We start from the raw sequence: 70,885 nt of genomic DNA, 5'->3' as shown, positions 1-70,885 counted from the left end.
TTCCCTCTCCAGAGTCCTTAGAGCTAAAGTGTCTGCAGCTGGCAAAGGGCCCCTCTCAGAGCCCACAGGAGGCAAAGAATGTGCTGCTGTGGACAGTCTGACTCAGTCCCACATCCTGCCCTTGAGATCAAAACAAAAACATGTTTATATCTTCAACACCCATGTTGTGGTATCTGGGTAGGTAATCAGACACTAATCCAGGGGTTCTTGTTCATGTATTTCGTGGGTGTGTTAAGTAAATGTTTTCAGACTTAGCAGCCCCACCATCCACTAATTTCTTAAATATCTTTAAGCGTGCGAGCGCGCTTGCACACACGAGTGAGTATACTGATGCACATCTATAAGTCCTGCTCCTTAGGAGGCTGAGGCAGGAGGACTGGGATTTTTTTAGGCTAGCCTGGTCTACAGAGGGAGACCCTGTGACTTAGAAAGCTACATGTGTATGTGAATATATACACGTATGCATTTGTATACATACACATTTGTATGTATCTGAAGAAACTAAAGATCAGTGTAACTGAGGAATTACTCAGGTCACTCAGGAGAATTCATAGGATCTGAACCCAGGCCTCTCACCCTAAAGGATGCCGTCTCTTATCCTAACTCCACCTGTAGCTGAAGGGACCACAATTTCAGTCTATTCATGAACCTTGATTTATTGATTTTCTTTCTTTCCTTTTCTCTTTTTTTCATCATTTATTTATTCACTTTACATCCAATTTCAGCCCCCTCCCTCCTCTCTTCCCAGTCCCCACTGCACATCCCATCCTCCTCCACCTCCCTCTCTTTCTCCTCAGAGAAGAGTAGGCTCCCTTATGAGTACCAATCTGCCCTGGCACATTAAGTCACAGCAGGACTAGGCACATCTTCTCCCAGAGAGGCCAGACAAGGCAGCCCAGCTAGGGGGAAAGGGATCCAAAGGCAAGCAACAGAGTCAGAGACAGCTCCTGCTCCAGGTGTTAGGGGACCCACATGAAGACCAAGCTGCACATCTGCTACATATGGGTAAGGGGGCTGGTCCAGCCCATGTGTGCTCTTTGGTTGGTGGTTTAGTCTCTGAGCCCCATGGACCCAGGTTAGATGACTCTGTAGGTCTTCTTGTGGAGTCCCTGACCCCTCCGGCTCCCTCAATCCTTCTCTCTACTCTTCTGCAAGACTCCCTAAGCTTTGCCTACTGTTTGGCTGTGGGTCTCTGCATCTGTTTTCATCAGCTGCTGGATGAAAGCCTCTCAGAAGACAGTTATGCTAGGTAATAGTCTACAAGCATAGCAGAGCATCATTAATAGTATCAGGGGTTGGCTCTCTCCCATGGGATGGTCTCCAGTTGGGCCAGTCATTGGTTAGCCAGTCCCTCAATCTCTGCTCCATCTTTATCCCTGCACATCTTGTATGTAGGCAGGACAAATTTTGGGTCAAATGTTTTGTGGGTGGGTTGGTGTCCCCATCCCTCTACTAGAAGTCCCGCCTGGCTACTGGAGGAGGCCGCTTCAGGCTCCATACCCCCAGCTGCTAGGAATCTCAGCTGGGATCACCCCATAGACTCCTGAGAGCCTCCCCTGTCCCAGGTCTCTGGCTCACCCCAGAGATGTCCAACACTAATCTTTCCCCTTTTTTCCTTTTTTTTTTTTTTTCTTGAGACAGGGTCTCATTAAGCAGAATGCCACCGAGATACTCCCAAGTTCGGGAATTAAAGGCTTTTGCCACCACGCCCAGCTTTCTTGTTTTCAAGGACTCATCGAAGTGAGATCCCTCAGTGGTGGGTGGTGTTTGGAGGAAAGTTGAGAGTCGGGTGCCGGGAAGAAAAGAGAGACCTGGAGATTCTATTCATGGCGTTTGGCTTTCATTAGCCACGGAGGTTACACACCCCTGGGAAGCACTGGTGAGTTAGGGCAGCCCACAGAGGGTAGTGCCCGGGCTGCTGCCGCTGTCTGTGCAAGAGAGCAGGGGGGAAGGATGGGCGTTATACTGGAGAGGGCTAGGAACTACCTCCAGTGTAAGATGAGGGTGGCTTCTTAGTCCCCAAAGGAGATGGAGTATTAAGAAGAGAAACAGAAAAAAAAAAAAAAAAAAAAAAGAAGAGAAACAGATGCCTGATAGCTATAGTAACAAACGACCATTGTAGGTAGAAGGAAAGGATTCTCAGATTGGATCTCATTCGGAAAGTGATTTAGAATGTACCCATATCTAATGCCCACAAATGGCCTTTAGGATTTGTGGGACATTGTGGAGTGTGCCTCTCAGCTTCTTGGCCGTGGGGAAAGACTGTTTTTATATAAATATTCCCGTATGAAATATAAATGTCAATTGGTAATAGTCACGATCTCCATCTAACCCCGCACACTGGGCACTGTCTAAGTGTTTCTCCCCTTTGCAATGGTCTGGTGGGGGCAGGAACAGGCATTACTCTCGCCTTACATATGAGGAAACTGAGGAATGTGGAGCTTAATCTGCCATTGTGGCCGAAACGTGGCAAGCGGTCCACACAAACACCATTTACTGCGGGCATCCTAGTGAAGGTGATGAGAGAGCGTTACAGCCCCGCAGCCTGTGCAGGTCCACTAGGCAAGCTTTTCTCTAGCCGGAAAGCCCCTGAGGGCCGATAGAGATAGAGTCAGCCTTGATGTTGATCGGTGGCACTCAGTTCCATTTTCTTAATGGCTGTCAATCAGCTCCCCACTGTTTCCCCGGAGGCTGGACCAGCAGGGGAGTCATCAGCACTTAGGAATAGCATTAAGAACAAAGCCAGATCTGGGCTGTTTGTTTTTCCCCAGTGAGATCGCCCAACCCTCAACACAGCTAGGAATGAGCCCAGATGTCACTCAGTGCTGAATGAATCACTTCCCAGATCACTGGGCTTCCCAGAGCAGACAGAAACGAGTTCAAGGAAGTTTCTGACAGAAACAGAACTTGAGGGCTGAGACTGTAGCTTGGTGGACTGTAGCTTGCCTAGTAAGCACCAAGCCCTGGCTTCAATCCCAGCACTGCATAAATAAGGCGTGACGGTGAATGCCCATAACCTAGCACCTGTGAGGTGGAGATTGGAAGTCAGAAGTTCAAAGTCATCCTCAGCTTGAGTTTCAGGTCAGCCCGGGATACTTGGGAGCCTGTTTCAAAAACAAACAAACAAACAAAAACAAAAAAGCAAAAACAAACAACTATGTCAGCCACTCAGGTCATTTAAAACTCCCTGGCAACCATATTTTTCAAAAGTTAACTTTAAGTAAAGTCTTAATATGATAGTATAAAATGCTATCATTTCAATATGTAAATGATTAGATAAACATTTGTTAGTGAGTCTCTGTAATGGTTAATCTTTGAAATGTAGAGTCATCCTCGAAACTGGTCTCTGGGCTTGTCTGCGTGGGATTATCTAGTTTGGATTAGTTGAGGTAGAAAGACACACTCTAGACGGGCGTGGTACCACTCCGTGGGCTGTATAAAGAGGAGAAAGCCAGCCGAGCATCGACTCTGCTTTCTGGCTGCAGATGCCGAGAGGCCGGCTATCAGGGTGACACCATGATGGGCTGTGTCAGACTGAGCCAGAATAAAGATAAAGCCCTTCCTTCCTTCTTTCCTTCCTTCCTTCTTTCCTTCCTCCCTCCCTCCCTCCCTCCCTCCCTCCCTCCCTCCCTTCTTTCCTTAATTTGCTTCAGTTAGATACTTTAATGCAGCAATGACAGTAATATAAGACTTTTTTTTTTCATTTTCTCATAACAAGTCCTTGAAATCCTACATTTTCCACTGAGCTGGGAGCTAAGTTTGAACTTGTCACACTTTGCAAGCTCATGAACCCTGGATGGTTAGCGGTTACTCAAACAAGAGGACTCATGAAGTCCCAGGGCCTGTGCTATCGTTAGAAATAAGTTTGGGGGAAGCTGGGTATGATGGTGCACACCTTTAATGCCAGCGCTTGGGAGGCAGAAGGTGGGTCTCTGAGATCCTGGCCAGCCTCCTCTACAGAGTGAGTTCCAGGACAGCCAGGGCTACAGAGAAACCCTGTCTCGAAAAACCAAATAAACAAGTAAGCAAGTAAGTAAATGAATAAATAACTAAGTTTAGGTCACAAAGAAAGAAATCACCATTCAAACTGAAGCGTCTGGACAAGGCAAACTTCACTCTCAATCAATAGGGTGTGAATCTGAAGAGTGAACACATTGGGACAGGAAGTTTGGTTTTTATTGTAATTCACATAGCGGTTCTGTGTTTTTCCCCATTGTCTAGGATCCAAGCACACAGCCTTATTCTGAAAAGAACTGGTGCCTAGGAAATAAAGCAGGAAGGGGAAAAGGGTCACTACTCAGGCCATCAAATTCCTTGACTGGAGCTGTGAGCCTTTGTGTAAACAAAGGTTTACTCAGTGTGGAGGATTAAAATATAAAAGATTTTAATGCCTTGTCCTAAACACAGTTTTACAGTGTTTGATAAAAACGACTCATTTGATATTTATTACGGTATCATGGAAGGGAAACATAATACGAGCAATAAACAAGAATAAATGTAGGTGGAATAAATCAGAAAATAAACCAGGTGGCAGAGTGACTTGAGGACACTTGAGAAGAGGGTCAATGTGAGGAGGGGACGCTTGAGCCACACTGGAAAGGATCTCTTTGATCTCTTCACAGTCTGGCTCGAGTGTCCCCACTCTGTGAGGAGAGGGGCCTAGCTTTCCAGACAGAGGCTGTAAATGATGCAGGCTAGAGGCATTGGGTGTGGGAGCTAAGTAGGTAGGAGCCATAGGGAGTCTCTGGGTAGGGAGTTTGTCCCAAATGTGAAGGGAAGAGGATGAGATCCAATCTCAGGTCCCTTGTTCGTTTTTTTTCTGTGCTAGGGGCCCAAGCCAAGGCCTTGAGCATGTTAGACAAAGCCCTCTGCTGCTGAACTCACACTTCAGGCCTATTTTCAGTTCTTAAAGATGTCTAGAAACAGGGTAAGTTGGTACAGCGGGGCTCCTTTGCTTTCCCTACCCCCACTCCACCATATTAATATTAAGATTAAAATATTAAAATTAAAAAGCTAAACAAAACTGAATTGAACTGAACTATGTGCTGTTATTATTTTTAAAAAGGATGCATACAAGAGCTATTAAGAGGTTTATTGGATGGGGATGGAGAGGGAGGGAGACATGGAAGGGGAGGGAGAGGAGGTGCCCAGACAGAGAAAGGGGAGAGAGCAGGAGAGAGGCAGAGAGCAAGAGAGTGCGAGGGAGTGGCAGACAGCCACTATGTACCTGGCCCAGATGATGTCACAGGATTCAAAATAATAACACTGTGTGTCTGAGTTTGATAGGAAAATAATTAAGGCCAAGCCCAGGGAACTCCCAGCTTCTGCTGTTGCTCAGAACCAAGAGGGGAACTGGGAGAAGTTTCCAGAACACAGCCGTGGCCTGGGAAGGTGTTTTCACACCTTCGGGGACACAGGGCTTGGGCCAGGTTGAAGGGGCGGCTGGGAATGGAGGTCATTTCCCAAAGGCAGAAGGCTGAAAGGATCTCTCATGCCTGGTGAAGTAGCCCCAAATATTCTCCTTTACCAACTCATGGAGGGAACAAGTGGTCTCTTTGTCTTGTGGGAAAAAAAGAATCTCTAAGAAAGTAGAATTGTGGTCCTGTACCGTGGGGAAGAGTGGAGTTTAAGAAAAGAAAAAAAAAATCCATACCTTTTTAGGGATGTGGAATTCTCAAGCCAGACTACTGCGTCAGAGTGAACTATCCGGAAGAGGGAAATTGGTGAGTTTGGGGGGTTTGCTATGTATATTCTAGAACTCTCATGTATCTCAGACTGGCCTCAAACTGACTGTGTGGCCTTGAACTTTTGCTCTCTCAAGTCCACCTCCCCAGTTCTGGGATTACAGTGTGACACAACACCCATGCCCTGCCCCCAACAACCCGGAGCTGGGGGACGGGGTGGGATCCAACCCAGGGCTTTGTGTATGCTGCACAAGCAGTCTACCAACAGCTGCCCTTCTAGCCCCCGCTCCAGAACACCAGCGTGCACACGGGTCCCTTGGCGATTTTAAGAGGCATCCCCTGAGCACCTACCTTCAGGTCTGGGGAACAGCCTGAGAGCTGGCCTTTTTAGCCAGCTCTTAGTGGTGATGGTAGAGCTCTCAGACCACTCTGAGCAGCAAGGAAGATGAAGGCTCAGTCGGCTTGGAATAGGTCGGAGGTGGGATGGAGAGAAGAGATTGGATTTAAAGGTGGGCTGGGGAGAACGTGGATAGGAGTTACTGAAACGCAGACCTGGTATAAAGGGAATGACATGATGGAGGCCACAGCCTGTGCCTTTGGTTTTGGTGACTGTTATGGTGCCATTACCAAAATAGGGCGAATAAAGAGAAGAACATGCTTTGGGGTGGGGAAGAAACTCACTTATGAGTGAGTGTGAAGATGTATGTGTGACATGAAAGCTAAGGGGAGGCTCTTTGGAGGTGGGGGTGGACCGGCGTGGGGCACAGACGGGATATGAGAGGGTGGTGGAGGACAGATCTGGGTAGGGGACAGTAATATGTATGTATAAAAATATCATAACGATACCCACTATTTTGTACACTACCTAAAAAACTAGTAAAGACAAAACAAGGGAAGCATGGCCAGGCCACGAAAGCATAACACTCCTTTCTTTGGGAAAGTGTGATTGGGAAGCTCTCCGTGTGCTGGTCTATTTGCTCAGTTTAAAGCGCTGAGGACAACCTTTGCTGTAAAGGCCGAATCCACTAAGTCTCACCGGATCAGTAAATAGCCAGTTCCATAAGCGAGGCCCAGAAATGGCCAGCAAGCTCTCTCCTGCTGCATTTCGCACACTCAACCTGCAGCTCCCGGTCAACATCAGCAGTCATCGCTACACTTAAAATGGCTGAGTTTGAGCTCGCGCTTCAAGGCTCTCAACTCCTCAACAGGATGAGTGAGCAGAGGACCTGAGGGCCATACTCTCTAACAAATGACAGAATAGGCTTCGGAAGTTTTGTGGGGTTTTGTTTTGGGAGGGTTGTTTGGTTTTGTTTTACAAGTTCTTTTGTTTTGTTTTGTATTTCCAAACAGGGTTACCTGGACTCTCTTTGTAGACTGGGAATCCTGACTCAAAAAAAAAAAAAAAACAAAAAGAAAAGAAAAAAAATTTAAGAAAGTAAATAAATAAATGGCTGCATAGGCCTATGCACAGGCATGCATAGATAGACAGACGGACAGACAGACAGATGGATAGACAAGCAGATGAGAATGACCAGCACTTGAAGAGGAAAGAGAGCCTAGTTGCAAAACCAGCTCCAGTCAAGTAAAGACGCAGCCTCTGCCTATCTCCATCTGAACCACTAAAACCTGAACTGGTCTTTCACATTAGAAGCCTGAGCCCTCTCCCACGCCTCATCTCCTAGGCAACCTCTGTTTCTTGCTTGTGCCTTCTATGTTGGTTGACTCCTATGCCTGACACACCAAAAGTCACTATTTCAGTGTTTTAACCAAATGGTGTACCTGCTGCTGCCAGAGAGTAAATAGAAACAGCGGGGCACAGCACCACACTCGGGAGATCCAAGCACCAGGAGCGAGCGAGCGAGGAAGGAGCGTCAAGCTCCTCAGAGCTTTCCTTGACTACACAGCGTAACAAGTCTGAGGACAGCCTGGCATACGTGAGAGCCTGTCTCACAGTGGTGGGGGAAGGGCACTGGCGAGATGGCTCAGTGGGCAAAAGCGCTTGCTGCCACCTTGATGACCTGAGATTAGTCCATGGGACCACCCCATCTCCCCCAAAACAACGACAGCAACAACGACAGCAAATGTGATAGAAAGAGAAAATTGACTCCCACGAGCTGTGCTCTGGCCTTTACGTGCTGTGGCACACAGACACGCACGCACATACACACAAATAAGTAAATAAATACAAGTAATTTTAGAAAGATTTTAAGAGTTCCTGGTGGGACCTATCCAGGGTCCTGTGGGCTAGTTGTTGGTCATTTCCCCTGTCATTTGTGTAGCTGAAGTGATATTGGAGCCAGGGAAGATGGGCTGTTGCCTTTAGTTAAAATATAAAATGGAAGTTGCTCCCATAACATCTATGACAATCCACCAAGCCCTAGGCATGCGGCCCCATAAACTGGCTTCAGAGCTGGGAGGGGTCCTGTCTCTCTAGGCAACCATCCAAGGCTCAATTTTCTGTTACCAGAGAAAAAAGGGTGAAGATAATGGGGACACGGATGAGGCAGAGACCAAAACGGAGTATCTGCTGCACTTTTATATGTCATTTATTAGGGACACTTTAGTCTCATCTTGCTCATTTATTTAAAAAAAAAGGCATAATAATGTTCATTTTATGGGGTGGTTGTGAGTATTGACCAAGATAATGTCTGTGCATCATGCCTGGCATTTAGAGAGACTGCTAATAAATGTTAGTGTCCTTTTGCTGCACTGCCCCATGCTAGGTGTCTAGACAGTTCCTCATGATACGCTTGACCTATTTTTTTCCCTTCCGAGGTACATTTATTATTGAATTATAGTTGGTCCTCTATATCTGCAGGCTCACAGCCTTGGGTTCAACCAAGCACAGATTGAAAATATTCGGAACAAAAAAAATGACATCTGTGCTGAACAAGCACATTTTTCCTGACACCAGTGCCTGGTAGTGATAAGTATTTACATAGCATTTACATCGTATTGAGCACCACCAGCAATCCAGAGATGATTTAAGACCCTCTGGAGGACCCGTGCAGGTTCTATGGAAATACCATGGCATTTTACATAAAGGATTGGAGCTCGCACGGGGTTTTGGCACCTGTGATCACGAGGACAGCTGTGTGTGATCACACGCGGCATTTTCTCCCCCCCCTTGCCACTGGGAGTTCTTTCACGGCACAGCCTTGCTCCCCTGGCAGGCCTCCTACCTAGCTCTCAACCAACACAAGTGACGGTGGAGAAGAGGGAAGCCATTTCTTGTTCATGATACTCTAACCTTCTCTCTACAGGAGTGGCTAGGATTAATGGCCTCGAAGCAACAGAGAAATCATTCTGCATTCCCGGGTTCTCCCGCTGAGATCCCAGAAGGTGGAGCAGTGTGGGACATCCTGGACCCTGGGCCTCGGAGCCAGAAAAGAGTGGGGCCTGAGGCCGGAGACGCGTGCTCACCACCACTGCCCTGCTCTGTCCCCACTTTCCTTCTACGAGGGCAGACTCTCGCCTGCACGGTTTTAGGGGTTTTAGGCAAACCGTGGTTAAGAGGCACAGAGAGCCGGCAGAGGGAGAAGAGCATCATGCTCCAAAAGCAGCGGTTCTGGATTCTGGGCTTTGCCCTCCTGTGCGTTCTGACAATTTGGTTTGAACGTGGAGATGAAAATCCTGAATTCTGCCCTGTGGACCTGGGTTACGTTTTGCTGGTGACAGGCCAGCTGGCCTGAGAGATATGTTGCCGTGGCAAACAGTAAGCTCATCTTGTGGTTGCTCACTTGACCCAAACCTGTTATGTCTAGACTTTTACACTGGGGTGCGCGCACCGGGAAGTCAGACCCTGACCCACAGGGTTGCGTGTGGGTCCATTTTCTCCAGCATCCTGGACCCGGACAGGCTTTCCAACTGCTCTTATTTTCTATTTCTGTCCGGCATTTCCTCCCTCTGGGTACTCCTGGGGCTTCATGGCTCTCAACAGATGCTACTCCCCGCCCCCCTTCAAGAGGGGCCCTGGCCTCTGTGACAGCAAATCCATTGCACCACTTAGGTTTAATTAGAGCACAATGAAGGATGATTAGTTTACACATCAAAGCACTGGAACAACTCAACAAATTGGCCCCATCCCAAAGCCCTCCCTAGCCCCCCAGGAGCTGGCCTTGAACTCACAGGCTCTGCCCGCTGGGGCTGGACAGCCGGCAATGAAGGTTCGGAGCCGCTTGCAGCAGGACTGAAGGCACTCCGCTGTCCGGAAGTGGAGCCCAGTGGCTTTCGGCACTCACTGCGCCCACACACCCACTGTGGCTTTTCACTCCAAGCCTGCCTCCAGCCATGATTAACCTTTGCCTGTAGTCACCGCTCTCTTCCTTGTAGACTTGACTCCACAGTCTGCAAGTCATCCAGGTCCTTTCTTTTTTGAAAACCCTTCTTTCTTCCAGGTGAGAGCGTCGCTGTTTTGAGGACACATATCAGGGGGTGAGAGAGGGAAATCAAATGCTCTTCAGGTCAGGCCACATGGCCACCAGCACGTGATTTCTTTGTTATTTGATGAGGGAGAAAATCAGAATTATAGGTTGTGCTGATGTGTTCCTGCACACCTGTTATCCTAGCACCCAGAAGGCTAAGGCAGGGGGATTGTAATTTTTTTGTAAGATTTTATTATTGTTATTATTATCACTCTAAGATTTACTTATTTATGTATGTGAGAGCTCTGTTTGCAAGAGGGCAATCATTATAGCTATTCATTTAGTTGGTTTTTAGAGACAGGGTTTCTCTGTGTAACCTTGGCTGTCCTGGACTCACTTTGTAAGTCAGGCTAGTCCCGTTACAGAGAATTGCCTGTTCCTACCTCCCAGAGTGCTGGGACTACAGGTGTGTGCCATTGCGCCTGACTAGGCAATCATAGATGGTTGTGAGCCACCATGTGGTTGCTTGGAATCGAACTCAGGTCCTCTGGAGGAACAGGCAGTATTCCTAACCACTGAGCTATCTCTCCAGCTCCAAGGATTGTAAATTTGAGACCAGCCTGGGGCTACACAGTAAGATACTCTCAAACCAAAACCAAAGCAAATAGCCTTTCCCCCAAATAAAACCAAGATAGAAATTATAGGATGCAGTGAGGTAAATGAACTATTGTTCATTTGTATGTTTGTGTCTCCTTGTATGTGCTTTCTTGTTCTCGTGGCTGACCAAGAGGCAGCTGTACATTCTTACATTCTTCATCAGACTGTCTTTATGACTTCTTGCATCAGAGCTCTTACTGTCAGGATATGTCCAGATACTGTCAGGATACAGGCACATTCGTGTGTGTGTGTGTGTGTGTGTGTGTGTGTGTGTGTGTGTGTGTGTGTAGAGACCAGAGAGGTCTATCGTAGGTGTTCTTTATGAGCCATCCACCCTGGTTTTTGAGACTGGGTCACTCACTGGCCCCAAAATTAGCACATAGCTTAGCCCGGCTGGCCAGTGAGCCCCAATGATGCAGTCCCTGCCTCCCTGCTACTGGGTTTATAAGCATGCACCGCCACTCTGAGCTTTTGTCATGGCTGCTGGGGGTCCAGCTCAGGACCCCATGCTTTCTAGGCAAGTATTTTGCCTACTTAACTGTCTCCCTGGCCCAAAATCCTTTTCTTTCTTTTTTTTTTTTTTAATATATAATTTATTTAACTTTATTTTATGTGCATTGGTGTGAGGGTGTCAGATCACCTGGAACTGGAGGTACAGACAGTTGTGAGCTGCCATGTAGGTGCTGGGAATTGAACCTGGGTCCTTTGGAAGGACCGACAGTGCTCTTAACCACTGAGCCATCTCTCCAGCCCCCCAAAATCCTTTTCTGTGTCTTGTAGCAGCAGTAAGGTTGGCCAAGGGCTGGGAGACGAAAATGTGTTTCTTTTGACAGAAAAGACTGGTCTGTTTGTCCTGATGAGCAGTTGACTAAGAGAACAGACCCAAAAGTTCACCCAAGGAGCCGAACTGTTAATCTGTCTCGATCCACATACATGCCAACCAAAACAATCGATGCACCCTTCTCCCTTCAAAGGCAGAGACGTGTGTCTAAGTCTCCCTCATGATCCGGGGCCCTCAGGATTTGATGATCTTTCCCGTCACAAGCAAGAGGACTGTGGCCACAGCAGAATTTCACGGGAGGCAAAAGCCCGGGCCTCTTTCCCGAACCATTGATGCAGATGAAGTGCTCGGTGGAACCCCATTCCCTGGCTGTGGGCCTTGAGGGTGAACTGGGGGCGGGGGTGGGGGTGGGGCTCAGCTTTACCACCATGATGTGGACAGACCGATGAATGCCGCACAGGGTGGTGGGTGGGGGCTGAGCTGGACTCAAACTGCCCGCTTCGAGAAAGCCCTCCTCAAGGAAGATGACACTGCATTGTTAGCATAAAACCCGGAGCCTATTGATCTGGCTGATTAGAAAGCCTTCCAAGGCGCTGGGGTAATTAGCACAATTTACGGAGTAGCAGTTATCAGCTTCATTGCCTAATTAACAATGTAAATATCTTTCTAAATGACATTTTATAATCACCATCAGACCCTCTGGCACTGGCCCCCGCTCACTGCTGATTCCTTCCCAGATGTGAAGTTGTCTCTCCCCCCCCCCAGCCTAACATGGCATTTCTGCATCACGTGTGATAAGGCGATTGTGTATGCCCCACATCTCCTCATTTGTATCTTACTAGGGGTCTACTCTGCCTTCATCTCTCCAGTCCCAAATATGCAGTCTGCCAATTGAATTGCCAATTAAAAGTACTTAATTAGATGTGAAAGGGGAGTTCTGTCATGTTCTGGATTCTGAACTGTTTTTTATTTATGGGCTTAGCAGGATAAGTCATCTTAAATTAGCGTCACATTTTTCCCTCTGAAGAGCATGTGAGAAACTCGGCTGTTAGGAGAAGGGCTTTAACACGATATCTGCGTGCACCAGTCATGGGTGCAAAGGCTTGTTTTAAACTCATATGTTGCTTTGGCAAGCCAGGTTCTTCTTCATATTTATTTCTTTATCATTTTTATGCAATTAATGTTAGCCATAGCCTATTGGACCTGCCTAATGAACCATATGTGCAGAGAACTGAAAAGAAAAAAAAAAAAACAAAAAAAAACAACTTACTTTATTTATTTATTTTTTTTATTTATCAGTTACATTTTATTAACAACTTACTTTAAATTTGCCTATTATTCAGAATATCAGGGATGTATTAGAGATTTATTGTCTTAACGTCTAAGTTCCAAATGCTTGCAGGGGACTGGAAGTGTCGTTTATTGATAGGGGCCTGCCAGGCCTAAGGCTCTGGGTTCCAATCAAAAACTAGATGGCGTACCCATCAGTCTTCCTTGGGGAAGAATCTGCCTTGTTGGGAAGGGTGCTCCAAAGGCTTCTCATTGCTGCTCTCTCTTCTCATTGCTGCTCTCTCTTGGTCTTTTTGTTCCGGCGAACCGCACGGTAACCACAGGTACACGTCCACAAAGCAAGTAAAAGAGAAAAAGGAAGATGAATTCCGTGTAAACTAGTTGTACTGTACCGGTAGAAATGGAAGGGGAGACAGAGATGAATTTTTGAAGAATTTGCTGTGGTCTTTAATTAGCCATCTTGCCCTGGTTCCCCATTACCATTGATTTGTGTGATAAGTGACAATTATATGTGTCATAAGTATACTCCTTTTTGCTGAAGACAAGAGATCTTATGTGTGATGCAAATAAGGGTTCTCAGAATGCTAATTTCGTAATGAGCCAATGCATTTTTCAAGGAGTTTACAGTCTAGAGGGGGAATAAAACGTGTGCATAAATAATTAGAATGCAAAGTAGAAAACTGCTGTGTCCTGAGACAGTACAGAAAGAATTATGGTTAAGAGGGAGACAGAGAGAGCGAGGGAAAGAGAGAGACAGAGAGAGAGAGTAAATAAATTATAGTTGAGAGATTCAGGACAGCTTGCTTGAAGGTTAGGGAAATTGTCCCAAAAGTACATAGAGTCCATTGGTGTGGTTTACAAGGAGGGGCGCAGAGGAAGAAAACACGGAGGTGGGGCAGCAAGAAATTGAAATGAGGGAACAAGACGTTTACGGGGTGTTAGGTGAGTGGGCTGGAGGCAACACAGCCACTGGAGCTGTGAGAGTGGAGCAGGGCTCCGTCTTGGTCTTTGCCGAGCCTTGACTGTCAGGCTGAAACACTGCAGCACTTTCTGTAGACCACGGACTGCTGGCTTTTTAAAGTAAAGGTCCGGATAATAAGTAAACGGCTTAGCCGGCTGTGTTGTCTCTTTCACAGTGAGTCATCTCTGCCAAGAGTAACCAAAAGGCAGCCATAGATGGTATGGAAGTGAGTGGCTACGGTTGTGTCCGATGAAACTCTCTGACCACTGAGCTGTGGATCTCACCTGATTCTCACACACCGCACGGATCTTCTGATGTTTCTGTTGTCTTTCGCTATGAAAATCTGCGGCGACTGCAGAGTGCTGGGTACCGAGGGGGAGTGGACCCAGTGGGCCAGAGAGCTTCGTGGTCCATGTGTCAGGTGGTTACGATGCTTGTGTGGCTGCTGGTGGTCGTGGTTCCATCACTGCTGTGTACCTGTGGTCAAGCTTCAGCAAGTAGCCAGGAAGCGTCTGTGGGTGGGTGGGGTACATGCTCTTGATGAACCCTAAATAGTATTTATTAATGAAAAAGAAACACCCAACCAAGAGTCCTGACACTTCTCCTAGACGAAAGGGGCACGCAGCTGCCCATACTGCGGTAGGCTATAGATGGACATCCTGAAACCATCTTCCCTGGTCGGAATTGGAAATTTCTGAGCAGTAGCCAGCTAATAATAGCCTCCCTCCATCCATCTCCCTGAGAAGGCTCTGCCGTGTCCAGCAAGTGTGATTTTTGTCCTCCCCACACCCCACAACCCTAGCCGTACCATGTACCCTTCAGGGAAAAGGGTGGGTGGGAGTGGGCTCAGACTGCTGGGCTGTGGGAGTCCTGTTAGCTCCCTAAGCCTTCCTTCCTCTCAGCTACTCTGAGTTCTAGCTTGGGAAGCCCCTCTGGCCAGCGGTAGAAGGGAGGGGCCAGCTTTGCTCTTTGTGGCTGGATCAGAGAACTATCTCCCACTTCCAGACACACCAGACATGATATATGGATTTCAAAAACAAACAGACGTGTTGTAGCGACACATGCCTACATGGAGGCAGGAGGATGGGAAGTGTACAGCAAGTTTAGGACCAGCCTGGATTATGTGAGACCCTGTCTCAAAAAAACCAATGAACCCAAACTGAAGCAGACAAACAAGACCCAAAAGACATCAAGTATGTCTTTAAGAAAATGGAACAGCATTTTTATGCTGGAATAAACTTTCCTTCCTCTGGTCTCTGTTTTCTCTTTTATCCAGGAAAGTCTTCACTTTGTTTAGTGAGAAAATGGCAAGGTGACTTAAATAGGTGACTTAGTCTCCAATGTCTACAGAAGAAAAGTCCAGTAGCATGACCCACAGGCTACTGTGAAGCACAGGAAGGTAAGGGCAGAAAGGAGGGTCATGATCTATGACACCACAGAAGCTACTTAGAAGTCTTGCTCAGAGCAGAGGAGAGAGGTGCTGACTGAAGGGTAAGGGTAAGTAGACAATATAACAGTGCCTTCTGCACGCACGTGTGTGTGTGTGTGTGTGCATGTCAAAGCCAGTGGTTGGTGTTGGTACCTTCTTCAATCACTCTTCACCTTGTTTTCTGAATCAGGTTCTGTCCCTGAGCCTGGAGCTCACCAGTTTGCCTAGACTGGTGAAGCAGCACGCCCCTGCAAACATCCGCCTCTGCCTCCCCTGGACCGACAAACACCGCTGCCCCTTCCAGCTCTAAGGTGGGGCTTGAGAGCGAGCTCAGGCCCTCATGCACCGCACTCACTGAGCCAGCTCTTCACGCCTGGACATTTAGATCTCAGTACAAATGGCATGTACTTGCAGTGATGGACAGTAGCCATCGGGTGATGATCACTGTTTTCGTTAACAGTGTGTCATGTGTGTCTGTGTGCATGCATGCATGGGTGTGGAGGTTAGAAGCCAGTTCGCAGGAGCTGGCTCTTCTGCACCACATGGGCCCGAAAGCTTGAATTCAGCTTGGTAACAAGTGCCATCTCTCTAACCCACACCTTTTATCTGACTGCCGGTCCGTTGTTTGATTCATGTTCTCTTTCACTCTCTTATTTCCTCGGCTGCTGAAGCACAGCATCTGCACGAAGATCATGTTTTATTGATTCATTTTTTAAAAAATATTTTATTATCCCACTTTTGAGTGTTTTGCCTTCACACATGCATACATGAACGGTGGGCACTGTGGAGGTCAGAAAAGGGTTTCAGACCCCTGGGTCTGGACAGATGGTTGTGAGCTGCCATGTGGGTGCTGAAAACGGAACCCAGGTCCTCTGCAAAAGCAACAAGTGCTCTTAACTGAGGAGTCAACTCTCCAGCCCTTATTTGTTTTTTTAAGATTCCATTTTTATTTATTTATTTTTTATTTTTTAAAATATTTTTATCTATTTATTTTTTGTGTGAAGGTGTCAGATCCCTTGGAATGGGCATTACAGACAGTTGTGAGCTGCCATGTGGGTTCTGGGAATTGAACCTAGGTCCTTTGGAAGAGCAGACAGTGCTCTTAACCACTGAGCCATCTCTCCACCCCCCCCCATTTTTATTTTTAATTATATGTATGCATGTGTATCTGTGTTGGTACATGGGCTCACGGGTGCCTTTGTTCTTGAAGGCCAGAAGAAGGCACTGGTTCCCTGGAGCAGGAATCACTGGCAGTTGTAAGCTGCCTAAAGTGGGTTCTGTGTCCCGAGCTCTGGTCCCATGTGAGAGAGGCAAGTGTTTTTAATTGCTGAGTCCTCATGTGTGCTTTCTTTATTCTGTCTCCTCAGAACCTAGAAGAAAGACATGTTGATATCTGCCAGGGCCTCTACATAAGTGTGTTAAATTAAATGTTTGGCTCCAATGGAGAGTAGAGGAAGAAATCTATATGACAGAGGACACAGAAAGTTGTCTGACATTTAGTTCATTTGTTTTTGAGTAGGAACCCCTGGCTTAGTGCTTATCAAAGTTTCACATGGCTGGGAACCATCCGGGGATCTTGTTAAAATGAAGACTCCGATCCTGCTGTCTGGATGGAGGTTCTGCCTTTCTAACAGGTGAGGCCCACACTGCTGGGCCGCAAACCCCCTTTTGAGAGGCAACGCTCTAGACCTCTCCAGTATGTGGCTTAGAATGAGCCAGTGGAGAAGAGGAGATTAATTAGGGGCAAAGCAGAAGTAACCAGCAGCAGAGACTTTAACAACCCTCGAGGAGGAGAGCCAGGAGAACCACGGGGGATGAGTTGTCAAAGGCACACGGCAACGTGCCTCCTCGTGACAGGAAGGGAGAAGGGCTGGGAACTCGGAGGGGTGCTCTCCTCTGGTGGCGGTGACCTTTCCCACGGGCAGTTAGCTGAGAGGGAGGGGGGAGGTGGAGTGTGGGAGCCCTGAAGAGCAGTCATCTTCTTCCCGGGAAGTACCCAGGATTCATTTAAAGTCAGACCCATCAGCTGTGTTGTGTAATTTTCGCAACATTAATCTGCTTGGGGGCAGATTGGAGGAGGATGATAGATTCAGCCCGAGTGAGACAGAGGGCTGAGGATGCGGGGAGGGAGCTTTTAGTGTGGCACGACACTGGCTGAGACCCTGCTGCTTAGCTCTGTTCTCATGGAGCTACAGTCGGGAGATGCTATGACTCCATACAATCACACAGAACCACCTCTGGATAAACATGTCTGCACTAAACGAAAATGTGAGGCTTTATAGAGGCACATTTATGACAAGCAGAATCATCAGAGACCTTGCCCCCAACCTCTGAGCCTTACCTTTTCCCATTCTTGACTGATTGCCCACTACCCCAAACATCGAGGCAGGCTGGCCCTACCAGAGAGCCAGTGCCCTGAGAGCACCATCCAAGCAGTAACTGAAAGAAATGGCCCTATAAATTCCCCAGAGTGCTAACTACCTTGGCTCCCCGGGAGGTCTGTCGAGGTGCCAGCCTGCCTGTCAGGGCTCTCTGTATGGACCGTTTGCCTCAGTCCCCACTCCCTTATTGGATGTTTTCTAGATCCCTGTCCAGATAAACTAAGTGCTCTCAAATCCTTGCTTTAGTGTCTACTGGGGGATTCCAAACTGACCCCTGCATCGCTGTAAACACTGATGCCTGGTGTGGAAACAGGCCAGGCTGCTTACTGTCTGGGAGCCCGTCTCTGCTCCAGTGTGAGAGTGTGGGTGTCAGGGAGGTGAGGAGGGTAGATTTGTGAGTTGCAATCTAAAAGAGACTGGCAGAAGGTACAGGGTATGTTTGAAAGTACCATAGGGCGTGGCAAAGTATTGGGAACAGGAGGTGAAACTTTAGAATCCAAACCCTACCAGGCCTTGTAAGATGCAGTCAGGAGCTTGACCTTTGTGTTCAGAGAACTCCGAGGAGCCAGGAGGACATCCACCATGAGATGAAGGCAAGATGTCTCAAACAATGAGATGGAGGGAGAGAGGTTGGGCAGGGAGGGGGAGGCAGGAGAGAGCCCACACAAAAGGGGTACAGTTGTCTCTATGACGACTTGGGGCCCCAGTGATGGTTTGCCTGGGAAGGGCATGAGTATGTGTTTGCCAAAGTACGCAGTTAACTATTAACCACATACTTGATTGACCGGAACGTCCTATTTCCTGTCTATACCAAAGAATGGTTTCCCTCACTAATGTCCACCTCTCCCTTTTCCCTTGGGGGCTTCACTCAACTTTACCAGCCTTTCTCTTAGGGACCCTGTTGACAAGGTTAACCCCTCCTCCTTTCCCTCATTTTCTCCTTCCCTCCTTTCCTCCTCCTGTCTCTTTTCACCCTCCTCCTTCCTGTTTCTCTCTCTCTTTTTTCTCCAACTAACTCTATTTAAGAATTATTTCCTCCATTTCAGTGAACTGTGGCATTGATTTTTTTCCTTCTTTAATAATTAACTTACTTTTATTTTTATGTACATTGGTGTTTTGCCTGCATGTATGTCTAGGAGAGGGTGTCAGATTCACTGAAACTGGAGTTGCAGACAGTTGTGAGCGGCCATGCGTGTGCTGGGAATTGAACCTCAGTCCTTTGGAAGAGCAGTCAAGTGCTCTTAACTGCTGAGCCATCTCTTCGGGAATTGAATTCAATAGCCCTGTCCTGGAACTCTGTAGATGGGGCTGGCCTTGAAATCAGGGTCCCCCACCTGCCTCTGCCTCCTCCTGAGTGCTAGCAATCTGTGAGGACTTAAGAGTCTGTGTATATCATCAGTGGAAACAGAATTACAGTTTGAGCCAGGTCATTTAAAAGTGGATCTTGCAATAAACAGGATCAATATTTAAAAAATGAAAAGAAACACACACACACACACACACACACACACACACACACCGCTCACAAGTACAGAGTACATCCCCTCCTTTGGTAATACTGCTATATATGCGCTCTCAGCAAGCATTTGCTTTCTCCTCTTTCTCTCCCCCTTCTCCCTTCTCCTCTTTCTCTCCCCCTCTTTTTCCTCTCCCCCTCCTCTTCTTCCTCCTCTTCTTCAGTAGTTGTTTCAGTGGAGTCTTGCTGTGTTGTCCAGGCTTGTCTCAAAATCATGAGCCTGTTTCAGTGCCCCCTAGTGCTAGCATTACATTACGGTCATAAATCACCAAACCTGGCTACGCTTAACTCTTTTTATTAAAAAAAAAAAAAAAAAAAAAAAAAAAAATCCAGTCCAAAGGTAATTTACACAAAAATTTTGGATATTGGTATAAATGCTATTTACAGTCTTAAATCATGAGACTTTTTTTTTTTTTTTTTTTTTTGGTTGGCGGGTTTGGTTTGTCAACTCAGGGTTTCTCTGTGTAGCCTTGGCCTGTCCTCAAAGTCAGAGATCCACCTGCCTCTGCCCTGAGTGCTGGGATTAAAGGCGTGCACCGCCACACCCAGCCCAAGTTGTATTTTCAATAGACAAAAAAAAAAAAGTGGAGACTCAAGTCCAGAGGTGACATATGCCTGCTTCCCATGTGGCTTGCCATGCCGCCACCGTCAATAAATCACTACAGGACACACCAGACGTGTAGAATGACAGGTCAGCCAGGCAGGTTAGATGTATGGTGCTGCAGGAAGGAACACGAGACCAAAGGCCTGGGGACTAGGCTCCCCCCTGCAGAGAGTGTGCAGTGAGTAGTCATGGCTTGCCTTTCCCCTCTTGTGTTCCCCTTTGTAACAGTCTTGGATCCCTGCTCATCCCCTTTTTTCACCCAGCAATTACAGAAGAAAAGACACGGGATGGCTGAGATCCCACATAACCTTTCGCACCCGGCATTTTCATTGTCTGACTAACCAGCCTCTCTCATAGGGAGCCAGGGCTATGTTTTACAGCACCCCGGGGTGGCAAAGAGCAGTATGCTGGGTTTTTCCATCTTTGCCTTGGTGATCTCTTTTGGCACATTCACCTGTCACTCTGTGCCCCTCACCCTGTGTTCTGGCAGAATTTGAGTCATGCAAACTGCAAACTGGTAAATAGCAACTTTGCATATTTTGAATAGAAGAGAACACCAGGGCAGCGCTCATCCTGTGTGCTCAAGGAAATTGGAGCTGAGGCAGACCGAGAGCAAGGGCCCATCCGAAGGGCCTATGCATCTCCTTCAAAGTATTTATCATGCTTATTAAATCCATTGTATATTTATGAATTAATTTGAATTATTTACACGGTCAACCTTTGAGACAATAACCCGATTTCATCAAAGCATGCAAATGTATCACTTTTCTTTGAAATCTGGAAATGGGGCTAGGAGCTGGCTCAGTGGGTAAAAGCACTTGCTGTCAGGCCTGACGACCTGAGTTTGATTTCCTGGACCCACGTGGTGGAAGAGAACTGACTCCCTCAGGTTTTCCTGGCTCTCTCTCTCTCTCTCACACACACATACCCACAAGCCATAGCACATACACATAGTAATAAGCAAATAAAAGTAATTTCCACAATCTGGAGGTCAATTTACACGGAGAGCGTCAGGACTTCCTGCCTCTTTCTCTACAGAATTGTTACAAGCGTGCCACTGTCAGGCTAAGTGACAGGATTTCAGAAACTAAGAGAGCATGGCAACGTATTTCATAGAGAAGTTGATAAATTCCCCAGGGCAAAGGGATATCCTGCACAGCCAACTCTAGAATGATGAATTTCTTAAGCAAAAGGTCTTTAAAATTCCATTTACCTGTAAATATCATGCAGCCTGACAGGAGAGTGCCCAGCTGTTGAAATTTCAGTGTAGAAGAAAATGACATAGTAAGAATGGTTGGGTTTTCATTAGATTGTGGGCCTAGTGTCATTGTAGTGAATGTTTGGACCGGTAAGAATTTTTCAGTTTTACTAATAAAATAAAGAGAAATCTAAAGTTTCTGTCAAGTTAAAAAGAATCACTATTGGGACTGGAGAGACAGCTCAGCAGTTAAGAGCACTGCTCTTCTAGAAGACCCAGGTTCAATTCCCCGCACCCACACGTAGCATTCACAACTGTCTGTAACTCCGAGATCTGACACCTTCACAGAGATACAGGCAGGCAAAACACCAATGCACATAAGAGAAAAACAAATAAATTACTAAAAAGAATCACTATTGAATTATTCTTAAATCCAAGCTCCCACTGTGACTTGTTAAAAGAAAAGGAGTTGCTGTCCACGTCTCCCCTTCAGGTGATTTTCTTTTTCTTTTCTGTTCTTCTTCTTTTGTGCTGCCTGGTTGTCGACAAAGAATTTTTGAGAAAGATAAATGTTGCATCTCTATAAAGACAGAAGTAACACAAGAGGCACGAAGGTGGGGCCTTTCGGAGGTAAAGCTAACAGCTTGCTTCTTGAATATTTTATGATCTAGGTATTAGACAGAAGCTTCTGAAGCAGGAACACGGAGATCTAGGAACAAAGGAGCGGGCATGAGAGAACAGACTGTGAAATTTCTTAAAAATATGAAGGGATCTCAACGTTGAATTCGAGAGTGGATTGGTGTCCCGTGGAAGATTGCTCCTAGTAAGGGCTCTAAAAACATAATGATTTATTGATTGGATCTACACTAATGATGTGGCCTGATTGTGCATGGGTAAATAAGAGGGTTGATTTATGAGGGTGCGATTGGATCTTTGGATATATTTGGCCCAAGTCTACATATTGAAAATAAATGAAGGTAATTATCTGGGTATTCCAAGGGAGGAATCCTCCCACACTGGTTTGGAGACAGTGTCGTGTGTTAGGGAACGAGGAGGAAGGGGGAGGAGTGCAGGGAGACACAGCAGGATGCTAGAGTTGAAGAAGAAACAGGGAAAGGAAAAGTTCTGTTAAGAAATAGCCCCTGCTTCCTATGAGGAAGAAAAATAAATTTCTGAGGGCTGCTAGATAGTAATTTTCTTTTAAAAATGAAAAAAAGAAAAGGGAAATATTATACGAAATTGTCTTGTTAAAGACCACACGAGGAGTGTGCGTAAGGAAGTCGGGCTTTTCGTTACAGAGAGATTTAAGAAGTCCCAGTGAAGAGAGATGAAGGGGAGCAACGCTCTCCACCGCTACCCTCGCTGCCTTCCAGACAGAGGCCCAGAGAAGCTTGCAGCTTCACTGAACAAGGCGTTTGTCTCCCGATAAAGACTCCTCTTTATTTCTTTCAGGATATAAAACTTGTATTTAAATCAATTCAGGGGAGCATTCTGACTTTAAACACGCGCGAGCGGGGAGCGCCCGTTTAATGAAACAGCATTATTTCGTTTTCAAAGGAATGATCCCGGCAGGAGCCGCGAGTTAAGATTCCGTATTCTTTCCCTCAATTATAATTATAGCCGAGTCTGAAAGGAAGCACGCCTATTACTGTCATATGTATTCTTCTGACAGGTGTTGTGGGACTGTAATTTGACGAAGCGACTCAAAATGAAGACTCCCTTCCAAACATAATGCCTGTCACCGGCACGTCCTCCGAGAAGACATTACACAGATCTTGGTCACCCCTACTATTCCAGCACAGTCCGCTCTTGGAAATACCAGGGAGAGCTTGCCTTCGGAGCTTGCATCCTCGGTGGAAACGCAAGGGAAGAAGGCTGTAGGTGCAGCCGACTGGGTGGGGTCGGATCGGGAAGCCCGCACGCAGTAGGACCCCGAGTCCCGCTGGCGGCCGGCAGAGGGCGCTCCGGCCCCCGGCGGGGGCGGGGCTGCGCGGGCTTCCGCCGCGCAGGCGCGCTCGTCGCCTGCGGGTTCTCCAGTTGGCGTCCGCCCGGAAGGCGGGTGAGCCGCGTTGCGAGGGCCCCTCGGGGCGGCGGGGGCGGGCTGGGGATTGCCGAGGCTCCCTGCAGGGCCGGGGATCTGCGGAAGCCCCGGGGGCGATCTGCGGGTGCTCCGGGCTCCCCCTGAGAGCCGGGGGCACCTGTCGCAGCCGTAGTCCCGGCGCCGCGGAGGAGCGTGGGAGGCCGGGATGCGGGCCCGAGATTGCGGGGAGCCAGGGCCCCGCCATGTGCTGCCGGGATCCGCGCTCGGTTCTGTGGTTTCCAAAGAGACGTGCCCCCTCTGCTCTCAGTCGATTTGCGGGAGCACCCAGTTACCAGGAATAACTGGAACCATTTTGATCTCTGCAACATGTAGCCCTCTCTGACCTTGAACTTGTAATCCTCCTGCCTCGGCCTCCCACGTGCACTGGGATAACCGGCCAGTACTAAACTGCACACTTTAGAAGGCGTGCGGTTGGGCATCTACAACCACTGCCAATTTTAGAACATTTTCTGGACCTTCAAAGAAAAACATCTCCATTAGCGGTAACACCCCTCTTCAGTCTGTTTCTGTTTTCTGTGCGCTCAGGCCACCACTTCCCTGCTTTCCATAGATTTTGCAAGTTCCGAACATTTCACAGAAATGGAATCAATCATATGTTACGTAGCCCCCTGATAGCGGTTTCCTGCATCTTGCATGTCTCCTTCAAGGTTCGCACGTGGTAGCATCTGCAAACACTTTATTTTTTTTATTAGCGAATAATTTTCCAAGGTCTGCCTGGATCCGGTTTTCTCTCTCCATCCTTGGGACTCATTTGAAGTCCTTACAATTACATACCTGTCTTCTGGGGATAAGGTAGTAGGGGCCAAATATCCTTGGGTGGCACATGGGAATTGGCCAGGAAGAAAGAGACTGATTAGGAGTCTAGGAGCTAGGAACAGCTCGGTGGTAAAAAGGTTGCCTGGCTTGGTCAAGGCCCAGGATTCATCTCCGTCATCACCCCCTCCCATAGGAATGGGCACAACTCGGGGACTGAAGGGTGTCAGTGGGAATGAAAGCCTGCCTGACCTTGGCTGTGCGGGAGAGGGACTAGGGGAGGCAGGATTGCTTTAAGAACATAAAATATACCAGATGGAGCCCTGGGGGGTAGGCGGGGGCAGGGAGCAAGCCATTCCTATTTTCCAACTTTCTCCATCATGAAGATTAATTGCATATTTAAAAAAAATGGCTGGTGCAAGCTTAATTTAGCTTTTATCAGTGCTCAATCGGACATAATTTCGAGTTATTTTCTGCAGTTCCATCATTTTTTTAAATGTATGACTCTCTTCCCCAGTTATTTTTAGGCACTCCGTGTTAAGACACAGATTATTGAAAAGGGCAGTGAGCTCACGTGAGCTTTCTTCTTAGCCCCTGTGCCAGCCATACCACTTGGCACCCAGGAAGTTCCCCTTGTGCCCTCCCGCTGTTTCCCTTTTAATAGATCACATTCTTCTTTCAGTTTTGTGAGTTGGTTTTGTTTTGTGTTTGAGATGGGATCTTGGATAGCCCAGTCTGACCTTGAGCTTGCTGTGTAGCCCAGAGCGGACCTTAAACTCCCAAGCTTCCTGCTTCTGCCTCCTAAGCGCTGGGATTACAGGGATATGCCACCAGGCTCGTTGGGTTCTGTAAATGTGTGTGTGTGTGGTGTCACACATGGAGCTCAGAGGACAGCTTTGGGGACCTGGCTCTCTCCTGCCCTCCTGTGGACGCAGGTTGCAAGGCTTGTGTCTTCAGTCACCCAACCACTCTGTAAGTTTTTCTTCTTTTTTCCTTGTAGACTTGACATTAGTCTGAAATTTTCCACCCATCTCTGTGTGAGAGGCTGCTGTCATGCCCTTGTATTTCTGAAAGGCGTGGAGCAAGGGTTGTGGCTAAGCTGTGAATAACAGTCCACTTAAGTATGGGTATCAGTGGCTGTTCTTGCTAAGCCCAGGAGAGATCTTTATGGATGGAGACCTTAGTCATGATCTGGTCAGCACTTTTGTTGTTGTTGTTTTTAGTTCTGGGGACTTGTCCATACTAGGCAGGTGCTCTTAAGACTGGTTTACCCCCAGTCTTAGTCAGGATTCTTAGGTGTGCACATTTAGCAGATGTCAGTAAGAGCGTGAGGTTCAGAATCAGATAGACTTATGGTTAGTTCCCTGCCTGACTGCACAGGTGTGTGGCACTGACAGATTATAGCTTCTTCAGCCTTGGTTTCCTTATCTATAACATGGAGCTAACAGGATATTGCGTTTAATGAGGTGACATGTGAAACGCTGTCATGATTGCCAGGTCCTAATTAGCCTCTGCGCAGGGTGATCAAATATGACATCAGCTTTGCAGAAAGTTCTGGACTGGCAAGGTGCTGGTCATTTCGGCAGTCTCCGAGCCTGCACGCTCAGCTGAGGGGAAGGATGTTGCATGGATGAGCTTTGCTGAGGACAGATCAGAGCAGCTGTCTTTGTCCTGGAATGTGATTGCCTCAGTGCTTTCATTGCATACAGATGAAACTTAAATAACAGGCACCCCAAAGTTTGTATGGCCAACTGGCACTCTGTATTAGATAGTACAAGCTGGGGAAGCAGACTTAATAACAGTCTATGGAGAAAGGTACTTTGAAGTGGGTGCCAGGGTCACGAGGATCTGAGCAGAGAATGTAGTCTGGGCTGCATTCCTTGAATTCTCAGGTCACGGGGAGTTGACAGGGTCACTGCTCATGGAATGGCTCTGAACACAATCAAGCTGCTGTTTCTCACACTGGCGGTGTGCTTGAGAGCGGAGGGGAGGGAGAGCAGGGAGGAATGAGAAGCACCGAGGGGCCAGCAGCTGGGCGAGATGGTCATGTCCTCCACCTCGGTGCTGGAGAGGGCATGACGGAGGGACCTTTTGTGTGATGGACTTGCTGGTCAATCAGGGCAGAGCTCAGGCCATGAGTGGAAACACTCTTAATGTTTCTTATCCTCTTCTTTGTCCATTTTGTCTGTGGACTGGTGTTTGTTGACCTGTTCGGAATAGTTGCAGAGCCTAGAATACCTCTCTCTTTTAAATTTTATGTGTATTGTTTTACCTGCATGGATGTCTGTATGAAGGTGTTGGATCCCCTAGCACAGGTGTTATAGACAGTTGTGAGCTGCTATGTAGGTGCTGGGAATTGAACACAGGTTCTCAGGAAGAGCAGCCAATGCACTTTTATGTTGCGATTAATATCTACTATTGATCTATCTTCTGGTAAAGCTGCTGTTAATCCCAAACAGCTGTATAACCAAATCACCACACAGAGACTGGGTTTATTTAGTTAACCTAGAACATAATGCTAGGCAATAGTTACTCCCTCCTAAACCTCCAAGCCCTCATAGTTTCCTAACTTTTAGATTTTACCCATTATACTTGCTTTTTGTGAAATCTTAGGTCTGGTTCATTTTCCACATCGTTCCAAGTTCTGTCCTCCAGCTCTGCTCTCCCAGCTCCCTCTTCTCTCCTCCTCAGCCTCCCACCACTTCCTGTCCTCTGGCTCCTCCCCTCTCCTGCTTACTCCTTCCTCTTCTATTGCTCAGCATTGTGGCTGGTTGTTTTATTTTGTATGTTTACACAAAGTTGAGACAGGTGATGCTTAGAATAAGTATCACAATACAATATCTGGATTGAAACCAGAGAGTGGGGGGGAGGGAATCAGCATTTGAATGAACAAGGGTAAGGTGTATACATTTCAAAAGAACATTATACCAACACTTGTACTGCATCATGTGAGGATAAGAGCAGACTACACAGCCACATCATTGTGATTCCTGAAAATGGCAGAAGATTTGGACCATCTGGACAGTGTCTGCTGGGGCGCAGCTTCAGAAAGGTTTTGGTTGAGGGGTTGATAACACACTGTAACCGCCCTTGGAGAATGGCTGGCCGGGCCGTCCTTGCACACAGTTGGATGACTCCCTTTAATCCAGGTGAGAGCCTGAGCCGGAAGTCAGGGCTAGAGTGAAATAGGGCACAGACTTCCTCCTGAGTGTGGCTCCTGGGTGGGTGCTCTGTGTGAGCACCTCCTCATGGAGGACCTGAGCTGAGGGTGGAGGAGTGAGGCCGGCTGCAGGAGGCCACAGGAGTGTGAAAGCAGAGGGAAGAGGACTGTTGACAAGTGGTTGTGGACTTTTACACGTTATGTGTCAGCTTGAATGGGATGCGGTGTTATTCGGGTGTCTGTGAGAGCGTGTTTACACTTAAATTAGTAGGCTGAGGCAAGCAGACTGTCCTCATTAACATAAATGGGCCTCATTCAGTCTTTTTCAAAAAATCATACATAAACCCTGGGTGGTAGGGCACTCCTTTAAATCCCAGTACTTAGGAAGTGGCGGCAAGTGGATCTCTGGGACGTCCAGGCCAGCCTGAAGAGCCATCTCTCCAGCCTCATCCCATCCTCTGAAGGCCTGACTGCTGCAGGACACCGAAGTCATAACCTACCGCCTGCTTGGTGTATTTTGAAAGAATTCAGGAAACAGAAATTGGTAAAGGAAAATGGATTTGTTTACCGTTGAGCCACTCTCCGATTACCTGCCCTCCTACCTCTGCCCCTGGTAGTCTTACAGTTAGAGAGTTCCAGGAGATGTAGGCCAGAAGATGCGGAAAGATTTACTGCCACAAGGTTTAACCAGCCCTGGGGGCAGGCAGGGGTGGTACTTGGCCTCAGTTGCTGCTGCTGTCTCTGGTCTGGAGGGTGGTAGAGGTTTACAGGGCACACTGTTGGGCTGGAAAGAGCCCAACAATCTGAGCCTTTTCCTATATAGGAAGGGTTCTCTCAAAGTCCTTTGAACTGGGACGGGGACTCTTTCTGGTTTCCTGGCAAGTTTCTGTGTAGATTTAGGGCATTGGCTTTGCAGATTTTGCACTTGCAGCTCCCAGAATTACAGGACACATTCCTTGTAATCCCCCTGCTTCCCACACACTCAGACACAGTCTGTTGAGCACACACACTCACCCCTCCATACACACTTATACGCACACTTACACATACACACACTCCCCATGCACACGCTCACCTTGTCTGGGTTCTGCTTCCCTGCGGACCCTAGTGCAGCTGTTCTACGTCAAGCCTTCTGTCACCTGTCACAGTGTGGAGACCAGCCCTAGGCAGAGCTGCCACAGACTGCCCCAGGAAGGGCTCAGTTTGCTTGGCCGCAGCTCTCGGGGAAGGTGACAGACAGGACTCCCCGGGCCTTGGAGAGGAGCCTGGCTTTGTTCTGGAGGCGGGCACCTGCCTTACTCAGTGCTGCTTTCCCCGCTTCTGCCAGCTCCCCCTTTGCATCTGTACACGCTTGGGACACTCCTGTACCCATCCTTTATAAACAACGAAACCGAAACTGTTCTAACGGAATTCCTATGAAAATGGGATTTTTTTTCTCTCATACTCATATAAGTAAATATAACAACATTATGATGAAAAGATGTCCCTTCAGAGTCCGCTTAAAATACATTCAAGCAGCTAGTCCGCATTGTGAGAAGTTGCTAGAGCAACAAGGTGTAGGCGTTGACATCAGGGGCACTTGGAGGGCCGGGGACCCTGAATTCTGTGTTTCAGGTTCAGTCGGGCTGTTGGTGAACAGAAAGGGAAGTGGATTGAAAGGCAGGTCTGCCGGCTCCAGACCAGCAGTTGAGACAGGATGGATCTGGACTCGGAGCTGTAAATCTTGAGAGGCGCAGAGAGGTAGAATCGGATAGGATTTCAAAGCCAGTGGCTGGGGAGAGAAGGAAAAGGAGTGCTTGGTTGAAGGTGGCTTCTTGTGTGGTTGCCAGGAAGATGGAGCCGTCACAGCGCACAGAGCTTGGAGTCTGAGGTCAAGTGCAAAGCGTAGAAGAGAAATGAACATTTCCCCCTATAGTTTTGGTAAAGGCGCTGGGAGGTTCATGGCCCCCTTAATAATAGTAAACCCACACTTTAAATTAAATTAAAACATTTTTAGTTCCGCTCCTCTCAGTGGACCCACACATGACTTCTCTACTGGTTATTACTGAGAATGACTAAGTAATATAATTGAGCTGAAAATAATCTTCCGCCCATACTTGCTGGGTTGGTTACTAAGTATTGCTTGGGTTTAAAGCAGTGAGGCAAAGTTGTGCGCTTTCCAAATGTTAAGTTTGAGGACTGCAGATGGCAGCCATCTGTTCCGGACTAGCATTTTACAATATTTGATTAGCACTTTATATAGTCTGGGGAAGCCTGCCAGGGGAGCTGCCTGTCGGTGGGGGGGGAGGGGGACTGCAGGGTGTCCTCTGTGGTCTCCCTTCAGGGTCCTGCCCATCACAGCAGGGTTCCCCTCTGCAGGCTAGGCTGAAGCAGGGCCAGGCAGACTGCTGAGAGCAGGAACTTGAAGAGCCCTGTCTTGTTCAGACTTCCTTACAGCTGCCACCATTGAAGTGGGTCCTCAAGGTTTCTGTTTGCTGTTTTGGTTCCTTCATTTGTTTGCTTGTTCATTCGTTCCTTCCTCCCTCCCTCCCACCTTTCCTCTCCCTCCCCTCCCTCTCCTTTTTCCCCTCCCTCTTTCTCTTTCTTTCTTTCAAGACATGTAGCCCAGGCTGTCCTTAAACTCACTGCATAGCCAAGGATGACTTTGCTGCCTCCACCTCCTTGTGCTAGGATATTAGGCCTGCACCATCATGCCTCCTGTTTGTAGTGTTGGAGCTTGAGCCCAGAAGTTTCTGCATCCTAGGCAGGTGGGTCCTCAGCTGAGCCACACCCCAGCCCCTGGAAGTAGAAGTGGGGAGTCAAATTCCTTCAGAATTCTTTGGGTTGGAGGTGACAGAACCACCATCCCGAGCTGCTTTGGTAATCAGAGTAAACAGGCTGCTCTGCCACCTGGGCTTCTGATGGGTGAAGCATTCTGGGACTTAAATGAGGTCTTTGGACTTTGTTCTGTCAAGTTCCCGCTCTGCTCTCTGCTTGGAGCCAAGAGGAGGCAAGATGGCATCCCCTTGTAGACTGAGTCTACTGGGGAGGGAGTTTTCCAGTTGTGTGTGAATCTGGGGCTGTGGCTGGCCAGGCAGGCTGGGCCAGTGCACCCTGAGTTCTGCAAAGCTGGCATTTACTAGAAAGGAGAATGGATGGTGGGGGCAGACAGTTGCCGGTCAGCTCCAGTGTCAGAGTAAGAGCCGGAAGAACCTTGAGGAAACGGAGTGTGTTTGCTCCAAAAAGATATGCTGGAAATAGACCGCTGCACCTCCAACCCCAGCCTATCGTGGTTGTGCAGGGGTATCTGACAGTTCTAGAGTCAGATTCTCCTGACAGGGCCCTCCCCAGCCCTTGCTGTTTCAAGGCTAACACCAGTCACTCTGTCCCTGCCTTTGAGCCCCTCATCTGGCACACAGGGAGCCTCTCCCCCACGGACAGGAAGTCCATGCTGAGGAGATAATGGACCCAGGGCTTCAGTTCATCCAGTGTGAAGCCTGCTGAGGGCCCGGCACAGTGCTAAGGCATAGGCCCAGCTCAGTTGTGAGAGCCTCCTGCGGGGCTGGGGTGAGGGGAAGTGAGAAGTGGGAGCCACTGACATGCAGGGCTGTAGAGAACTGAGTCCTTGATAGCTGGAGATTCTGGGGAAGATTCTTGGGGCTGACGTGGGTGATGCATCCGGAACAGGGGGTCAGAACTCTCTCGGTGTGAAGTGTGAAAGAGAATGGAGTGACAGTGGGGTGCCAGGCAGGGTGCTATGACACAGCTCGGGCAAGAGCAGTGGGCACACAGGCAAGATTAGGGCTGGATACACTAAATGGAAGGGGAACAGATCTTTGTATTCTAGAACCTACCATTTAGAAACACCTGTACTCCCGTTAAAAAAAAAAAAAGCTGGGCCAATGAGATGGCTCAGTCAGGTGAAGGTAGGTGTCTCCCTCTAAGCCTGAGGCCACCTGGAAAGAGCACTGACTCCTGCAAGTTGTCCTCTAACCGTCACATGTGAGCACGCGTGTGCGCGCGTGCGCGCGTGCGCGCGCACACACACACACACACACACACACACTGAAAAAATTCATCTTGAGTATGGGTTCTTCTGGGAGGAAACACATGATGGCGCGATTAAGAGTGCATACTATTCTTCCAGAGGATCTGAGTTCTGTGTTCAGACTCTTCCTCAGGAGGGTTACAATCACCTGTCACTCCAGTTCCAGGGAATCCGATGCTTCTGGCCTCTTTGGTCACCAGCACTCACGTGTGCATTCCCTTCCATAGACACATTCATATTATAATTAAAAAATAATAAATTGGGGCTGGAGGTTAATTGGGGCCCGGGAATGATTGCTCTTCCAGAGGTCATGAGTCCCAGCAACCACATGGTGGCCCACAACCATCTATACTGAGATCTGGTGCCCTCTTCTGGCGTGCAGGTGTACATGCAGGCAGAACATTATATACATAATAAAGAAATTAAAAAAAAATAAATTGTTAAAAATTACAATATAAACATGTTTTAAAATATCCTATGGTACTCTATGAATGTGTATAATTATTATGACTTATATAATAGCTGAAAAAGAGATTCAAGTCTTACTTTAAAAAATAATGCTAGTCAGGTTTGGTGGTGCACTCTTTTAATCTTAGCACTTAGAAGGAGATCTCTGAGTTTGAGGCCAGCCTGGTCTACAGAGTGAGTTTCAGGACAGCCAGGGCTACACAGAGAAAGCCTGTCTTGAAAAACATAAATAATAAGTAGATGGGTAGATAAATAAATGGATTCCCTAAACACAAAGGGAAGCCTGGTAGACTGTTGCATTTACACAAACCCGGGATAGGCAGGTGGGCAGCAGCTGCTGGAGGGCAGGAAGTGAGGAGCTGGAGGGCGCACAGAGGTTGTCTTGGTGGGTAAGCGTACTCTTGGTTGTGGTTTCTGAAGAGGTGGACGTGGTGTGGAGAGTTGCCGGACGGCTCTCTGCGAGTGTGTGCGGCACTTGAATGTGAACAGCACCCTTTTCTAATGCTTAACAGATTGTAAATTACATTTTATTTTATGGGCAGGCGTGTTTGCCTCCGTGTGTGCGAGTGTGTGTGTGTGTGGTGTCTCTGGAGGCTAGAAGAGGCACCGGATCCTGGATAGAACTGGAGTAACAGACAGTTGTAAGCAGCCACGTGGGTGCTGGGAACTGAACCCCAGTCCTATACAACAGCAGTAACTACTCTTAACTGCTGACCCATCTCTCTGCCCCCTAAAGCAACCAACCAAACAAAACATTGTTTTGAGGCGGTGTCTTGACTGGCCTGGAACTCACAGAAGGCTGCTTGCCTCTGCCTTCCAAGCTTTGGAATTGAAGTGCTACCACAACCCAGTTTATTTTTAAAAAGGAAAACAAAAATTGCATGCACACGTGTGGCCACCAGTATGTGCCATTACACTTTTATGGGTGGAAGATGACAGCGTGAAGGAGTTGGTTCACTCCTTCCAGCGTATGGGTCCTGGGGCTCAAACTCAGGGCTTCTGTCTTAGGGCTACCTCTACCTATCCACTCACTTTGCAGGCCCCTTCCCCCCTTTTAAATCAGATCCTGGAGTTAGACTGCCAACATTTAAATCTCAGATGGACCTTTTACCAGCTGTGTGAGCGTGGGCAAGTTACCTGACCTCTCTGTGCTTAGTTTTCATACGTTTGCATCAAATTAGGAATATCGTGCTCATTGTTATTAACCACTCAGCAAAATGAAGTCACATTCGTGGTTCTGGCTTCCCCTTGGCTGCTCCACGGAGAGGTGCTTCTTCATGGGAGCCATGCTGTCCATTCTGATCTGCTGAGTGTCTCATTGACGTGCATCTACCTGGCTCCGGCCCAAGACTGCGATTTTGATAAGCTCCTTGGTCTTTCCATCTTGCTGGTGCGTGTGGCTTTGGAAACAATGCTTTCACTAGCCAGGTTTGGACTTTTGGGCTTCTTGCCCTTCTGCCTGATGCCCTCACTAGGATGTGCTTGGCAGCCTTGATTGCCACCTGGGGTTTTCTGCTCATTTCCCCTCTTCACCTCCCGCCTGATGCCACACTTTAGAAAGGCTCTGGTCGAGGTGGCGCACCTCTCTCTGCACTTGCATCGGGTCCTCTTGGGCCTGCTCTGTGCCCAGGGTGTAGGCTTCCGGGGTTGTGCCACAAGGGGGCCTTGATTCTGTGCAGTTGGCTCACAGAGGGCTGGGACTGGAGGCCAGGGCTGCCGTGGGGCTGGCCTGATGGCTAAGAAAGTGACGTTCCGTGTTTTTCAGGACTGGGGTTCACAGATGGCCCCGCTTCTGGGGGCAGAGCTGGTCCAGACATCACTGCAGCTGTACCGTTACTTGCTTCGTTGTTGCCGGCAGCTGCCAACCAAGGGCATCCAGGAATACTACAAGCATGCTGTCAGGCAGGTGGGAGCAGTCTGGGGGAGGTGTCTGCTGGGGACCGGGGGCACAGGTGCCGGGGAGTGGCCGAGAAGCTTTATAAGAAGCACTGCAGAAGTGGGCAGCTGGCAGCTGGTCTGGGGCACAGAGGTTGCATCAGCTGGCATCTCACGCTGGGTTGGGGCCTGAATGAAACAGCTCCAGGGATCTTAAAATAGACTGGGTAGAGGCGGGAGAGGTAACTTGGTTGATAAAATGCTGGCCATACAAGCATGAGGGTTCAGCACCCAGAAAAGGCTGGAGGGGAGGCCTGCGCTTGTAATCCCAGCACTGGGGAGGCAAAGACAGGAGGATTGCAAGTTCTAGATCCCAGTAAGAGAACCTGTCTTTAAAAACAATGAATAAATAAAATCAGAACAAAGTTTTATGGACCACCGCTGGCTGTGGAGCTGGTAACGGTTGTAGCGATGCTAGTTTTTCTGAGTTTGATTGCTGTGTTCAATCAGAGCGTCTCTTTGTTAGGAAACACACAGCAGGGCTTTAGGGGACGGGGCACTGTGCCTATAACTTAGATGATTCGGTACAGAGGAAGATGAAGCCAGAGAGGCAAAGCCTCAACAATGGGGAGGTCGGGAGCTTGTGTACTTTACCTCTATGAGAAATCACTTCCGGGGCTGGGGAGCCGGCTCAGAAGTTAAGAATGCTGGCAGCTCTTCCAGAGGACCCAGGTTCTATTCTCAGCCACCTGTGCACCGCGTGCACGTGGCTCACAGACATACACACAGGCGAAGCACCCATACTGCAAACAAAATGACAAAATTCTAACAGTGTCATAATCAGTTCCAAATAAAGAGCTTCAAACTAAACTTCATATAGATCTGGAGAAGAAAAACACTTGTGGTGGTGGAGCACATCTTTAATCCCAGCACTCAAGAGGCAGAGGCAGATGGATCTCTCAGAGTTCAAGGCCAGCCTGGTCTACATAGTGAGTCCCAGGCTAGCCAGGGCTACATAGTGAGACACTGTCTCAGAAGCAAAAGAGAAACAGTGGTAGCAATAGGAGGTTGTGGGAAAACAGAAGGGAGTAATTAACTTTGGGGGAATCAGGGAAGACTTCCTGGATGTGGCACAAAGTGGGCTCCTGGGACGAGATTGTGGGGCTGGGAGCACAGGTAAGGAGGGGGCACACAAATGAACCTAGGTAAGGGGGGGCACACAAATGAACCTAGGTAAGGGGGGGCACACAAATGAACCTAGGTAAGGGGGGGGCACACAAATGAACTCTGCCTTCCCTCCCTTTCCCAGCATGGCACCTGGCGTGGGGTTGGGGGAGGGGGCTAATGCCTCCCCAGCATACTTGGATCGACAAAGATTCCTGGGCTGAGCAATCAAACCCAGAGATTGGTGGCTCCCCCTGGCCAGATAACCTGTGGGCCCAGTGAGTCTCCCTGCTGGCGGCCCAGCCAGTTATGCTGTCCGATAGACTAGGACCGTGCCTCTGTGTAAGAGTCGCAGGGTCTGGCTTTCCTAGCCTCATCTCCAAATGGGCAGGGACCAGATGATCTCAGCGGGGCCGAGAGGTGACTCCCACAGCCTCTTGGGACTGTGCTCTGAAGCTCTGAGCTTCACTTGGCCATGTTCTTTTATGCTGAAACTTACAGAGTTTCCGGGTTCATTCAGATGAAGACAACCCTGAGAGAATCCAGCAGATTATTAAAAGAGCCATTGAAGATGCCGACTGGATCATGAACAAGGTCAGTTCTTGCTTGGCTCTGGCATCTGCCTATGCACTGGAGCAGGGCTGCTGTAATCACCTCTGCCACTAGGGGACGCCAGTGCATCACAGTTGAAAACAGCCGGCCCATCATCCTTAATCCTGAAAGGCCGAGTCCCCGCACTACCTCCAGTGCTGGCTGAGCTGACACAGGCACAGGGAGGGACAGCTCTACTGTCTGTCACAGCACAGCCTTATGGCCTTATCTGGCTTGGAGGGAGGCTGTTTTGGGGGTGGTATCTTAGTTTGTTCTCCGTCACTGTGCTAAAACACTGACAGAAACCACCTGGGGGCAGGAAGAGGGTTATTTGGCCTACAGGCTACAGTCCATCTCCAAGGGAAGCCAAAGCAGGAACTGAAGCAGAGACCATGGAGGAAGCCTCTAACTGGCCTGCTTCCCGAGGTCTGCTCAGCTTTCTTACACAGCCCAGGACTACCTGCCCAGTGGTGGTACCTCTAACAGAAGGCTGGACCCTTCCCCAACAACCATTTGTTAAGAAAATGCCTTACAGACAGACACAGGCCAGCCTGATGGAAGCAATTCCTAACTTGAGGTTGCCTCTTTCCGGGTGATCCGAGTTTGTGTGAAGTAGACAAAAACTTGGTCAGTCTAGGACCAACACCTAGACCCTAGGTGGGGGAAGGCCGTGAGGATGTGCAGATCTGGGGTGTTCCCCCAGACCCTCATTCTCCCAGCTCAGATGCTCCAGATGAGGGGTTTAAAATCCGCTTTGTAAAACTCAGGTTTTGACAGGGCATAGAGCTCAGTGGTAGATTGCTTGCCTAGTGCAGAAGCCCCTGGGCCTTATCCCTGACAGGAAAAACAAAACCAAAAGAAAAACCTCAGCCACTGGCTGGGAACACCTGGCTTCTGAGGGTCTCCTCTGCCTGGGACTTCTCCCCCACAAACCAGACTGAGCATAAGGACAAGGCCTGGTGGGCGCCATGGTCAGTCCCAGCACCTGCGGCCTCCCTGCCGTCCTCCCACGAGCCCCTTAGCTTTCCTACTGAAGAAGGGACTAGGCACCAACTAGAGATGTGGCAATGAGCAGCCTCCCCATGGAGTCTCACCACTTCCAGAACCCCCTGCGAGGGTGGGGAGACCTGAGTGACATGACAGAGTCCTGCTCCGCTGGCTTCCTCACCTGGTTCTAATCTCTCTGTCTCACAGTATAAGAATCAAAACTGAGAACCTAGAGCTCAGTGCACGGCCATCCTGGAGACGAGTGGAGCTGAGAAGCCTCTGCTATTGGAACGAAGCAGCAGCATCCGTTCTGGAATATTCTTTGACCTTGTTGGCCGAAAGCAAGAAACCATAGCTGCCATTTGGTCAGGTGGCTCTCAGTGCAGCCATGTCTCCAGCATCCTTCATGTCTCCTCTTCCAGCCAGAAATGAGATGCAATTTGGGGAGAACTTGGTGTTCTTTTGCCTCTTCTCTGTGTTTCTCATTTTTGCCTATCTGTTCTTTTACTTTGCTCTGAAGGCAATTAATTTATTCTGGAGGTCCGTTTACCATTCTCCGAGCCCCAGAAGAGACGCCCCCGCAGATGACCACCTGTACAGAAAAAAGAGGATGGGTCTGAGAGCCAGGCAGCTGTGGATCTGAACCCCAGCCAGCGCACACAGCTCTGTCAGGTGCCACCTGGGTGAGGTGACACTGGTGCCCCTCACACTTGCTTCATGCGCAGGGGCCTTGCAGGGAAGCTGCTGCTCCGCCCTTCCCCCTCTCTGCGCCCTCTGTGCATTTGTCTCGGGCTGACTTAGAGTCCCGCCAGTCCTGCCATCTGTACTGTCCAGCAATCTGCTGAGCTGCTGCTCCTCCAGACATTCCCTCCCAGCAGGCTCCAAGCAGAAGCCCTGGCCCTTGAGGGCTATCACATGAGGCCAGGGCTCATAGCCAGGGTATACACTAGCAGGTCCGGGCTTCTGTGCTCCATGGTGTGTCCTCACTGGCTCTTCCAGGCTTTGACCCTTGGGATGAGGGGGAAGGAGAGCAGGTCCAGGGAGAAGTGGCCCGAGTGGGTGAATCAGCCAGCAGATACAGAGAAGCCGCACTGGGAGTTGACTATTCCCTGGACACTCAGCCAGCAGGATGGGCTAGTGCCTGTGGGTGTCCTTGCGGTCATGTGAGTTGAAGTGACCTCTGTGTATGCAGAGGTGCTTGACAATATGGAAGCATGTGTGTCTGTGAACACTCACATTTTTCTTCCTCCTCTATTGTTTACTTATTTCAGACAGGATCTCATTGTGTAGCCCTAACTTTCAACAATCTTCTTCCTGCCTCTGCCTTCCAAGCACTTAGGTTACAGGTGTACCACAGCGCCCAGCTTATTACTGTTCTTAACTTTTACATTCATTTGTGTGTGTGTGTGTGTGTGTGAGAGAGAGAGAGAGAGAGAGCATGCATACCATGACAAACGTAGAAGTCAGAGGACAATTTGCAGGAGTCAGTTTACTTCTTCCGTTACGTGGGTCCCGGAGGTTGATTTTGGGTCATCAGGCTTGGTGGCGAATGCCTTTACCTGCTGAATCATCTTGATGGCTCTTACCGTTTCTTCTTTAAAAAGAAGATATGTGTATGTGTGTCTGTGCAAGTTTATGTGTGCCATGTGTGTGCAGGTGCCCTCAGACGCCAGAGGACATTGGGCTCCCTGGAACTGAAGTCACAGGCAGCTGTGAGCTGTGGAATGTGGGTGCTGGGAACCAAACCTGGATCTTCTGCAAAAGTGGTCATCTCAGCGCTGAGCCATCTCTCCAGCTCCCTGTTAGTCCTTCTTGACTGCTGTTCTCCGAGTAGGGATTGCGCCCTTGCTTTTGTCAAACATTGCTAGGGAATTGGGTGAGTCAGGCACCCGCTTGCCAGCAACTCAGAGATGACCACAGTGGCCAAGGCCAGGTTTGCCCTTCCAGATGAGGGCAAGGCAAAGGGGCAGAACAAAGTCACCTCCATCCCCGCTGCTATTGGCCAACCCAACTGAGCCTAGAGAGCAGTCATCATCTTTTGGCTATCATGGGAGTAGAATGGCCATGTGTGACACCATGCCTGGACTTAGGCAGAGGTTTTCATTGTAAAGAATGGGGATGAGGAAAAGGAAATAGCACTGGCGTGGGGTCTTGGGGCTGCCACTCCCAGGGAGGGCATGAGGGGTATTGGGTCCCTTAGTTATGAGGACAGTTTCAGAGGACCTTCCCGTGTAAGATACAGATCGATGGCCAGGTTATCCCTGAGACATAGGAGGTAGGACATCATCCTATGTCTAGTAGGGCGTCCCTTATCAGACAGGCTTATTTCATTGATAGTGAGGGAGAAAAACTGAGTCTCCATGAACGTGTCTCTATTACCCTTCCCCAAGATGTCTTCTCCAGTGTTGTGTGTGTGTGCATACAGGTTTACATGCAGGCACGTGTATACATGCGCACGAGGACAGAGGTTGCTGTTGAGCGGCTTCCTCTGTCACTCATCACTTCATATTTTGAGACAGGATCTCTCACTGAATCCCAAGCTCACTATTGGCTAGACTAGTTGACTAGCAAATTCCTGGGATCCAACTCATGCCCTCCTTCTGCCACACACATACACCACCCAGGTTTCAGGTTTGTGCTAGGGAGCCCAGCTTTTGTGGGCCCTGGAGGTCTGAGCTCAGGTCTTAATGATTGCACTGAGCCATCTCCCCCAGCCTTTCCTCCTCGTTCTTTAAGCAAGTAGTGGTGGGTGAAGGCCTGGCCCCCGGACCAGCTTCAGAGCTACTTTGCCATTGCTGACCCCACCTGACAGGAGAAGAGCAGTGGCATAGACTCTGTCTGTGGTGGTAGACATCAGTTTGACTTGGAAATGGTGGCGTAGAGAAGACTCCCTCCAGAAGCCCACTACAGAAGCCTAAGGCTAAGTCAGTGATGGCTGCCGAAGTTCTAGCAGCCAGGCACACGGGAAGCAGCATTTGGTACAAGCCTTTCTAGATGCCTTTTCTCAGACTGCATCCAGTCTGCTTCTTTAATAGGAACTTCTAATCCTGGCTATTGCCTAAGTGTATCAGGTGGAACTCAGGAGCGCACACACCCCTCTTTGTTCTGCTAATAAGAAATAAACAATGCTTTCAGTTTTTGCTCCCACATTGGCCAAGGCATTTGGTGAGAGTTGGGGGAAGCCAGCTAGTGTATCTCCTGTGTTTTTTGAGGGTTTTGGTTAAGGATTTTAATGTGAGCTCACGGTAAACAAAACCACCCGACCAAGCAAGAGATGGAATCGGTTCCTGCAAGAATTAGCAAGATGGTTCAGCAGGCAAAGGCACCGCCGTGCAGACCTGACACCCCGAGCTTGGTTCCCTGCTTCTTTGTCCTCTGGCCTCCACATACGAACTGCGGCATACATGTGGCCACATTCACACCGTGCACACACAGTAATTAAAAACAACCATAATTTAAAGCATACATTAGGGGGCTGGAGCCATGGCTGGTAGCTGAGAGCACCTGAGAGCATTGACCAGAGTTAGAGCAACATGGGGTGCCTGTGACTCTAGCTCCTGGGGGAACCTCGTATCTCTGACCCCTGCAGGCACCCTGCTCATGTGCACATACCCACATAGATACACACAGCGGTAAAAAGTTATCGAAAATAAAGGAGTTACTTAAATAGCATGCTTATACTGGTATGTACAGTGCCCCGAGTTTTATTGTAAGTGACCAGCCCGGGTCCAGTGTGTCCTCCAAAGCGGTCTCGTGCAACATGTTGGCTAGCAGTGTACCCAAGACTTGGACAGTCTGGAGGAACTCAGCAAGAGATGTGGCCCCTGGAAGGGTACTCAAGTGGGGCCCGGACAAGATGCTGGATGCTGAGTAACCAGGGCCACAAAAGATGAAGATGGTATTTGTCTAAGCACTTCCTGAGAAGTTGGCACACACTTCTGAGGAGTGCTGGCTATTTTGTCTAAGTCAGGAGGATCCGGGGCTAGGTCACATTCATGTGGCTGCCAGGGCTTTGCTTATCAGCTTTGCATGAAAAAAAGAGAAGATTGTTCCAAATTTTAAAGATTTTTCAGATTTATTTACTTATTTTTATCGAGTGTTTGTGTTTATGCGCCGAATCGCTCACCTTTGGTGGCAAGTGCTTTTACCCACTCAGCCATCTCATTGGCCCGAGCTTTGTAATCTTCCATATCGTCACCGTGACTGGCTTTGGAACCATCCCATTGATGTCCCTTGAAGTGAGTGATTTATTGCCACCTGTTTATGGGTTTATACTACCCAAGCGTGTAGTGAGATTAGATCTTAATGCTTTATATGGGGGAAGTTGTAGCCATCAGCATCCCTCCCCACCCCAGACTGCGGTGTGGGCATGAGAGCTCACTCCCCCCCCAGCCTGTAAGTGTGGAAAGCCATCATTCTAATTGTAGGGCTCTCCCTTTGGGGCAGAGGTGGAAGGAGGGTAAGTATCGCCTGTGTGGCACAGTAGCAATGAGAGCACGTGCTGTGTACCTGGACTTTCCGATGCCTTTTAAAATAAAGCTCTGTCAGCCATTTCGCCTCCGCTGATGAAGATGGCTGTGTTAAGTCTGGTGACCTGGAGTAGGTTTGCTCAGCGATCTCTACCAGTGGGGGTTCACAGAGGTTGGGAACACGGCCTCTGGATTTCCAGTTCGACACAGCGTTGGGGACATCCGACAGGAAGGTTGTCACTCTTTTCCCCAATAAGGCAGTGATAGCCCTCGACTTCTAAAACTGTCTGGACTCGAGGTGGTTTCTGAGTTTCCATGTGTTGTCCCAAGGTCAGTCTGGAAGCCTTGATAACTAGCTGTTGTGTGCCTTTTCTTGGGGAGACATGTCTATTTATCCCAGAGAAAGAGGACGAGGCAGATCAAAGAAAGGACTCTGACTACGTCCAGCTTGGTGAGCCAATGAATGTGTTTGGGTTGCTTATACAAGTGTTACCAGAGGGGTCTCAAGGTGTCCCCAATGTGATGTCCCTTTGTGTCTTAACCAAAGAATGGAGGAAGACACATTTCTGGGGAGCTGGAGTTCCCTTTTGCTGGTTCTTAGTCTTGTTGATAAAAGAATTTTAAGATGGCATCAAGGAAGCTTAAGAGAAAAACTACAGGGCAAAGTATAACCCTGGCTGAAACCTGGAGCACAGAAATGCAGAAGAAAGTCATGACTTCCGAGTTGGGCCAGCACTGCAAGTCCTCAAGCCTCTGAGGGGGAAGGAGGTTCTTCAGAGAAATGCGGCAAACATCCTTATCCAGCTGTCTAGGAGGAGTGTGGGAGGGTGAATCACCATGGCGAGGTCCTACTCTCAGTAGTTGTGACTGGAATCTCAAGGGTCTCCTGTGTGACTTTTCTCCTTTCTTCATGATGGAGTATTGATAAGCCACCTCTTGTGATGGTCTAGCGGGATCCTTACCAATACTCTGCTTCAGAATGATGAAGGATGTGTTCCATCTGTAGGAAACACTGCAGCCTTCCTCCCTCCCACCTTCCCACACATCCTGCATCATTTCATATATTGTCGGGATGGCTCCCAGTTTGGAGAGTTAAGCTGCCAGGCACAGTGGTGCATGCCTGTAATCTCAGCACTTGTGAGGCAGAGGCAGGTGGATTGCTGTAAGTTCCAGGCTGGCCTGGTCTACAAAGTGAGTCCAGAACAGCCAGGGCTACACAGAGATACCCTGTCTCAGAAATAAAAAAGAAAGAAAAAATGAAAGGAAAAAAGACCCCTAAAGCTAAACCTAGTTTCGGTTGTTTATTTGTTAGTTTGTTTGTTTTTAATGTTTATAGAGTGTGAAAGGCTCCTGAAGCTGGGGCATTGACTTGCTCATTCGTTATTGAAGTTTCTCAGGTAAAAGACTGGACTCTTGGAGCCTGACAAGCTAGTCTTAATCACCCATCCCCAATAAGCCAATTAAAGAGGCAAGTCGTAGTGAAAAGCAAAGGGAGAGTTTGTCAGTGTGGCCATGTAGGGAAGGGGAGCAGATAAAGCATTCTAGTAGTCCCCAGCAAGAGACACAAGGTGTCACACTGACGCCTGCCTGAGGGCTTCGTCAGGCAAAACCCTTGGCTTTGACAAAGAAGGGAATTTCAGGGTGAGCCAAATAAGAAGCGGAGTTGGATTTATTAACGGAGAAAAGGTGCTGGGAGAGAGGGAGGAGGAGAGAAGCTCACAGGAATACTGTGGCCTCTCCAGGGAGATTTCTTTACAGCGGGGACAGACAGAGGATCCGGGGGTTCTGGGGTTACGTCTTTAAGAGTTAAGAACCCCATCTCCCCCTTTAACATTGCTCAAAGAGGGTCCCTTGCAACATGGCTAAAACTGAATTTCCGCTGAGCACTGTGGCGCATGCCTTTGATCCCAGCACTCTGGAGGCAGAGGTGGATCTCTGTGAGTTCAAGGCCAGCCTGGTCTACAGAGCGAGTTCCAGGACAGCCAGGGCCACAAAGTGAAAAACAAAAACAAAAGAGAGTGAATTCTCTTGTGTAAACAGGTTAGGAGGTGAGTGTGAAGGCATTGTTCGGGCTGGGAAAAGAAGGGCATGTTGGCAGCCTTGGGTCAGCACTGCCCATTACCATCCTTGATGCCTTCAGGAAAATGCAGATTGCTTCTGTGAGCAACCCTGCCTTTACTGGTGATGGCTGAAAATTTTCAGCTCTATCAGCAGGACAGGCAAGCCAGACTCTGTTCTCACACTTTCCCTCCCATGGCCTTGCAGTCTTTCCTGCTTTCCTATCCTGCCTCACAATGACCCCAAGTCCATCTTCCAGATGCTGACATGTGTGCTTTGCATTGAGACAGGCATCATTGACCAGGAAGCAGATGCCTTAGCCTGAGGTAGTTGGCCTTTGGAGCAGATCAAGGGAGGTTCCTGGTAAACAGAAACCTACATTTTGGCTTGTGTTTCTCTGGCCAAAGTCTTTCTGTTTAAGACATTGTCACAAGCACTGCCATTGGGGAGAGGGAGTAACTTTGGACCTGAAAGCTACTCAGAGGTTGTGAAAGCAGACAGGGTTGAGGAAAAGGTTTTGAAACAAATGGGAGCCAGCATGGAAAGGAAGATGGGGAAAGAGAAAGAAAAGAAAAGTAGAAAAACCACTGTAGGGGACTTCTGCATGCCACCTTAGTCCCCCCGCTAGTGCCAGTCCCAGGGAGCTCTGCCTCCTGCCATCGCTTGGCTTGAGCACATAGGACTACAGTGACCTTACTCACAGGACATTTGATACCAAGATCCCAAAGGGACAAAAGCCCTGTGCCCCAACTCAGACACCGTGGGTCAGCATCTGAAGAGAAGAAGGAATTCTGGGAAAAGGTGGGGTGCCTTCGTCCCACTCAGCCAGAGTCTAGGAACTCTACCGGGCTCCAGAGCCACCGTTGGTGGTGTGAGCTGACGCCATCCAATAGCCAGCTGCCACTTCCATCCCCAGCACTCTGGGAATTCCCAGCTACCAAAAAAAAAAAAAGAGAAAAGGGTTTGGCTCATATGCTTTGGAATTTGGAAAGGGGAAAAGGGAGGGGCTGAGCAGAGGGAGAAAGAAAGGGGGAGAGGGGGATCGAACACCTGCCTTTGCCTCTCCCAGCATGGGATTCTTGGGGGAAATTTCTTTTGAGGCCCCGTTGTCCAACTATTCTAAGGGATGAAGGGAGGGGCACTAATGTCTCCAGAATGTCTCTCCTCCCTCAGGGGACATTACAGCCCTACTCTAGGGAAGGGCAAGCCAGGGAGGTTGGCTAGCCGCCAGAGGAGATGGTGACAGGAGGGTCCGGGTCTCGTGCCCTGCCCTGGTATCATCTCTCTCCCACATCCACTAGAGTCACCAGGTGGTACCGAATGCCAGGCAACTTGTCCCAGTGATCCCAGAAGGAAAAACGGGGGGTAATAGAACTGCCGAGCGAAGGCTGAGTTAGCAAAGGGGCGGAGGAGGAAGGAGCAGCATGGGTTGGGGAAACCTGGGCGGCTGCCGATGCCAGGCCTTTCAGCAGGTGGTCAGAGGGAGAGGGGCCATCTTGAGAGGAGGACGCTCTGTGAGCGTGCTTCCTCATGGTGGGACTTTCCCGTGTAAGGCAGGTCAATGGCCAGTTTGTCCCCGGTAGACATCACAGGGCTGTGCTGTATGTACCTGGTCAGGTTTTCCCTTGTGATAAGCTAAAAGGAAGTAAAAGGCGGGTGTGCTCTGTAAGTCATTCACTAAGGAGGAAAGAGACTCTGGTTAGTGTGTTTGGTGCGTTAAGGGTGTGACAGCCTCACCTCTTGTCCCTGCAATTGTCCGTTACTATTTATCACTACTTATTACTATTTATCACTACTTAAAATTGTGGTGTGGCGTCAAGAAGGCCATCTGAAAGCTGAGGCAGGACAAGGCAATGAGTTCAAGACCAGCTTAGATTACAGTTGCTTTCTATAAAATGAGCAAATATGTAGCAAGCTTATTTCTATTTTTAATCAATTAATTAGGTTTTTGGAGACAAGATTTTTCTGGATAGCCCTGGCTGTCTTGGAACTTGTTCTGTAGAACAGGCTGGCCTCCAACTCACACTCACAGAGACCCACCTGCCCCTGCCTCCTGAGTGCTGGGATTACAGGTGTGTGCCGCCACCAACCTGGCAAGATGCATTTTTAAAATTTCAAATGTATGAGTGTTTTGCTTGCATGTATGTTAAGTGTGCCCATATTTGTGCAGTGCCTGCCAATGTCAGAAGATAGCATTGGGACCCCAGAACTAGAGCTACAGACAGTTGAAAGCCAGCGTGTGGGTGCTGAGAACTGAACCTGTGACCTCTACAAAAGCAGCAAGTGCTCTTAACTGCTGACTCACTTCTCCAGCAACTATTTATTGTTCTGTGTTGTTGTTGTTGTTGTTTCCAAGGCAGGGTTTCTCTGTGTAGCCCTGGCTGTCCTGGAACTCACCTGTAGACCAGGCTGGCCTCAAACTCACAGACATCCACCTGCTTCTGCCTCCCTGAGTGCTGGGATTAAAGATGTGCACCGCCACCACCTGGCTAGTTATTGTTTTTAAGTTAAGTGTGTGTTTGTGTGTGTGCATGTGTGTATGTGTGTGTGTTTGGGGGGGTGCACATGGGTGTGGGTACAAAAGAGGCTGGAGAGGGGCACTGGGGTCAGGAGTCATCCTCTGTCGTCTGTTTCATTCATTTGAGACAAGTTTTCTCCTGGAACCTGGAGCTCACTTTAAAAATTTTTTCAGCTAGCCCAGCTATCCCTAGGTCCATTCCCTAACTGCCGGAGCAACGGTTCTTCGCCACTTCTGGGTTGTGACCCCTTTGGGATCCTATGACCCTTTTGCAGGGTTTGCCAAACACCATCCTGCATATCAGATACTTACGTTATGCTTCGCAACAGGAGCGAAATTACGGTTACGAAGTAGCAACAAAAATAATGTTATAACTGGGGTCACAGGAACTGTGCTAAGGGGTCGCGGCCACAGAAGGTTGAGAACCACTGTATTGGAGTTATGGGCATGCGCAGGACCACAGCCCGCATGTTAAGTAAGCGGACACCGGGACCTGAGCTGCAGTCCTCACGCGTGTGCCGCTTGCTTGCACACCTCTGTCCTGCCGAGCTGTTTCTCCAGCTCCCGGACTCCCTTTTTGATTCAAGGTCTTGCTGTGTACCTTGGCTCTCCCGGAGCTCACTACATGGTCCAGGCTGCCCTCAAACTTGCAATGATCAGCCCCGTCTTTGGCTCCCAGCTATAATGGGATTATAGGAAAGTGCCCCATATCCAGCTTCAGCCTGCCTTTCAAAGGAAACGGCCGAGAAAGATCTAGTTCAGTAGATGCTCATAGAAAGCGGGAGGACTTGAGCGTCAGCTCAAGAATGCCTCTCAGGGAGCATGCGCAGGATTTCCTACCCGTTCTTCCATAAGCTCCTGAAAATTGAGGTGCTTCTCCCTCCCCCCCCCCGAAAAAAGATGGATTTTTTTTTTTCTCTCTAGCCCAGGCTTCAGCAAACAGTCTCTCCCACCAATATCTGGCATATATCTGTCTTTTTATTGTTGTCTGTTTGCTTTGGGGGTTGACCGCCAAGTAGAACTTGAGGCGCTTTGGCCTCCTTACATGGTCGGTCCTTGGGAAGGCGCTCCACATTTCTTCAGCAGCTGCCTAGCTTCTTCAGGAAGAGTGAGAGCTGGAGGTTTTGGTTGGTTGGTTGGTTTTTCAAGACAATTTTGCCTGTCTGTGTGTGTGTGTGTGTGTGTGTGTGTGTGTGTCTAGCCATGGCTGTAGACCAGGCTAGCCTCGAACTCACAGAGATCTGCCTGCCTCTGTCTCCTGGAGTGCTGGGATTACAGGCATGCGCCACTGCGCCTGGCTATGTCCTTCTTTTAAAGAGTATTTTTTAAAAAGATTCGTATCTATTTTTATTTATGTGTATGTATGTGTGCCTGCATGTCTGTATGGGTACCACTTGCATGTAGGTGCCCACAGAGGTCAAAGAGGGCATCAGATCCCCTGGAACTGGAGTTATAAGTGATTGCCATCTATCATGGGGGTCTGGGAACCACACTCAGTTCTCTGGAAGAGCGGCCAATGCTCTTAACCAGCAAGCCACCTTTCCAGACCATAATGTTCATTTTTACTCTGTGTGTGTGTGTGTGTGTGTGTGTGTGTGTGTGTGTGTGTGTGTGACTGCATTTCTGTATGTGCACCAAGTGTGTGCAGATGCCCACAGAAGCCAGGAGAAGGCACTGGATCGCTTGAAGCTGATGTTACAGATGGTATGAGTTGTGTGTTGTGGGTAAACTCTGGTCCTCTGGAAGTGCCCTTAACCGCTGAGCCCCTCTTGGGCCCTTCTGTGGCCTAACTGTGGGGTGGAGTATTTTTCAGCCTTTTTCCATTGTTAGAATACATCACAGCACTGGGGAGCCACAAGGAAGAAGGAAACAGGCTCTACTTCTTGATGGAGGAGTGAAATGCACAAATGATGAGGAGGGGTGGTGATGGTGGCCACTTTGGCCATACAGTGAGCAAGGGAACCATTTTGAGAAGAGTAGAAGCAGGATGCTTTAGTCAGTCCTTAGGTAGTAGCAGAGGGAACTGTTTTGAAAGCAACACCGAAGTACAACACTAAAAGCGGTCCCCATCTCAACTCTAAAAGAATCTATCTAACAATCTTAGGGTCAGGGGACCAAAAGAAAAATTAAAATATTTTTTTAAAAGATAGAGGGTGTCATGCTGATCTAGAACCCAAGATTTTTCTGCCTCAGGCTCCTGGGTGCTAGAATTACAGGTGTGCACCACCACATCTGTCTTAAGAAAAACCTGTCATTGTTGGCAGGGATAGAGTCATAGCTCCACACTGTAACTTATGGCTGCCCAGAGTTCTCTTCAGAGATTTCTATTGAAACAAACCTAGAATTCTTAGCAGGAAAGAATTTTAGGACCCCGGTGTGAAGCAGAGTTAGGGTTCATTAAGACATTCCTCTCCTCTCCCCCAGACAGACAGGGTTTCTTTGTATAGTCTTGACTGTCCTAGACTTGCTTTGTAGACCAGGCTGGCTTCGAACTCAGAGATCCACCTGCCTCCGCCTCCCAAGTGCTGGCACTAAACAGCTCATTAAGACATTTTAAATATTGATCTTAGGTTAATGGGAAAGAGGCACCAGGGCAGAAGGTAGGGAAAGCTGCTCACCACCCCATGGCCTGCTCAGCCTGCTTTCTTGTACACCCCAGGACCACTCCCCCAGGGGCGACACCCCCCCAGCGGGCTGGGCCCTCCCATATCAATCACCAACCTAGAAAATACCCCACAGACTTGTCTAAAGGCCAGACTGATGGAGGCATTTTCGCAAAATGTCCCCCTCCCAGGATGACCCTGCCCTGTTTCAAGTTGACAAAAACAGCACAGAGTCACTTCATTGTCTTTGCAATTGTAGACAGGGACTTGTGGGTTTTCGGGCGGTTGTCTTCAGTTGCTGAGAAACCCAAGTAAACTCACAGCTGGTCCCTGAGAGCACGCCACAGGATTACCGTCGGTGAAAGTCTCCATCCTGAGATCCATAGAGGTAGCTCGGCTTCAGTGTAAACCAAGAAAGAATTAATTATTCTTGCTTGTGCAATTCCAGGTATTGCCTAGGAAGGGGTGGACCCTCCCCGGGACATGCACAATCAGGGCTTACTGCCTGGTTCGTTGCTATTTAACTTAAAATTCGTAGGTAGGGAAGGAGCAGGTCTCCGTGTTGGCAGCGTTTACGGCAACGGCTGGATCTGTTCTTGCTTCTCAGCCAGCAAGTGGATGTGAACTGAAATTCCCAGGGGAAAGAAACTGTCACAGCCACATCAAGGATTCTACAAGGCTCATTGACTGACTAGAACTCCAGGGGTTGGGGAGAGTTGGAATGGTGCAGGTTCAGAGCCAACTTATCTTGGGCTATCTTTAGTTCCCGGAACGGCCACTCTTTATCTCGGGGTGGCACACACTTGGTTTCTCAGCACTTGAGTGGCAAAGGCCGGATGATCCGAAGGTCGAGGACATTTTCAACTTCAAAGTGACTATGAGGCCATCTTGAGCTATATGATAAGATGTAGCTGATCTTTGCTACTTCATGGGTTCTTCTTTTTCCCACCCTTCATTCCCCACCCCTTTACCCCTTAACACTGGAGAGGAGCCAAATGAGGATAAAGGGGAGAGAGGAATTAGGAAAATCGCTGAATCTAATTTCTTTCTTTTTGTTTCTTCTTTGACCATGGCTACTGACAAACTGAAACCACCCTCCCTAACCGATCACCAACCACCAACCTAGTCTCTCGGGGACCTTGCATTTATGTAACCTCTGAAAGTTCCCGGAATTTGATTTTTGACCCTTGTAAGCATAAGGTTATTGTGTAATTCAATTGCTGATTTCTGTTCGTACTCCCATATTGGGCTGCAGTCCTTGTTCTGAGAATCTCCTGTCTCAATTACTCAAAAAGCTGAGTAAACACTGCTCCCCAATTGTCTCCTGATATACCAATAAAGCAGCTTACGGCCAATTGCTGAGCAGGGGAGGGAACAGAGCTGGACTTCCTGCCAGCCAGGGGAGGGGGAGTTAGAGAAGGAAGCAGGGGATTCAGCCATGGGATTCAGCTGCGGGAGAGGTGGACGTGAGATCAGGAGAGGAGCTGGAGCAACAAAGCTATAAAGTTCATGTATCTCTGGGATGTATGCTAGGAGGAAGCCAAATTAGTTTAGAGGGTTAAGAATAGACTAATAACTGCTCAGTTCTTGTACTGTGAAGCTTGTTAAAATAATATAATAGAGTCTCAATTTGTATAAAGCTGGGGTAAGAGAGAAACTGAGAAACAAACAGTTTTATAAAAAAATAACCTTACCAGATTGTTGCTAAGGAAACCTTAAGTTTTGGGTTAGCTCCTCTTCTCCAGATCATACAAAAGCAATCAGTCTCCAGTGGCAACAATGCTCATGATGCTGTGTTTGTTTTCTTAGTCGAAATCAAGCACATTTTTGTTAGAGCCAAAAGAGACCTCTCTGGAGGTGTATCCACTGGGCTACCAATTCTAGAGACGAATGACTCTGTTAAAAACAAGAAGCCAGCTACACAGTGATTTCCAGGACAGCCACGGCTATCTGAAAATAAACAAAATAGCAAATGCCAAACTTAAAAAGAATGGATGTTCAAAAATAGGAGAATCTGAGATCAATTTGGCTCTGTCCACAAAACTGGTGAGGTCTGGGGCCAGAAAGATGGGACAGAGGTTAAGAGCATTTAGTGATCTTATAGAGGACCTGGGTTCAGTTCCCAGCACTCACATGGTTACTCACAATCTTTTGTGATTCCAATTTTAGGGGGTATAACGTCCTTTTCTGGCCTCTGTGGGCACTGCACGCAGGTGGCACACATACATGCAGATAAAACACTCATATACATAAAATTTAAAAAACCATATTTTTGTTTGTTTTGTTTTTTTGAGACAGGGTTTCTCTGTGTAGCCTTGGCTGTACTGGACTCATTTTGTAGACCAGGCTGGCCTCAAACTCACAGAGATCTGCCTGCCTCTGCCTCTCTGAGTGCTGGGATTACAGACATGTGCCACTGTGTCCTGCTATAAACAAGTATTTTTTAAAACCTATGAAATCTTGACTTCTCATAAGGCTGATACCTTCTTTCTACCCCTGTCACAATAAGATCTGATACAAAAGAGAACCACAATTTTGTTAGAAAGAAACTTAAAATGATACTATATCGCCACTTGGTTTCTTTGATAAAGTGATAATCCACTCACTTCTGTTGTAATACCAAGATGACAGGGCAAATCAAATTATTTTGTCATTATTCTTGAAACGGAGTCTGGTGTATTCCAGGCTCTTCTCAGCCTTTCTATGTAGCCAAAGATGACCTGCCTGCTGCCTTAGCTACACAGGATCCCAGGAATAAGCCTTCCTGGAGTTTGGAGGAACTATAACAAGTGTTTGTCGCCTACGTGAACAAACACAGTGCTTAGCCAACAGGGGAACTGCGAACTGAAGTTCCCAGAAAAGAAAACCACGCTCATGTTAAAGATTCTCCATGATTGATTAGAATTCATAGAGTTTGGGGTGTTAAAGATCCAGAATAATTAATTAGAGTTTTCATAATGGCCTTTAAAAGCCATTTATGGCCCAGCTCTGGGTCTGAACTGACATCCTGTCATTCTCCGGTAAAACTTGTGACATGTGTTTTCAGTACTGACTTCCACCAACCCCAAAGCTACGAATGTCATCGGATAGCATCAGTGAGTTGATGTCTCCAGTCTGGTGTCACCTGCCTGCCTGCCTGCCTGATCTTCCTGTCTATGTATTTAGAAAATGCCTTGGTTTGTGACTTTCTTTTGTTCTGTAACTATAAAAATGTCATGGTACCACATCTACATTGGTAGGTGGTTTTGTGACGACCAGAGGTATTTGTGATGACCTGTGTTCCTGGTCACTTAAGGATAAACTTTTATTCCCTTTGAGACAAGAATTGTGTTTTGTGTTCACAGTGGCCACACTAGTGAAATGAGGAGAGTGATGTGCTCCTGGCAGTGAACCTAGGGATGTAGGCAACCCTCTTTTAAGGGGTCAGCAGCTGGAGTTGGGTAAGTCTCTGTCATTTTAATTGATACAGAGGCAATTTGGATTACCTGTTACCCTCAAATGTATTCATCTCAGATCTCAGGCAGTGCTGATGGGGAGCCCCTGCTTTATCAGGTTAGCAGCGACAAACACAGCCAAGCCCCTCCCCAAGGCTACAGCTGCCTGGTCAGTCCATTTCATATGAAAAAAAATCAGGCCTTGCTTTTCTAGAGCTACTAGGCCTCCTGCTGAGAAAGGCAGACTCCCAGACAGGTTCACCTTGCTGACAGGCTTCACACCCAGAGAGATAAACTCACAAAACAACAGGTTTCGGTGTAAACAAAACAAAACAAAATAAAAACCCTTCAAGCTATCATGCTGCTATTAATAACTAAAATTTTACTTTTTTACTCTTCCTTTATTTAAAAGGGTTTGCTTCTCAGTGACTGCTCTCAGTAATCAACCACCTGTGTCTCTGAGTAAATAACTGGATGCAAAAAAAAAAAAAAGGGGGTTAAAAGTTTATATAAGTCGTGAGGATCTAAGGAATTTAAGATGTGTAAATGCAAGTTGTAAAGGTCTGAGGAAGTGATTCAAGTTATGTGAAAAGTGAGCCTTAAAGGTGATACATGATATTAAGACTTCCAAAGTTCCGAGTTTTAACATTAATCAATGCAGTTCTGATAAGCTATTAATCTAGTGCTTGCAAAACTAGTTACTATTTGATATAATAACGATTAATATGTCACACAACATATTTGGTATAAAGGAGATTTACTGTAGGAAAAGGGGAGGGTGGAGAGAGAGCAGGGTGCCCATGACAGAAAGAGAGAAAATAAGAGATAGACACAGAGAGAGAGACAGAGAGGGGCTAGTGGGGTCCTTTTATCCTTTTATGCACCTGGGGAGGCAGCAACTCATGACATCAGAGCTTGCTAGGCCTCTGGGAGTCAGGCTAGTGGGACAGCCTGCACACGCTAAAACTCTTACCACAGTCAGAGCTCCAAATTTTAAACTTACTTTTGTTGTTTTCTAAATATAGATTTAAAAGTGCTTTTCATTTTGCTGAAAACATTTCAGTCATGTGTGTGTGTGTAGATCCCCAGCCCTCTGGAAAGAGGAAGAGTGTTCATACTTTTAGCCCAGAATCATCCTTTCGGGTACTCAAGCCTAAGGCTTGAGTCTACTCTAGTTGTTTATAGACGCTAATTAACTGCTTTTTTCTATAATGAGGATTCCAGTGCAGATGAAAGACAGCGGCCCTGCTAATACAGCTAAAACTTTTATCTGTTTTTGTAAACCTTTAAGAATTCATGGAAGCTTCAGGGAGTCAGGACTTGGATTCACCTGGTCTCAGGTCCAAGAGGCTCCAGATAAGTGTTCCTCCAATCAACAGCTTAGGCTTTCCCTCTACTGCATGTTCCTCAGGGTGGATTCTCCACACTCCCTAGTCCTGGGACTGTTTTCACTCCACCAACTACCAGGACCATAGGCCCGGAAGCTTCAAGTATGCACGAGTTGTAGGGCTTGAGGGCCCAGGGGAAAGACCGCAAAATCAAGCTGGATTAGAATTAGTTACATTTATTGAAGCGGGAGCAGGGCAGCGATTTCTGAGCCCAACTAGAGACTGCCCGGCGAAGGGGGATGAGGGAAGAATGTTTAACAGCAAAAACCACAAGAAGACCTTGAGTGTCTGCACAAGCAAGCCAGGAGCTGTTTCGCTCTGCAAAGATTAGGTAGTCAAGGCAACCTCAAATAGTCCTTGAATGCTTGCACAAGTAGGTTACAGAAGCCAAGAATAATCAGTTAGTCACATCATAACAAAGTGGATGATAGATGGTCATGGCTCCTCATTTCTGGGTGGGGATCACTGAGTCAGGGTTACTGTGAACTTGATCTTCCCCCGGAGTCAGAGACAAATGGCTATTGGGTACCAGGATGAATGCCTACCATAAAATGGAGCTCAGTTAGCCATCACAGACCCAAGATAAAGATTTCCCCCTTAGCTCCAGAACTTTACCTTCGGTCCCTGGTCTAGGTCTGTCTCAGCAGATTTCCACTCAGTTGACAGACACTACCCAGGAATCAAGTGCAGGAGACTCCAATTTTCCAAACTCCAGATTGTTACGATTTAAGCAGCGGACACCAAAATGTCGCACCATGCAAGATCTCACACGGGATGTTTATCGGGGGAGGGAGTAGTCAGAGACTGTCTCTGGGCGAAGGTGGAAGGGGAAAGAGGGCGGGGAGAGGAGCTGGCTTGCTATAAGAGGACAGAGCGCATGCGCATAGGGAGGATGCGTGACCCCTAGTGACAGTGGAAATGTGTCGTTGTCTCGAGGTTACTGAAGGTGGGCTCAGATGTCCAGAAATGGGCCCAACCTGGACTAAAGGAGGATTTCCAGCATTCCTCAAGACCTTGTGAAACTGGTTTCCCTCTACAAGAGGAGCCGTTTCCTGAGCACTGGCCGAAGGGACAAATGGCTACCGTGGTGCCTCACTGGCTTCCTGGCTCCATAAGTACCTGTTACACATCTCACAGTCCATGCTAGCATCCTAGCTTTTCTCACCTCTTCCCCCACTCTAAACTCCCTCCAGCTCACGACCTTCCTTCTCCCCAGCTACTCATTCTCCTTATAGTTTTGTTTGTTTTTGTTTTTCAAGACAGGTTGTTTTTTTTTTTTTGGTGTGTGTGTGTGTGTGTGTGTGTGTAGCCTTGGCTGGCCTTGGAACTCATTATGTAGACCAGGCTGGCCTCAAATTCACAGAGATCCACCTACCTCTCCCCTTTGAGTGCTGGTTTTAAAAGGTGAGCATCACAATGCCTGGCTTGATCTTTTTGTTGTTGTCCAACTACTATCTTTTTCTGTGGTATGGGGGTCAAGTTCTCACACATGCTAACAAGTGCTTCTCCCTCGGCTATAGCTCCTATGCCGTCAGCAAGATGGACTCCCTTTCTCGCTCTCGCCTCAGCCTCTTTTACAGCCCAGGGAGAGGGACCATCTGGTTCCTTCATCTCTGCAGACTAAATGAAGCTGCATGAGCCTTTGCTAAGGACCTGGATTTTTTTTAAATGCTGATTAAAAGAAATGATGTATTTATTTGTCTTATGTGGAGCTGGAGAGATGGACTAGCCATTGAAGACTCGGTTCACAACCGAAATATGTGCCTCGTGTGTACGGGTGTCTCGTCTGCATGTTTGTGCATCACATGCACACAGTGCCCATGGGGACCTCAGGATTGAAGTTTCACATGACCGTGAGCCGCCTTGCAGGTGGCTGGGCATTGAATCTGGGTCCTCCGGCCTCTTAACTGCTGCTTTGTAGATTCTGCAAAGAAAACAAAAGTTAGCAGGTGGAGGAGGAGATGCAGAGGGAAACAGGGAAGGACCGAAGCTTACAGGGTGCTTGTGGTCAGCGCCTATTCCTGCCAGATGGCCCGCATTAAGCCCTTATTTCACACTCCTCTGGGAAGCGTGTGTTATCAGTGACCCTGATTTCCAGAATTAAGGCCCAGACAGGTGAAACAATCTACCCTGGACCACACAGCTACTGAATAGCGGTGCTGGGATTGAGTGAAAAGTCAATATCCGGGGACTGGCTCGGCTGCTGAGAGCACCCTTTACTCTTGCAGAGGACCCAGGTTCAGTTCCCAGAACCCACGTGGCAGCTCATATCAATCTGTCACTCTACTTCTGCCCTCTTCCGACCTTCATGGGCATCACATGCAACACTCATGCATAATGGAAGAAATAAATTAAAAGTTTTAAACAAAGTTAGCACCCAAAGAATCTGCGCCACCCCACCCTTTTCCCACTCCCTGTCATGGCAGCCTTGCACTGTGGACTTTCTTGCTGTCTAGACTTGAGGTTTACTGGGTAGTTTCCTCTCCTTTTGACCTACAAGTCTTCGGCCTTGCTTGTACACCTCAGGCTCCTCCTGTTTCCCTCCCTTGCTAAGCAGCCCTTGGCTGGTATTCTGGTGGCTCTTGGGTGAGGTTTGAAAGGAATGATGGCAGGAGGTGCAGGTGTGGGCTTTGATGGCAGGAGGTGCAGGTGTGGGCTTTGATGGCAGGAGGTGCAGGTGTGGGCTTTGATGGCAGGAGGGCAGGTGTGGGCTTTGATGGACAGGAGGTACAGGCTTTGTTGGACAGGAGGTGCAGGTGTGGGCTTTGATGGACAGGAGGTGCAGGTGTGGGCTTTGATGGACAGGAGGTGCAGGTGTGGGCTTTGATGGACAGGAGGTGCAGGCTTTCTTTGTTGACCTTGTGTTTCTCCTGCCTGGTATTCTAGCAGCTGTCCTCTGCCTAGACAGAAGGGCTGGCTTCTGAGTCTGAAGGTTGCAGCCTCACCATTGTTCTCTGACCTTTTAACCTTTCCAGGAGGTTGTTTTTGCTTTTTAAAGACAAGGTCTCATGTAGCCCCAGACTGGCCTTGAACTCATGTAGCTAAAGATATCCTTGAATTTCTGGTCTTCCTACTTCCACTGTTCAGTTTCTGGGATGATGGGCACACAGTTTATGCAATGCTGAGGGTGGAACCTGGGGCTTCATACATGGGGCCAGCACTCTACCAACTGAGCCACATCCCCAACCCTTCCGGGTGGCTCGTTTCCTATAGTGGATCCTTTTCTTAAACTGCCTGAGTGAATTCATTCTTACAGTCTGTGGCCTTGTCTTCTTGGATGAACCAAAAGGTTCATTCATTATGAAAGACTCTCCTGGGGAACTGAGGAAATGGACTTGGGGGCAGGAAACCACAGGCTGAGTCTCAAGAGCTTTCCCTTATCCTATGACTTTTCTGGGGATACGTGAAAGAAAAGTCTGTTCACCCCAAAAGAAAGGGAACTGACTGACCAATTAGGGTATTATAGGGATTGTGAATGGGGGTGACTCACTGGCTGTGAGAAGTCACCCCCAGCCAAGACTTTACCTCATCCTTATGTCTAAGAATGCCTAAAGCTGGAATCATGTGGTCGGGGGAGGTCTGTGGCTCTTCCTCACCTTCTCTGAGAGGGAATTGGAGCCTAGTCACTTCGACCCAGCTGGCTGCCACATTGTTCTGTTTTGGTCAGCGCCATGACTGCAGGCTGAGGTCTGGTGAGTCACCTGAGCCACTTTTCAGGACAATGGTGATGGCCATGTCAAGCCCTGGGAAGCAGCTACACTCTGTGGTCCTTGGATTTAGGGAGCAGAGTCTGCTTATCTGCTCCACATTGGTTGGGATCTGGCTCAGAGAGAGGTAGAAATTATCTAAAGGATCGTTAAGTGTCCAATAATGCTAGCCAGGCAATCCTTCAGGCTGCCTTGCCTCTGTCTCTGGCCATTTGTCACCTGCCTATGAGCTTCCTTCCAAGGTGGAAGGTCGTGTTCTCCGAGAAAATGGCTATACCACACTCCACCCCTTCTCTGGCTCTTAGATTCTTTGTGTGCCTCTTCCACAGTGGTCCAGAGTCTTGTGTGTGTGTGTGTGTGTGTGTGTGTGTGTGTGTGTGTGTGACATACAAGTCTGACTATTGTTCTTTTTAACTCTAGTTGGGCATTGAACCTTCGTTTCCTTGTCTATGTCTGTTTCCAGAGCATGTCTGGTTGTGGGTTTCTTTGGCTATAAAAGCCTAGTGAGGAAAAGCAGAAAATGTAAGACAGGAAAACATCCAACACTGACAGCAGTAATGGCTACGGCCATAAACACAAATGTGGAAAGCACCTTAGCCAGTACGTCGTCCTTGGAGCCAAGCAACAGCAGTTGGCTTTTCACTGGGGCCTGCGGCTTCTCTGGCCATGGGTTCCATCTAAGCTCCCAGTATTGATGTGATGTCCACCATGGAGCAGGCCTTACGTTCAGTCAGAAAGCTGGTTTTATCCACCATGAGTTGTGCCACCTCTGCACGAGCTCACACAGCCTGGCTGGGACTTCCATCAGGAAGCATGCAGAATCCACAGCTAAGGAGGCCTTGGGGCTGACAGTTCCTCAGACTTTGGTTACAGGACCTGGAGAAGAGAGACCAGGGCTGGGCTGGATGTGTCCCCTTCCCATTTCTGTCCAGCTCTTGAACAAGATTCAAGATTGTGAAGGGAATCATGGCCCAGAGTCCTACCTGACTGTGGGTTCTGCGTGAAGGCATATATCCTGTAACACGTAGGGGAAGGTGGCTATTTCTGGATTCCCCAAGATGCTCTATCCCCAGTTGCCTGCCTTGCTACCCACAATTGCCCCTTCCCAACTCATCTTTGGTTCTGTTAGTCCCCGTTCAGGCACCACTCATGTTGTGTGACAATATTCCTGCAGAGACGTGAACAGACATTTATTCGCCCCCGATAGAGAACTGGTGATACAGCACAGATAGCGTTAAAGTCCGGTTTGATGAACCTTTGAGTTTTGTCGCGTTACTCACAGGAATGTGGATGGGGGGCTGCTTACAGGAACAGACATGACAGCTCCATCACCAGAGCCCACTGCAGCGAGGGCGACAGGTGGCTAGAGAAAGCTGGGAACCTGGAGCTCACCGCAGCTCAAAAGGCTGGATGGTGTTCTTCTCTGGTGACTCGGCTGGTCTGAGCCCCTTCCTGGCAGCATGTCTTGCCTGAGAGGCTCTCAGCAGGGGTCTGGTGAATGCAGTCACTTTCAGGGATCTGTGTGGAAAGGGGAGCAGGAAGATTATTAGAGGTGCTGGGTGACTTCAAGGAAGCAGTGCCTTCCAGATACAACAGGGCAGGCACACGATGGACTCACAGAAATCGTGACGGCACACACAAGATCTCCACAAGCTCAGGCTAGACAAAATCCAAGCTGGTGCCGTTTGTTTGCTCCTGGAAGAGAGAAAGTCAGTTTTCTTCAATAAAGGGGCACCCGGGACCTTAGTCACTGTTCTGCTGTGAAGAGACACCACGGCCAAGGCAACTTTTATAAAAGAAAGCATTTAATTGGGAGTTTGCTCACAGTTTCAGAGGGTCAGTCCGTGATCATCTCGGTGGGGAGCAGACAGCATGGTGCTGGAGCAGTGAGCTTTACCTCCTGATCTGTAGACAGCAGGAGGGGGCAGGAGGGGGTGTTTCAGGCCTGGTGTGGGCTTTGAAACCTCGTGTTACACATCCTTCAACAAGGCCTTACCTCCTAATCCTTGCGGTGACTAAACATTTAAATACATGAGCCTATGGGGCCATTCTTATTCAAACCACCACACCTAGTACCAAACTCTAGGGCAGAGGCCAGGGCCAGGTCTAGCCAGCCAACACAAACTGGACTTGATTTTTTTTAGGCAGAGACAGAGAATAAGAAGTTGGGTGGGTAGAGAGGTAGAGCAGGATCTGGGAAGAACTGGGTGACCGGGGAATGGACATGATTTTAAATAAAGTTTTTTTGAGACAGGCTTTCTTTGTGTAGCCCTGGCTGTCCTGGAACTCACTCTGTAGACCAGGCTGGCCTCAAACTCACAGAGATCTGCCTGCCACCGCCCAAAAACACATTCCGTGAAATCCTTAAAGAATAAACAGAAGTATTATTTAGAGAGAAAATAATAAATGAAACAGAAGTCCTTAGGAGTTAAGAGTTAACTGCTGACTCACAAGTAGGTACTTCTGGGCTAGGGGCTGCTCAGTGCTAGGGTAGTTGTCAGACAGAGCTAAGTCCCTAGTTACATTCTGACACTGCAGGGGAGGGGAAGGGGGCACTCTGAGTCTATTCCAGTTGCCCCAAAGCAAGAGAGAGGTGCCCTGGCTGTAACCTGGGTCCTTGCTAGCGAGGTCGCATTCGCCTCCAGTCTTCTGTTTTCTCATCAGTAGACTAGATCGGGGTGAGAGCAGTGCAGTGTAGAAACAGCCCCCGCCCAGGATGAAGGCCAGAGTCCTCCCCGCCCCCTCCTCCAACTTGTATCTTGTGCTCTTCTCAGCCCCTCAGGGACCCTCTTGGTGAGTCGCCACTTTAGGCCTGCCAGTGGGGCTCCAGGACATAGCTCCCACTGGCTTTGCCTTCCCGAGCACCCTGGAGCTTCCTCCGACCCTGAGAACCAGGGCACTTCCTTCGGAGCTGAGCGTCTGTCTCCCTTTCACCTTCCTTAGCAGACCACGGTGCTGAAACCTCTGGGCTGGCTGTCGGCATTCCTTCCCACCGGGATTTACTCGGGGATCAAAGCGTGCTGCCTTAACGTGCTTCCTGCTGCTGCTGCTGCTGCACGTGTTTTCAGAGGTGTCATCCCCACCTCAGCCTCCTCCTCCTTCTGAGACAGGTGCTCCCTATGTTCCCTAGGCTGACCATAACTTAGCATAGAGGCCAGGGTTGCCTCAAACTCATGATGGTTCTCCTGCCTCAGCCTTCCAAGTGCCAGTATGCAGTACTGTACTGTCTGGTTGTGTGTGTCAGCTTGACACAAGCTGGAGTCATCAGAGAAGAAGAAGGGGCCTCAGTTGAGGAAATGCCCCCACGAGATCCAGCTGTAAGGCATTTTCTCAATTAATGATCAGTGGGGGAGGGTCCAGCTCATGGTGGGTGGTGCCACCCTTGGGCTGGTGGTCCTGGGGCCTATAAGAAAGCAGGATGAGCAAGCCACGGGGAGCAAGCCAGTAAGAGCACCCCTTTAGGGCTTCTACATCAGCTTATGCCTCCAGGATTCTGCCCTGTTGGAGTTCCTGTCCTGACTTCCCTCAATGATGACAGTGCTGTGGAAGTGGAAGCAGAATAAATTCTTTCCTCCCCAACTTGCGTTTTGATTAATGGAAAGCCTAACTGAGACAAACACCATGCCAGGCTAGGACTCCTGTGTGTGTGCTGGGTGTGTGTGGGGGGTGGGGGGTGGTGTTACACTTTAGTTACCTTGAAACCAATATGGAGACTTTAGGACTTTAGAGGCTTTTTAGCAAGGAGCCTAAGGAGCGAGTTTGCTCCCAGCTATGCTTCTGCTCTCCCCACCCCCATCCCCAAGAAAAAGTCTCGTGTCTGGCCTGGTATCGGCACACATCTCTAATTCCAGAGTTCCGAGGCGCAATGAAGACGATCTTGAGTTTGAAGCCAGCTTGGAATACATAGTGAGATCCTGTCTCAAAAACAAACAAACGAACCAAAATCCCCACACAAACAAAAAAAGACGAAGAGGCCTTTTCGTGGGAAGGCTGTTGGTGACTGGAACAACTGTTTTCACCCCATCTCCTTGCCAGATTTGTTCCTGGGATCCATTCTGAGGGCTACGGCAGGAACCGAGAGATGTAGAAGCCAGACTTCCCAAGCCCTTTTCTAAGTAGCCAAAGGGAAGGCTACGTGAAAGTCATCTAAAAAGCACCTTAACTTTACAATTTATTTATTCAATTAATACTTAGTATGAAAAATTATTTTGTCATGATGTTGGCCATGATGTCACAAGACTATAATCCTAGCACTCAGGAAGTGGAGGCAGGAGAAACATGAGTCATCTTCAGCTACATAGTGAGTTCAAGGCTACCTGGGGCTACATTAAAAAGTTATCTAGCTAGAGACTAGATAAGACAAAATTTAGATAAAGTCTTCTTGGTATTTAATTGCCTACTTTTCCTCCCAAGAGAAAAGCAACATATTACTTCTCATGTCTGCTTTTAATGCTATACACACAAAAACCACACAGTCAGTTAGAAATGCTGTCTGCACCTAGATGGAAAATTTACTAATTTTTGTTTCATGCGTCTGAGTGTTGCCTGAATGTATATATGAACATCAGTGGTTCCTGGTGCCTGCGGAGTTCAGAAGAATGGACTGGATCCCCTGGAACTGGAGTTACAGATATCTGTGAGCTTCCCTGTGCATGCTGGGAACTAGACCTGGGTCCTCTGCAAGAGCAGCCAGTGCTGTTAACCACAGAACCATCTCTCCGATCTATTAAAAAAAAAAAAAAAAAAAAAAAAAAGAAATGAAATGTCTTAGAGTTCTCCCCAAAACTGTGCACAAAAGTCATAATTATTCTCACTTTAGTCTTCACATTAGACTCCTGCAGGGACATTAGCACCTACTGACTCGAGGGACATTGTGTTTATTTACATTCTTTTGCTTGTATAAGCAACCCAGTAGAAACCAACCACAAACAGATTTCATTTTGTGTGTAGACAAATACCGTGTAAGGAAAGTTCCTGTAGGGGAAGTTGCTGGGGAAAGAGGTACGTGTATCCGTAAATCTGAAAGACGTGGTGAAATTACCTCACGTAGAGGATTGGCCAGTCACACCCTCGGTGGAAACATCTCGGGGCCAATCAAGACGCGAACGCTTTATTGAGTGTATGATGTCCCGTGTCTATTGAACGCCTGTGCCGGTGGCCTCAACCTTCAGCGCTTTCCCTCTGGCCATTTTTTGGGGTGGTGGAGGATAGGTTTAGAGACAGGGTCTTAGCTGTCCTGGAGAACTAGCTCTGTTGACCAGACTGGCTTCAAACTCACAAAATCCGCTTGCCACTGCCTCCCGAGTGCTGGGGTTAAATGTGTGAGACACCACTGTCCCACAGGTCTGCTTTTTCTTTTTTTTTTAAATCAAGGTTTATTTCTATTTTATTTGAGGTCTGAGTGTGTGTGTATGTGTGCCTGTGCCCGTGTGTTCTCGTGTGAGCACGTGTATAAATAAACATGTATGCACAGGCATGCCTGTCATGGCACAGGAGTGGAGTTGTGAGTCCCAGGGATGGAGCTCAGGCCTGCAGGCTTGGCGGCAGGCACAGTTATGCCCTGACACAGCTGCTGTCTTGCCAGCCCTTCCCTTGTTCTTAAGGTAAAGAGCCTTCACCTCGGGCAGAAGATATGGCAAGAGTAGCGCGATCCTCGGCACGAAAACCTCTAAACAAGAACGTCTCACGACTCAGGAGCTCCCTGGCCTCTCTGCCTGCGAGGCCTTGCCCTCTGGCACACTCACCTTTCCCTGAGTTCTTCTGTAAACTTGGTGGCATGTTTTGAATCTACTTGCCTCATGCTCAGAAGGCGCTGTCTCCCGTCTCCTCACATCTCCCTTCTTTAACCTGTAATCTTTCTGCTGTAGGCTCAGTTACCATTTCCTCTACAATGCTTCCCTAGTGTCCCCAATGAGCCCCTCAGGAGGCAAGTTCTTGGAAATGTCCGGAAAGCCTCCTGTGCCCAGCAAGGGCTAGTTTTTCTCTCCTGCTAGTTTTTCCCCTCCGACAGCGTGCTTTTGCAGATGGCTAGTCACTGACTGGGTGTTAATTGAGAAGAGAAACCCTGTCTTTAGATTTTGGAGGTCTCTCTAGGGACTGACTGCTACTACTAGTGTGTATCCATGGTGGAGACCTCAGCTTGAATTCAACCTCTGCTTCAGACACACTTGAGAGCCAGTGAGCACATCAGCATGAAAACAGACCCTTCTCCATCGAAGGCTTTCTAAGCAAAGAGCAGCGGGGAGCTCCAGCACTGGACTTGTGCTAACGTGTGTGTTATCCACGTCATTGCTAAGGGCTCCTTCCTGTCATGACGTGAACACTGGCGCTCCAGGCCAGACTTAGCAACGAATCAAAGCCCTGCCTCGGGAAAGAAAGAGGAGAAAAGTGATTAGAGCTGAGTCTTCTTCTGGCTTTTAGATTTGTCAAGACTAGGACCACATCACTTAGCAGGAGTAACTTGACTTCTTTCCTATTTCTCTCTTTTCAATTTCTTTGTCTTGACTTATTGCTCTGGCTAAGATTTCAAGCACCACTGTTGGTATAATTTTTTTTTTTTTATTTCTCTCCCACCCCACCCCCAACTCTCTGGTTTCAATCTGGGTATTGCATTGTGATACTCATTCTAAGCATCCTGTCTCAACTCTTGTGTAAACAGGACAAAAATAAAGCAACTAGACACAATGTTGAGCAGGGACGAGCCAGAGGACAGGAAAGAGGGGAGGAGCTAGAGGACAGGAGATGAGTGGGAGGAGAAGGGGCTAGAGGAGAGCTAGGAGAGCAGAGCTGGAGGAGAGAGCTTGGAGGATGTGGAGCATGAACCAGACCTAGGATTTCACAAAAAGCAAGTATAATGTGGGAAATCTAAATGTTAGGAAACTGAGGGCTTGGAGGTTTAGGAGGCAGTAAATATTGCCCAGCATTGTGTTCTAGGTTAACTAAAAACCCAGTCTCTGTGTGGTGATTTGGTTATACAGCTGTTTAGGATTAACAGCAGCACTACTAGAAGATAAACCAATAGTAAATATTAATCACCGCCTACAACACACCACAGTGAACAAGAGTGGTCAAAGTAGACATCAACGTCCCATTCTTATTTCAGAGAAAAGCTTTCAGCGTTTTCCTATTCACTGTAATGGCTAAAGGTCTGTTCAATGTCTTTATGATGTTGTGGTATGACGCTGACTCTTTTTTCTGATCTGTGCTGGCTAGTTTTCATAGTTAACTTGACACAAGCTAGAGTCATCTAGGAAGCGGGAACTTAAAATGACAAAATGCTCCCATTAGATTGGCTCTTAGGCTCATGGGCAAGTCTATGGAGCATTTTCTTAATTAATGACTGATGTGGGAAGGCCCAGCCCACCTGAGTGGTGTCATTCCTGCACAGAAGGTCCTGGGGTGTCTAAGAAAGCAGGCTGAGCACAGTTAAGAGCATTGGCAGCTCTTCCAGAGGACCTGGGTTCAATTCCCAGCACCCATGTGATAGCTCACAACTGTCTGCAACTCCAGTTTGACATAGACAGGAATGCAGGCAAAACACCAATGCACATAAAATAAATAAAATATTAAAAAAAAAAAAAGAAGAAGAACAGAAAGCAGGCTGAGCAAGCCAGGGAAGCAGCATTTCTCCATGGCCTCTGCTTCAGTCCCTGCCCTGAGTCCTCTTGGTGATGAAGTATGACCTGAAAGTTCTAGACATTTTTTTAGTCTTATTCTGTTTTGTCAGAAGAGGGAGGGGGATACATCACAGCCAATCAGCAGGTCCCTAAGTCTCTCTCCACTTAACCCAAGATATGTCTAGGGACATCAGAGGGGTGGGTCAGGTGGTATATGGAAGGGAGATATGGGGAGAAGAGCAGAGGCATGGGAGGGAGCATGTGAGAAAATGGGGTCATCCGGTGACCTCATGCTGTGACTTCAACCAGCGTCAGGAACAGGACCTTGGGCAGTTCCTTGGCTCCCAGCACTTCCGTCTTTTCCATCAGACACAGCCCAATCTTGCAATCTTTCTTTTCTCTAAAATTCACAAAGGAACAGCCCCACCTCTCTGCCCTCTGTCTTGCAGGCCTTCCGCTGACCCCACCACGCAACTCAGCTGCCAGGCAAACAAGCATATGGCCCAACACCCAGACCCCAAGATGGGTCTGTCTCTCCAGCCCTTCCCCACAGAGGACCTGAGGAATGAAAACAGTGGAGATGATCAGTGGGGGTGGGTCTCATGGGCCTTGAGCCTTCTGCTCTGCACCTTCCCATCCTCTGCTGAATTGTGGAGAGGGACAGTGAGCCCGTCCCTTGCCTTCACACTCAGGATGCAGCTCAGCCAGTTAGGGCAGTACAGCTCTCCTAGGTTCCAGGCTCCCTGGAAACTGCCATGGTGACCCTTCTGTGGGCGCCACCACAGTGCTGTCTAAGTTGGTCTTCAGTAATGGGGCTCTGCCAAGTGACCAGCCACTCCAGGGCTTGGGGCAGCTCGCGCTGTCTGGGCCCTGGGGCACAGGCCTGTTGTCCTTTAGGACCTTCCCCATGTCCTTCCTTTGCCAGGGCTGGTCTCTCATTTTTGCTATTGTGCTTCTACACGCACCCACAGTCGTGGGTACTCCATGAACTAAAGCTGTTGTTGGAATGGTCACTCTCATCCCTGTCGGAGGGCTGCAGGCTCTCCAGAGTGGCTTCCGTCTCCAACAACTCCATGCCTTGTTCGTTCACCAGTGTAGGCAGGGCCTTCCCCACCCCCACCCCCAGTGGGGGCCAGTAGTAACTCAAGGTACAGCAGTGTGTGTGCAGGGATGCAGACTCCACAGGTCATCTCTAAGCCCAGGCTGCATCCACAGCCAAGGTTGCACCCCAGGGGTGCAGGGGCAGCGGCTGGCAGCTCCTCCTCTGAGCAGGGCAGGCAGTGGATGGTTTTATAGTCCCCAGGCCCTGAGTCCCACAGCAGGGCAGTCTTGAGACTGGAGGGCGGCATGATGGGGACGAGGAAGGACCTCATGAAGGGGCTACGGGCTTGAGGACTGGCTGCAGAGGACTCAGCGGCAACATCTGGAACAGCTGGAGGACCAGACCCAGAGGGCACCCCGGCAGGCAGGAACCTAACCTGGAAGTTAGGGAGCAGGCTGGAGCCAAGTGAAATTGGCCACTGAGGTGCATCCAGGTACCCTTGGCTCACCCAGCAGTGGGGCGAGGCAGGGGGCTGAGCAGTTTTATTTTATTTTTAATTATGTGTGTATATGTGTCTGGATGTGAGTGTGTGCACATGGATACAGTGATCATGAAGTACAAAAGAGGGTGTCAGATCCCCTGGAGCTGGAGTGACAGGTGGTTGTGAGCCTCGGGGAATGAGTGCTGGGAACCAAAGTGGAGATAGGTTAGAAAGACAGGGAAAATGATGGAAACATGGAAAGGGAAAGGACCACCCCGACATACACACACACACACCACACATGCGCACACACACCTCCCAACTGAAGCCTCTCACCAGCTGAGAATCCAGACTTCCAACACTGGGCTGGAAAGATGACTCAGTGGTTAAGAGCAATGGCTGCTCTTCCAGAGGATGAGGGTCCCAGCACCCGCAATGGCCATTCACAGCAGGGAGACAGTACATGAAGGAGGTGGTTTTACTCTTGACAGGGGAGAAAAGTCTCAGGTTGGGTTATGGAGAGCTAGGTAGAAGATTCTGGCTTGGCAGAGCTCTTTGTCCCCAGACCTGTTCTTTGACTGACAAATTTATAGATGGGGGACTTGTTCTGAGAGGACCAGCCAATCCCAACAGGAGTCATGTAGCCTCCATGAGCACCAGCCAATCCCAATCGGAGTCATGTAGCTATAGCAGAAATTCTCCTTTCTGGCTTTAAAAGGAGCCTGCGAGCTCCTGTCTGGATGGCTGCCATTCTGGGAAGGTGGTGGCCTCAACATGCTGTAATTTTCTGCAGAATAAATACTTTTTCTGTTTTCACATACCATCTGAGCCTGGGGTCTTTCTTCAGCGATTCATGGGCCCTAACATTTGGCGACTTGCCCCCAGATCTCTAAGGACCGTACCCAGACTGTTTGAACATTCGAGGGGACCCTTTTTCTCCCCAGCTGATCGGTAAGTTTTGGGGCACCCTGTGTCTGGTCTGTTGTCTGTCTGTCCTGGTAACTGCTCAAGCACAATCTGGAGGCCAAAGGGGACTTAGCAGACATACACACAGTCCAATGGTCACGGGTGATGGAGAACACTCCTGACCCCAGGAGAGGGCCCTCGGGTCCTTGGCTGGTTCTGGGAGAACCTGAAGATTCTTACCTGGTTTCTGAGCCAGTGCCACGTCTCTTCTCCTCTCTTGAAGAGCGAGACCAGGTACGCTGCTTTCTGTTTTTTTCTTTCATTTTCCCAGGAACGTGTCTGTGTCTGTTCATGAGTGTCATTGTCCTCATCATAGTCTTGCTGTGGGTTTTTCTGGACTAATCAGTTTCAATCATGGGTCAGGCTTCATCTAGTCTAGTGTGGGATCATTCAAGGACTTCTGCCGGGTAACAGAGGGTTCAAGCTTGGTCGTTCGCCCAGGTAAATTAGCTATCTTTTGTAGGAGTGAATGGCCCACGTTCAAGGTGTGCTCACCAGAAGAGAGGGTATTCCATTTACAGGGTAAAGCTTTGGTTTGTGGGAATCCAGGTCACCCAGACCAGATTCCCTATACCGCCACCTGGCAGCACCTGGTGGAGCGACCCCATCTTCACGCAAACCTTTTCTGAAACCCAGGCCTTCCATACTCTGGGTCCAAGAGCTGCTGCCACACTGACCCCCTAAACTTCCCCCTGTAGCCCCAGAAGAGGACGACCTTTATCCCCTCACCATGTCCCTGCTCTGGTGCCAGCCCTGGCTCTTCCACCTGTTTCCAAGGAGGCTGCTGCTTTGGGGTGAGGGCGACAGGCTCCCCCTCAACCAGACCCTCCAGTGCACCCGCCTAATACCAGAGATCCAACAGTTGGCCAGGCAGAGGCAGAATCTACCATGGTTCTTCCCCTGAGGGCCACAGGACCTCCCGATGCTAATGGGAGACAGGACCTGACCCATTTGCCCTTTGCTAGTAATGATTTCTATAACTGGAAACACCAGATCCCTAACTTCTCCGAGAAACCCTCAGCACTCATTGACCTCTTAGATTCAGTGATGCTGACCCACCAGCCCAACTGGGAGGATTGTCAGAGCAGCTCCAGGTTCTCCTCACCGCAGAAGAAAGAGGCGGCCTTTTTGACCACAGCTTGGAAACTGGTTACCCACTCAGGTCCAGGCTGATGTTCATGTAGCTGTTCTGCTTCCCCAGGCTGACCGGGACTTCAACTCCGATGCAGGTAAGGCGAGCTCCAGGTCTACCACCAGCTTCTCATGGGGGTGGGGGGCGGCGCACAGATTCATCTAAAGTTGCTCAGATGGTACAGGGTAAGGATGAGGGTCCAGGCGTCTTCCTGCAGAGGCTGATGGATGCCTGCTCGACCTACGCTCCTGGACCTATCCAGAAGCACAGGAGAACCAATCAGCTGTCAATGTGGCTTTTGTCAGTCAGGCCGCCCCAGACATCCAACATAAGCTCCAACGGCTACATGGATTTGCAGGTAAACGATTAACTGAGTTGGTTGCTAAAGCAGAAAAGGTCAACAACAATAGGGAACCCAGAGGACAGACAAAACCAGGGACCGGTGAAGATCCTGCTGTGGCCATTGTGACCAACCTGACATGAAGGAACTGAAGAATCTGGCTTATGGGAGAGAAGGAGTAAGCGGGTTCCTCCCTGGGCAGCTAAGCTAGACCCCCGCCTCCCATAGAAAAAGATCAATGCTATTACTGCAAGGAAAGGGGGCATTGGAAAAATGAATGTCCCAAGAAGGCCCAGACCAACAAATCAAAGGACCTGCAGCTAGAAGAACTCAGTGACTAAGGATGTCAGGGCTTGTGTCCCCTCCTGGGTAACCCTGAAGGTGGAGAGGAAGCTGTGGATTTCTCGGTGGACACCGGAGCTCAACATTCAGTCCTAAAATAGCCAATGAGACTCTTTACAGACAAAAAGACTTGGGTTCAGGGTGCCACGCACCAAGCCCCATCCATGGACCGCACGAAGACCGGTGGCCTCAGGAATGGGACGGGTAACCCATTCATTTATGGTCATACCAGGATGCCCGTATCCTCTCCTGGGCCGTGACCTCCTCACCAAAATGGGAGCCCAAATTCATTTTGGAACTGAAGGAGTGCAGGTCCTAGATAGGAAGGGCCCAACACACATTTTAACCTTGGCCCTGGAGGATGAGTATAAACTTTACACCCCACCATTCGGGGCCCCTGACCCCGATGCTTTCCTGCACGAGTTGATGAGGACTCTTCCTGAGGTATGAGCTAAGACCAGCTCAGCAGGACTGGCCAAACATCAGCCCCTCCTCCATTATAGTACAACTGAGGGCTAACGCCCTCCCTGCCAGGATCAGGCAATAAATACCCCATTCCCCGAGAGGCTTGGGCTGGTTTCATGTCCCACATCAACTACCTCTGAGAACAGAGAATTCTGGTTCCTTGATAGTCAGCTTGGAACACCCCTCCGCTGCCAGTGAAGAAGCCACACTTCAGTGATTATCATCTGGTACAGGGCTTGAGGGAGGCCAACAGGAGGAGGTCAACCCATACACCCTGTTAAGCAGCCTGCCACCCATCCTTGCTGGGCCTCAAGGATGCCATTGGCCCCAGCCAGTCAGTCCCTGTTTGCCTTCAAATGGCATGATCCAGAGAGGAGCTTCATCTGACAGCTCACCTAGACCAGGCTGCCACAGGGATGCGAGAACTCTCCTACCATTTTTGACGAGGTGCTGTATGAGGTCCTGGGTGAGTACAGGCGTGGCCACCCAAGGGTCAGTCTTTCACAGTGCCTGGATGATCTCCTTGTAGATGCCCAGATGCTGAGGCCTGCCGCTGAGTGACCACTGACCTGCTGCAAGAACGGGCCCGGATGGGCTACTGAGTATCAGCCAAGAAAACCCAGCTCTGACAGCAGGAGGTAACATACCTTGGGTACACACTCAAGGCGGAAAAATCCCAGAAAGAGACCATCCTGAACATACCAACCCCTTCCACCAGGAGACAGGTACGTGAATTTTTAGGCTCAGCTGGCTTCTGTAGACTTTGGGTACTGGGGTTCACTGAAGTTGCCAAGCTGCTCTATGAAGCCCCTAGAGGGCAGGAGGGCATTTTGTCTTGGACACCTGAAATGGACAAAGCCTTTGAAAGGCTTGAAAAGGCTTTATTAGAGGCATCAGCTCTGACCCTGCCAGACATTTCTAACTCCTTCCACTTGTATGTAGATGAGGGCAAAGGAGCAGCCAAAGGCCCCTGAAAAAGTCCTGTTGCATACTTCTCCAAACAATTGGACCCGTGGCACAGGGATGGCCACTGTTCCTCTGCATGGTAGCAGCCACCACCCTACTGGTCAGAGATGCAGACAAGATTACCATGGGACAGGAACCGGTCATAACTACCCCTCATGCCGTAGACGGAATTTTGAAGAACCCACCCGACTTCTGGCTATCCAATGCCAGCTCATTATCAGGGACCTTTGAACCCACCCTGCATCCCATACAAGCTGGGCTGTCAGCTGAGCTAGTGAGCCTTCTGGGCTTTTTCCATCCAGACCTGGGTGAGAAGGAAGTCAGCTGGGTGCGTTCTCTGCCTCTCTGAGCTGACAGGTATTCACCCAAGCATCTGGCTCCTGAGTCTTTATTGGTAAAATAGAACAGTTGGGATTTTCATCATGGTTTTTATACAACAAGATACTCATCACAGATGGAAGCAGCTTCATCCAGAATGGCACCAAGTACACGGGGGCGGAGGTGGTGAACTTGAGTGACACCCTATGGGCAGAGGCCTTGCCTCCAGGAGTTTCATGATCACTCTGACCAAGGCCTTATGGATGGCCAAAGGGGACATCAGGTATGCCTTGTCACAGCCCACATACATGGAGCTATCTACAAGGAGAGGGGCCTCCTGACAGCCGAGGGTAAAACTGCTAAAAATAAAGAAGAAAATTTGGTCCTCCTGGAAGCATTATGGCTCCCCACCAAAGTTGCCATTGTTCACTGCCTGGGACACCAAACGGGCGATTCAATGGAGGCTCAGGGAAACGGGTGGGCAGACCAAACTGCAAGGGAGGCTGCATTAAACGTCACCTAAGTGCCGCCTGAGCTCCCGGCGACGCCCCATTACAATGAGGAGAATAAACGAGATCAGGCCAAATGCCAGGGAATCTACCGAAGATGCCGGTTACATATGGCTGATAACCAGATCGTCTTCCCCAAGGACATTGCCAAACAGCATATACACCAGATTCACCAGAATACCCATCTTAGACAAAGAAAAGTTAAAGAGTTAATGAGGGAGGCCAAATACAAGATTTTTTCACTTAGGAGCAATGGTAGGAAAAGCTGTCTCTCGCTGCCCCATTTGCCAGGCCATTAATGCTTCTGGCTTCAGCCAAGAGACAACAGGAACCTGGGTAAGAGGCCAACAACCTGGAGCCAATTGGGAAATAGATTATACTGAAATAAAGCCAGAAATGTATGGCTACAAGTATTTGCTAGTCTTTGTAGATGCCTCTCAGGATGGGTAGAAGCCTTCCCCACTAAGAAGGAAACTGCCAATGTAGTGGCTAAGAAGATGCCGGAAGACAGAACACCCAGGTATGGACTGCCCACTCTCC

At 48.7% G+C, this 70,885-nt stretch overlaps 1 protein-coding gene across 2 annotated transcripts; it reads left to right on the top strand.

The window, feature by feature from the left end:
* Window positions 1–22,824: 22,824 nt before the first annotated feature.
* Lyrm9 (LYR motif containing 9) lies at window positions 22,825–36,441 on the top strand. Of its 2 annotated transcripts, none has more exons than XM_021639780.2 (4): window positions 22,825–22,924; window positions 33,140–33,280; window positions 34,915–35,007; window positions 36,199–36,441. In XM_021639780.2, exons 2-4 carry the CDS (start codon window positions 33,155–33,157, stop codon window positions 36,214–36,216), a joined length of 237 nt encoding a protein of 78 aa, XP_021495455.1. In that variant the 5' UTR covers window positions 22,825–22,924; window positions 33,140–33,154; the 3' UTR covers window positions 36,217–36,441. The 2 variants fall into 2 exon arrangements, with proteins under 2 accessions (XP_021495455.1, XP_021495456.1); XM_021639781.2 differs by lacking the exon at window positions 22,825–22,924 and adding an exon at window positions 32,594–32,764.
* The last annotated feature ends 34,444 nt before the right edge of the window (window positions 36,442–70,885 follow it).

Source organism: Meriones unguiculatus, chromosome 7 (genome assembly GCF_030254825.1).
Source record: "Meriones unguiculatus strain TT.TT164.6M chromosome 7, Bangor_MerUng_6.1, whole genome shotgun sequence".
NCBI classification, from domain to species: Eukaryota; Metazoa; Chordata; class Mammalia; order Rodentia; family Muridae; genus Meriones; species Meriones unguiculatus.
Note: the sequence above shows the minus strand (reverse complement) of the source record. Positions and strands in the feature narration are given on the sequence as shown.

What these genes read in the sequence shown, in the direction of transcription:
- Lyrm9 (XM_021639780.2), top strand. Translation starts at nt 33,155, where the DNA reads ATGGCCCCGCTTCTGGGGGCAGAGCTGGTCCAGACATCACTGCAGCTG. An exon ending in ACAAGCATGCTGTCAGGCAG is followed by an intron (nt 33,281 to 34,914) that starts GTGGGAGCAGTC and finishes TGAAACTTACAG; the next exon opens with AGTTTCCGGGTTCATTCAGA.